This window comes from Hyperoodon ampullatus, assembly GCF_949752795.1.
Source record: "Hyperoodon ampullatus genome assembly, chromosome: 7".
NCBI classification, from domain to species: Eukaryota; Metazoa; Chordata; class Mammalia; order Artiodactyla; family Ziphiidae; genus Hyperoodon; species Hyperoodon ampullatus.
Genome location: NC_136920.1, coordinates 9,478,651 through 9,545,853, shown reverse-complemented (window position 1 = coordinate 9,545,853; position 67,203 = coordinate 9,478,651). Strand labels below are relative to the sequence as shown.

General features: G+C 54.3%; 8 protein-coding genes across 15 annotated transcripts; 4 read left to right on the top strand and 4 right to left on the bottom strand.

Annotated features, from left to right (window-relative positions):
• Positions 1-8,563: 8,563 nt before the first annotated feature.
• On the top strand, positions 8,564-18,161 carry SNX32 (sorting nexin 32; the record flags this gene model as incomplete). The annotated part of the gene is given in 15 exon segments (XM_079707725.1): positions 8,564-8,599; positions 13,774-13,878; positions 14,229-14,339; positions 14,460-14,581; positions 14,754-14,877; positions 15,037-15,141; positions 15,336-15,441; positions 15,604-15,679; positions 15,911-15,950; positions 16,714-16,800; positions 16,906-17,065; positions 17,141-17,226; positions 17,942-17,968; positions 17,971-18,009; positions 18,012-18,161. Coding segments are annotated over 15 exon segments (1,374 nt in total).
• An 892-nt stretch (positions 18,162-19,053) lies between these two features.
• On the bottom strand, positions 19,054-22,575 carry CFL1 (cofilin 1). Of its 2 annotated transcripts, none has more exons than XM_079708112.1 (4): positions 22,506-22,575; positions 20,298-20,605; positions 19,942-20,018; positions 19,054-19,719 (listed from the first exon to the last, which is right to left on the bottom strand). In XM_079708112.1, exons 1-4 carry the CDS (start codon positions 22,506-22,508, stop codon positions 19,607-19,609), a joined length of 501 nt encoding a protein of 166 aa, XP_079564238.1. In that variant the 5' UTR covers positions 22,509-22,575; the 3' UTR covers positions 19,054-19,606. The 2 variants fall into 2 exon arrangements, with proteins under 2 accessions (XP_079564238.1, XP_079564239.1); XM_079708113.1 differs by lacking the exon at positions 22,506-22,575 and adding an exon at positions 21,554-21,688.
• A 2,503-nt stretch (positions 22,576-25,078) lies between these two features.
• On the top strand, positions 25,079-30,489 carry MUS81 (MUS81 structure-specific endonuclease subunit; the record flags this gene model as incomplete). Of its 2 annotated transcripts, none has more annotated exons than XM_079708000.1 (16): positions 25,079-25,213; positions 25,307-25,433; positions 25,680-25,762; positions 26,308-26,406; positions 26,522-26,590; positions 26,751-26,836; positions 27,163-27,303; positions 27,479-27,574; positions 27,661-27,782; positions 27,876-27,973; positions 28,533-28,649; positions 28,744-28,839; positions 29,021-29,149; positions 29,226-29,329; positions 30,178-30,261; positions 30,353-30,489. In XM_079708000.1, the coding sequence occupies 16 exons, from the start codon at positions 25,079-25,081 to the stop codon at positions 30,417-30,419; spliced, it is 1,653 nt and encodes a 550-aa protein (XP_079564126.1). In that variant the 3' UTR covers positions 30,420-30,489. The 2 variants fall into 2 exon arrangements, with proteins under 2 accessions (XP_079564126.1, XP_079564125.1); XM_079707999.1 differs by having other exon boundaries at positions 25,307-25,436.
• An 809-nt stretch (positions 30,490-31,298) lies between these two features.
• Positions 31,299-37,182, bottom strand: EFEMP2 (EGF containing fibulin extracellular matrix protein 2; the record flags this gene model as incomplete). Its single annotated transcript, XM_079708001.1, is given in 11 exon segments — positions 31,299-31,504; positions 32,371-32,566; positions 32,807-32,933; positions 33,022-33,141; positions 34,547-34,666; positions 34,811-34,927; positions 35,209-35,331; positions 35,917-36,123; positions 36,737-36,785; positions 37,014-37,157; positions 37,159-37,182. Coding segments are annotated over 11 exon segments (1,389 nt in total). The 3' UTR covers positions 31,299-31,342.
• A 4,077-nt stretch (positions 37,183-41,259) lies between these two features.
• On the top strand, positions 41,260-44,595 carry CTSW (cathepsin W; the record flags this gene model as incomplete). The annotated part of the gene is made up of 10 exons (XM_079708911.1): positions 41,260-41,346; positions 41,581-41,665; positions 42,506-42,619; positions 43,015-43,169; positions 43,277-43,373; positions 43,456-43,536; positions 43,716-43,841; positions 44,049-44,113; positions 44,190-44,399; positions 44,485-44,595. The coding sequence occupies 10 exons, from the start codon at positions 41,260-41,262 to the stop codon at positions 44,593-44,595; spliced, it is 1,131 nt and encodes a 376-aa protein (XP_079565037.1).
• Positions 44,596-44,912: 317 nt separating this feature from the next.
• Positions 44,913-48,590, bottom strand: FIBP (FGF1 intracellular binding protein). 2 transcript variants are annotated; one of them, XM_079709068.1, is made up of 10 exons: positions 48,449-48,590; positions 48,049-48,247; positions 47,721-47,847; positions 47,118-47,218; positions 46,466-46,620; positions 46,037-46,145; positions 45,896-45,959; positions 45,560-45,646; positions 45,375-45,472; positions 44,913-45,036 (listed from the first exon to the last, which is right to left on the bottom strand). In XM_079709068.1, the coding sequence occupies exons 1-10, from the start codon at positions 48,531-48,533 to the stop codon at positions 44,967-44,969; spliced, it is 1,095 nt and encodes a 364-aa protein (XP_079565194.1). In that variant the 5' UTR covers positions 48,534-48,590; the 3' UTR covers positions 44,913-44,966. The 2 variants fall into 2 exon arrangements, with proteins under 2 accessions (XP_079565194.1, XP_079565195.1); XM_079709069.1 differs by having other exon boundaries at positions 46,487-46,620.
• Positions 48,591-50,139: 1,549 nt separating this feature from the next.
• Positions 50,140-51,536, top strand: CCDC85B (coiled-coil domain containing 85B). 2 transcript variants are annotated; one of them, XM_079708222.1, is made up of 2 exons: positions 50,140-50,746; positions 50,902-51,247. In XM_079708222.1, exons 1-2 carry the CDS (start codon positions 50,689-50,691, stop codon positions 51,099-51,101), a joined length of 258 nt encoding a protein of 85 aa, XP_079564348.1. In that variant the 5' UTR covers positions 50,140-50,688; the 3' UTR covers positions 51,102-51,247. The 2 variants fall into 2 exon arrangements, with proteins under 2 accessions (XP_079564348.1, XP_079564347.1); XM_079708221.1 differs by having other exon boundaries at positions 50,549-51,536.
• Positions 51,537-52,789: 1,253 nt separating this feature from the next.
• On the bottom strand, positions 52,790-57,813 carry FOSL1 (FOS like 1, AP-1 transcription factor subunit; the record flags this gene model as incomplete). Of its 4 annotated transcripts, XM_079709565.1 has the most annotated exons (4): positions 52,790-53,209; positions 53,655-53,762; positions 55,680-55,877; positions 57,724-57,813. In XM_079709565.1, the coding sequence occupies 4 exons, from the start codon at positions 57,811-57,813 to the stop codon at positions 52,790-52,792; spliced, it is 816 nt and encodes a 271-aa protein (XP_079565691.1). The 4 variants fall into 4 exon arrangements, with proteins under 4 accessions (XP_079565691.1, XP_079565692.1, XP_079565693.1 ...); XM_079709566.1 differs by lacking the exon at positions 53,655-53,762; XM_079709567.1 differs by lacking the exon at positions 55,680-55,877.
• Between the last annotated feature and the right edge of the window lie 9,390 nt (positions 57,814-67,203).

The following is a 67,203-nucleotide window of genomic DNA, read 5'->3' as shown; positions in this document are numbered from 1 at the left end:
CGAGAGATAGATAGTAGACAACCACAGAAGGGAAACTCCGATTCAGATGAATGCTCCAGAGAAAGAAACTGGGCCAAAAGCCCCAATTTTGGGTATACAAGAATTACAGCAGATAGAACATGCAGCTAAATGACATCATCTAGATGCAATCAGATAAATCCAGAATGTTGGCCATCTATAAGAATACAGGTCAGAATTTGCTAAAAAGTCAAAGTTGTTAAAAACTAGTGGGAGATTAATGTAGATTAAAGAGTTAACAATCACATTCAACATATGAGCCTTGATTGGATCCTGGACCACGGGAAAAATTTTTTAAAAGATATTTTGGGGACAAGGAAGGACATTTGAATATAGATTGAATATTAGATGATATTAGAGAATTATTCTTAATTTTTTTTTTCAGTACGTGGGCCTCTCACTGTTGTGGTCTCCCCCGTTGCGGAGCACAGGCTCCGGACGCGCAGGCTCAGTGGCCATGGCTCACGGGCCCAGCCGCTCCGCGGCATGTGGGATCTTCCCGGACCGGGGCACGAACCCGTGTCCCCTGTATCAGCAGGCGGACTCTCAACCACTGCGCCACCAGGGAAGCCCTATTCTTAATTTTTAATTTATTAAATAAAAAAATTTTTAAATTTGCTTAGGTATTATGGGTATGTAGGAGAATGTCTCTATTCTTAGGAGATATATGCTGAAATATATAGAGATAAAGCAAATAGGGCAAACTGTTATCAACTGCTGAATCTAGAAGAGAATATTTAATTGCCTATTGCTCTAATCTTTCAACTTTTCTGTATATATTAAAATGTCCAATATAAAAAATTGGATAGGTCTTCCCTGGTAGCACAGTGGTTAAGAATCCGCCTGCCAATGCAGGGGACACGGGTTCAAGCCCTGGTCCGGGAAGACCCCACATTCCACGGAGTAACTAAGCCCATGCACAACTACTGAGCCTGTGCTCTAGAGCCCGCGAGCCACAACTACTGAGCCCACGCACCACAACAACTGAAGCCCACACGCCTCGAGCCTGTGCTCCGAAACAAGAGAAGCCACCGCAGTGAGAAGCCGCAACAAAGGGTTGCCCCGGCTCGCCACAACCGGAGAAAAGCCCGTGAGCAGCAACAAAGACCCAACGCAGCCAAAAAAATATATATGTATATATACATATAGATATATATAAAATTGGATAAAAAGGAATGGAGAAGTAAGCATAGATAACTTTTTGGAGGAATTTAGCTGTGAAGGGAGTGTATTAATTTCCTAGAGCTGCTGTAACAGATTACCACAAACTCGGTGGCTTAAAAGGACAGAAATTTATTCTCTCACAGTTCGAGAGGCCCAAATCAAGGTATTGGGAGAGGCCACACTCCCTGCAGAGGCTCTAGGGGAGAACCTATTGTGTGCTTTCCAACCTCTGGTGGCTATTAACCTTCCTTGACTTGTGGCTGCATCACTCCGGTCTCTGCCTCTGGGGTCACGCTGCCTCCTCCTCTTCTGTGTGTGTCTGATCTCCTTCTGTCCCTCTCCTTATAAGGACACCTGTGCTGGCATATTGGGCTCACCCAGATTATCCAGAATAAGCTCCTTCTCTCAAGGTCTTTAACTTAATCTCATCTTTTACCATATAAAGTAACATTCACTCTTCTGCCACAGGGGTAATATTCACAGGTTCCTGGGATTAGGAAAGGAATATATCTTTCGGGGTCACTTCTGTGCCTAGCACAGGGAGGAAGAAAAATGGGACAGTAACTAGAGGGAAATGTGCGGCCAGAAAAGGTTTTGTTTGGTTTTTTTTAAGATACGAGAAATTATAGCATATTTACAATAACTGATTTGGGACAGTTTGTTGTACACTGCAGTAGCAGTACAATAATACAGTTGATTTGTTCATCGTGTTAGCCACTTGCACACAGGAAAATTCATAAAGAAAATAGCAAGGCCATCATCAAAAAGCCTACAAATAATAAATGCTGGAGAGGGTGTGGAGAAAAAGGAACCCTCATACATTACTGGTGGGAATGCAAATTGGTACAACCACTATAGAGAACAGTATGGAGGTTTCTTAAAAAACTGAAAATAGGGCTCCCCTGGTGGCGCAGTGGTTGAGAGTCCGCCTGCCGATGCAGGGGACACGGGTTCGTGCCCCGGTCCGGGAGGATCCCACGTGCCGCGGAGCGGCTGGGCCCGTGAGCCGTGGCCGCTGAGCCTGCGCCGGAGCCTGTGCTCCGCAACGGGAGAGGCCACGGCAGTGAGAGGCCCGCGTACCGCAAAAAAAAAAAAAAAAAAAAACTGAAAATAGAGTTACCATATGATTCTGCAATCCCACTCCTGGGCATATATTTGAAGAAAACTATAATTCAAAAACAGACATGCACCCCAATGTTCATTGCTATTTACAATAGCAAAGACATGGAAACTAAATGTCCATTGACAAATAAATGGATAAAGAAGATGTGGTATGTGTGTGTATGTATGTGTATATGTGTGTGTGTGTGTGTGTGTGTGTGTGTGTGTGTGTAATGGAATATTACTCAGCCATAAAAAAGAATGAAATAGGGCTTCCCTGGTGGCGCAGTGGTTGAGAGTCCGCCTGCCGATGCAGGGGACACGGGTTTGTGCCCCAGTCCGGGAAGATCCCACATGCCGTGGAGCGGCTGGGCCCGTGAGCCATGGCTGCTGAGCCTGCGCGTCCGGAGCCTGTGCTCCACAACGGGAGAGGCCACAACAGTGAGAAGCCCGTGTACCGCAAAAAAAAAAAAAAAAAAAAAAAAAAAAAAAAGAATGAAATAATGCCATTTACAGCAACATGGATGGACTTAGAGATAATCATACTAAGTGAAGTAAGCTAGACAAAGACCAATTTCATATGATAATGCTTATATATGGAATCTTAAAAAAAAAGAAGATACAAATGAATTTATCTACAAAACAGAAATAGACTCACATAGAAAACAAACTTATGGTTACCAAAAGGGAAAGGGGGAGAGGGATAAACTAAGAGGAGAAAAAAAGAAAATAGCAAAGTACCTTCAAGATGAAAATAAGTTACTCTTTGAGAATTTGATTAAGAACAATGAAAAGGTAATGGAGGAGAACTTTTGTCAAACGTGGCAGATTGAACAAATATATATGTTTCTCTCCAAACCCCACCAAGATGAAAATAAAGGAGTCGATATGGTATAAAACCACAAAGACAAACGGAGCAGGAGAACAGACCACAGTGGCTCAGGGAGGTCAACACAATTTTGGAGATGGAGGGGGAACTAACTTAGCAGAGTGTGGGAAGCTGGGACTTAAGGAGGAGAATACAAACCCAAAGAGTAACAGGTCACTCTACTTGTCCCCCCAAAAGTTCAGGACCTGAAGGGACCAGATACCTCAGGTGGAAGGAGAAAGTCATGGAGCTGAAAACAGGGAAATTGATGAGAAGTCTGTATATAAATCAGTTAAACTCACAAATCCCCTCTCCAGGCCTTTTTAGCCTGGCAATGACCCCTTGCGGGATATCAGAGGGTTCCTTCTTTGGAGAAATTGAGTCTTCAAAACATTGACTCAGAGCCACCAGGCACAGCTGAAGGTAGTGGTGAGCACTGGGCTGAAAACAAAAGGACTGGGTGAAAATAGGTGGGCTGAATGTTGGATCCAAAACCCTATCCCCCTTGCCCTGCTGCCAGAACCTCAACAGTGGTGGCCATGCAAATAATCCCCAGACAGGAGACTGGAGAATCTTCTCTGCAGAAACTGAAGAGTCCCTGCAATGTGATCTACAGATTCTGACATTTGAGGGTACCCACTAAAAAAAACCCACTTCTCCAGTCACCTTAGAATGAAGCCCATCAATTAACAAGCCCCATCTCTGCACCTAGAGTTTCCAATTAGCTCTGCTCAGTGTCCTGTTCTTAAATATTAATAGACAAATATCAAACATTTGAGGAAAACCTCCAACAACACACACACACACACACACACACACACACACACACACACACACACTCACACTCACACACCAGAAAGGGTGGAAGGGAATTCAGAGGAAACAGTGTGAAAACCAGAAGAAAACTTAAAACCAGGAAAATTCCTCAGAGAGCTAAGAGCACATGTACGTGAAACAAAAACAGAAATGCTATATGTAAAATAAGGAGCAATCAGTGAACAAGAGAGTTAAAATTAAAAATCCAATAGAAAGGATAAGATAAAGTTAATAACATTTTCTATCCAGAGAGTAGAAGAAAAAGAGGGTGACATAAGTAGAAAAAAAAAATGAGTATAATGCAGGCTCCCACACCCTCAAAATCACAGAAAATGGGGTGAGAGTGCAGGTTGGGCCGTGGCGTGGTAGAAAACAGGTAATTTACATATGAAAGGAAAACAGATCACATCCATAGAGTTTAAAAAAGAAGAACAAAACTGTACTTTTAAACAGCAGCACTTGGAAGTTAGAAGAGCGTGCCTTTGAAATTCTAAGGGAAAAACATTGCCAACCTAGAATCACACACCCAGTTAAACTATCAGTCAAATATGAGAGAAGAGTCAATATTTTCAGATAGATAAGGTGTTACAAAGTTTACCTCCCGTGGTTACTTTCTTTGGAAGCTATTAGATGATGTGGTTGATCAAAATGAGGCTGTAAAACAAAAAAGGGGAAGAAGATCTAAGATCCATGCAGTAGGAGAACCAACACAGAAAAACAGAGAGAAGTGTTAAGAAGCTCAGGAAAGCAGCTCTGGAACAAGCCTAGAACGAGCCACCCTACATCAGACCCAGAGGACAAAGGACTCCAAGAAGGAAATTGCCAGGAAAAAAAAAAAAAAAGAAATTGATAGATTATCTGTTAGATTTGACTATACGAACAAAATTATGGCATAGAGTTTAATAGCACTTTTGGAGATGGGAAAATTAGGTAGGGGTGTGTAGAAAACTTAACAACAAAAAACATGAGGCTACTATAAATTTGTGTTATGAGACTTTGATATGATGAAGTTTCTACCCCTTAGAAATTGTATAGACTTTAAAAAGTATGTGGAGGAGAAAGGGATGTATTCCTTTCATCCTAAGTATCCATGACTGCTTTTTGCCATCTCTTAGATCCCTACCCAAGAGTCTTGATATTGATGCCTTGACACTAGATACTCAGAGAATCTTCTCTCTTCCCTGGGGTGACAATGGATGGTGGATGACATGTGGAAGACATAAAAGAAAGCCCCAAAGGAGACAGACACAAGGGGAAAAGTCCATGTGATTAGATGCATCATTAAAAGTCAAAGATGGAAATAATAATAATAATAATACAAAATAATTGAGACCACTTCAAATTCAAATTTGATGTGGAGGTAAGGGGAACTTGTGGAAATGGTGATCATGGTGAAGTGATTAAAAAGGTGGAGCTCAGGAACTTCCCTGGTGGTTCAGTGGTTAAGAAACCCGCCTTAGAATGCAGGGGACGCGGGTTTGATCTCTGGTCGGGGAACTAAGATCCAACATGCCGTGGGGCAACTAAGCCCACACGCCTCAACTACTGAGCCCCCATGCTCTAGAGTCTGCATACCATAACTAGAGAGCCCATGTGCTGCAATGAAGATCGCTGCATGCCTCAACTAAGACCCGATGCAGTCAAATAAATAAATAAATACATATTTTTAAAAAAATAGTAGAGCCCGGGACTTCCCTGGTGGCGTAGTGGTTAAGAATCCGCCTGTCAATGCAGGGGACATGGGTTCAATCCCTGGCCCGGGAAGATCCCACATGCTGTGGAGCAACCAAGCCCATGCGCCACAACTACTGAGCCTGCGTTCTAGAGCCCGTGAGCCGCAACTACTGAGCCTGCATGCCACAACTACTGAAGCCCACGAGCCTAGAGCCCGTGCTCTGCAACAAGAGAAGCCACTGCAATGAGAAACCCATGCACCGCATCGAACAGTAGCCCCCACTCGCTGTAACTAGAGAAAGCCCACACGCAGCAACGAAGACTCAAGGCAGCCAAATATAAATAAATAAATTTATTAAAAAAAATATATAGTGGAGCCCAGCAATTATTCTGGATACAATCTGGGGGCTAGTTAGAGGGAAGATCAGGGAGGCTGGGCTCAGTCCAGATATACAGGGCCCTGCAAGAGGCCTGTCCCATTACACTGTAAAATTGGCTGCATGGGAGAGGAGGGTACAGAAATAGTAAAGGAAATAACTTTAAAATCCAACAAACATAATCACTATTATGGGATTTGGCTCCTTACTTTTTTTCTTCACTTCTTTACTTTCTTATCTCTGCTCTTGCCTTTGTCACTTTGGAGCCCTTCATTATTCTTTAGGATCCTCTCTCAGAAACTGCACTCCAGCCTGCATCTCTGTCCACAACCTTCATGACCTATCCTTATCCTGCTGTAACTTTCCATTTTTCTCACTATGCATTCTCCTACATCTCATAAACCCAACCATGTGTTAAGCTAAATCATTCTAGCCTGTCCTAAATCCATTTCTCAAACATATCTCTATAAGCTCCTCAGTCACAGCTCTTTTCCAAGAAACCAATGTCCACTTTTCCTCTACCTATCAACACATTAACGAATCTTCTCTTTCTTTTCAAAATGTTCCATTTCCCTCTTTATCACTTCCATTGGTCCTGGTCTCCGCCTTCATCCCCAGTAGCTCTTCATTCCCACTCTCTCTTCTCTTAGGCAAAGATGCTCTCCTTTCCCTCTCATATTTACCCCTTCAGGGTCAGTAACGTTCTGCTTGTCTCTAATTTCTCCTCTCTGACTTGCAATACTTCCCTTATCTGCTTCTCTTTACCTTAAATCCTTCATCTGCCTCATTCACTAGTACCTTTGTCTATAATCTTTCTCTTCCATAGAAACAGATTCATCAGTATTATCATTCACTTCATCCAAGACATCCTCCTCAACCTCCACCCCTTCCTCAATCTCTTCATTGTTCTCCTCTACCTTTTCAAAAGGAATGTCCACCTCAGCATCAGTAATTTCTATCAATCTTTCATGACCAGTAACTTCCACCACTCTTTCAATTTTCTCTTCATTTATGCTCCCCATTCTTGAACCCTCCAATTTCTCTCCACTAGTCCCCAGCTTCTCTCCCCTGGATCCCCGCCTTTCCCCGCTGAACACCAGCTTCTCTCCACTCGACCGCAGCTTCTCTCCGCTCGACCTCAGCTTCTCTCCACCTGACCTCAGCTTCTCTCCACCTGACCTCAGCTTCTCTCCACTCGACCTCAGCTTCTCTCCACCTGACCTCAGCTTCTCTCCACCTGACCTCAGCTTCTCTCCACTCGACCTCAGCTTCTCTCCACCTGACCTCAGCTTCTCTCCACCTGACCTCAGCTTCTCTCCACTTAACCTCAGCTCCTCCGCATTCTGCCCTAGTTCATACCCTCTGGATCTCGAGTCCTCTCCACTGGTTCCCACTCCAGTAAACTTCAACCTCTCTTTAAACCCAGATCCCCCCCTAGACCCCGCTGTAGTCCCTGCATTCTCAGATTCAGCCTCTCTTTCGTGTCTGACTTCTTGCTTTCCCCGCACCTCCTTGGAGTTGTCTTTCCGCAAACCCGCGGAAGCCTGTAATACACTTGCTACACTGCGCACTCGTTTCCCATCCATCCTTTCCTGACTCCGGCCTGACTTTCCTCTCAAGACTGCCTTTTCCACATCTTCCAGTCTCCGGTCCTCAGACTCAAGCTTCGGGTCCCACATCCTAGGCTTTTGCGTGTTTCTACCCAGGAGCTCCATTCTCTTCCCGATCACGATGAGCCCGTTCCAGGGCATCCACAATTTTTCTCGCATCGTCTGCGCCCCTCTACTTCCAGGCTCCAGTTGCGACCGCCCGCGGGTCCGCGCCTGGCCTCGGGCGCCCTGGCCGCGGGCCCTGTCGCGCCCCCTCGCCGCCCTTTGCGGCTTACCCAGCCACTCCCTCTTGTCCCAGAGCGGATGTCCAAACGGAACCCCTTTCTCCGAAGACATTAGCCCTTGTCCTTGTCCCTAGTCCGCCACCCAGGGCCGGCTCCCCATTCCCCTCACCCACCCCACCCTCCCACCCAGCCCTCTGGCCTGCCGCCCCGCCCACCGCCTGGAGGGCGCGAGACTAGGGTAGTGCGCACGCGCAGGCCGCTCCAGGCCGTTAGAAGGCGCGGCCCAGAGGGGCGGCAGGCGGGAGTCAGCCAGCCTGGGGCGTGGGCTGACGCGACACTAGACCTCTGCAATCCTAGAGCCTCCCCACCCCACGATTCCATCCCCCACGCCGTCGGCTGTTCCCGGCCCTCTCAGTTCCGCGCTGCCCCTTAAAAGCTGGGGCCCGGCAAGGAACGACAGGTGTTGCAGCCAATGGCGTCCCGCACGGTAAACCTGCTACCCAATCAAAAGGCGCGGCTGCGAGGGAACGGCGTGGAACCACGCCCGGCTCCAGGTGACTCCTTGGCAGGGAGGGGAGAGTGCCTCAGTCAGCTGATAGGATCCCCACTGGGTCCGTTCCTCGGGGCGATTTACCGGGGACCAACCCACGGGAGCGCGCGGGCAGTGACCCGCCGCGGAATTCTTGTGTGCTGTAGTCGAGAACGAGAGTGATGGAGGAGCATCTAGAAGCTGGGAAGGAGAGCAAGGTACAGAAAAGATGCAAACACCCTCCCAACCTTCACCTCACTCCATGATACCCGGTGATGCCCAATCAGGGAATGGTGTGTGTGTGTGTGTGTGTGTGTGTGTGTGTGTGTGTGTGTGTGTGTGTGTGTGTGTGTGTGTGTGTGTGTGTGTGTGTGTGTGTGTGTGTGTGTGTGTGTGTGTGTGTGTGTGTGTGTGTGTGTGTTCGTGCCCACGCATGAGCTAGAGAAAGGCGAGACCTGAGCAAGGGGGTGGGGCGCTTCTGTGGCATCAGCATGGGGGCTGGTGAGGATGTCAAAGGAGGCAGGGTTTACCGTGGCCCCGACAGATGGAAAAGGACCCGTCACTCTTACTCATCCCCTCCCTAGGACCGACTCATGCTGGTTTGATGGGGAAGAAGAAGGAAGGATGTTAGGGATTGAGAAGGGGCTGGAGTACCCTCCTCCTTTCCCAAGGTGGGGGAATACTGTTCAGCACTAATGGCTTCACTTGTGTATCTATGTTCATGTAATCATGAGACCATTCATTCTTTCCTCTTGACTTCATTCAACAAATAGTTTCTGAGCATCCTTGTGCCAAGGATGGTTAGGGGTGGGGCATACAGAGGTGCACACTTTTAGGGGTAGGAGGAATGTGCCTAGTGGGCTGTGACTGAGGATAAGGATGGAGCAGCTGTGGTCCATCTTTGAAGTACCATCTCCCTCAAGAAGTTACCAAGCAGGAAGGAGACAGGGGACTTGGGGGCCTATTGCACCAATGAACCAGATTTTGGGGGTGGGGGGCAGTTGGACAGAGGAAGAGCCTGCCATGGGGGTGTCGGAGAAGCCAAGAAGTGAGGAATGGGGATCAGTGGAATTTGAAGAAGTGAGAGGGGTGAGAGACCAAAGTATGGAACAGAAAGCATCTATTTCAGTGTTTATCTATGTTCATATTCATGGTTAAATTAGTTAACACAGCGACTTCCCTGGTGGTCCAGTGGTTAAGACTTTGCCTTCCAATGCAGGGGGTGCAGGTTTGATCCCTGGTGGGGGAGCTAAGATCCCACATGCGTTGTGGTCAAAAAAGCAAAACATAAAGCAGAAGCAATAAAGACTTTAAAAATGGTCCACATCAAAAAAAATCTTTAAAAAAATTAGTTAATATATATAAAATGCTTAGAGCAATGCATGGCATATAGGTAGAGCAAATATAAGTGTTAGCTATTATATTACTATTACTGTTACCAGTAATAGTGGATGCTATGTGTTCTGAGGATATACTGGGCTGTCAAACTGATGGGTGCACCCCTAACCTTTGTAGATGCCAGACTCTTTGAAAATCTATTATTAGACCATGTCCTCCAGAGTAATCATTGCCTTCTTCAAAATTCTCCTATAAATATAGAGAAATGAAAAGAGTAATAAATGAATATGTAAGTAAAAATATAACAGAGAAAATGAAATAACATAAAATACTTGACTAATCTAACAGAAATCAAGAAAGAAAGAATAAAGCAACTATACTCCAATAAAAATTAATTTTTAAAAAAAGAAAGAAAGAATAAAGGAACAAAAAACAGATGAGATGAAGAGAAAACAAAAAGTAAGATGGCAGGTTTATAGCCTACTATATCAGTAATTACAATAATGATGAATGGAACAAAAACTACAGTTAAAAAACAAACATCTGGGCTTCCCTCATGGTGCAGTGGTTAAGAATATGCCTGCCAATGCAGGAGACACAGGTTCGAGCCCTGGTCCGGGAAGATCCCACGTGCCGTGGAGCAACTAAGCCTGTGTACCACGACTACTGATCCTGCGCTCTAGAGCCCGCAAGCCACAACTACAGAGCCCAAGTGCCACAAATACTGAAACCTGCGTGCCTAGAGCCTGTGCTCCGCAACAAGAGAAACCACGACAATGAGAAGCCCGCACACAGCAGCGAAGAGTAGCCCCCACTCACCGCAACTAGAGAAAGCCCGCATGCAGCAACGAAGACCTAACACAGCCATAAATAAATAAGTTTATTTTTTAAAAATCTTCAGATTGGATTTTTAAAAAACAATTCTGGGGCTTCCCTGGTGGCACAGTGGTTGAGAGTCCACTTGCCGATGCGGGGGACATGGGTTCGTGCCCCGGTCCGGGAAGATCCCACATGCCGCGGAGCAGCTAGGCCCATGAGCCATGGCCACTGAGCCTGCGCGTCTGGAGCCTGTGGTCCGCAACGGGAGAGGCCACAACAGTGAGAGGCCCGCGTAACGCGAAAAAAAAAAAACAATTCTGTTAAAAGTGACATACTTTTTAAGGACACAGAAATATTGAAAAACTGATGGAATATGTACACTATGAACACACTAACCAAAAGAAAGCTGGTGTGGCTTTATCAGTTTCAGACTGGAAGACAAGAAAGAAGTATTACTAAAAATAAAGAGGAACATTTTATAATGATTAAAGAGTCAATTCAACAGGAAAACACTCCTCAATCTTATGCACCTAATAACAGTTTCAAAATATGCAAAATAAAAAATTACATGTGCCGCAGAGCAGCTAAGCCCGTGTGCCACAACTACTGAGCCTGCACTGTAGAGCCCGCAAACCACAACTACTGGGGCCTGCGCACTGCAACGAAGAGTAGCCCCCGCTCGCCACAACCAGAGGAAAACTGCACACAGCAACCAAGACCCAACGCAGCCAAAAATAAACAAATAAATAAATTTATATATATATATATATAAAATTACTGAGAAAAATTAAAGAAGACCTAAATCATTGGAAAGATATTCCATGTTCATGGATTGGAAGATTCAGTATTGTAAAAACGTCTGTGCTTCTCAATTTGATCTATAGATTCAATGTAATCTCAATCAAATCCCAGAAAGTTCTTTGGGGGTAGAAATTAACAAGCTGATTCTAAAATTTATTTGGAAATGCAAAGGACCTACAATAGCCAAATGATCTTGAAAAAGAACAAAGTTAATTCTACCTGATTTCAACGTTGCCTGTCAATTACAGTAATCAAGAGAGTGTGATATTATCAAAAGTATAGATATATAGATCAGTGGAACAGAATAGAGAATACAGAACTGATCACACTTATGAGGTCAATTGATTTTCTACCAAAACAAATCAATAGTGAAAAAATAGTGTTTTTAAACAAATAGGGGTAAAATCACTGGCTATTTATAGGGCAAAAATGAATCACAACCCATACCTTACACTGCATACAAAATGAATTAAATGGATCATAGACCTAAAACTGTTAATTTCTAGAAGAAAAAAATAGGAGAATATCTTCATGACCTTAGGGTAGGAGTGCTTCTTCAAGAGTACACAAACCACAAAAGAAAAGATTGATATGTTGAGCTTGTAAAATTATAAGCCATTAAGAGAGTGAAAAGGCAACCCATAGAGTAGGAGATATTGGAAAGACATATAACTGACAAAGGGCTTGTCTCTAGGATATTTAAAGAGTTCCTACAAATCAATAAGAGAAAGATGATCTGATTTTTAAAAGATGGCAGGGAGGAGCAAAAGACTTGAATAGGCACTTTACAAAAGAAGATATCTGAATGTCTAATAGGTACATGAAATGATGTTCAATATCATTTCTCACCAGGGAATACAAGTTAAAGCCACTATGCACTATTTTTTTAAAAAGATGTATTTATTTATTTGGTGGCTCTGGTCTTAGTTGTGGCACGTGGGATCTTCGTTGCCGTGTGCGGGATCTTTGTTGTGGCACGTGGGATCTTTTTTCTTTAGTTGCGGCATGTGGGATCTTTTAATTGTGGCATGCGGGATCTAGTTCCCCGACCAGGGATTGAACCCGGGCCCCTTGCATTGGGAGCATGGAGTCTTAACCACTGGACCACCAGGGAAGTCCCCACAATGCAGTATTACTGTACCTCCACCAGTAAGGCTAAAATTAAAAGGACTAACAGTTCTAAGTATCGACAAGGATGTGGTGCAACTGGAACTTTCATTCAATGCTGGAGGGAGTGTGAATTAGTACAGTCACCTTGGAAAACTGTTTGGCAGTATTTATGAAAGCGTTTTAAACACATGCCTACCCTCTGATGAAGCCATTCTCGACAAAGCCATTCTCATTCCCAACAGAAATGAGTACTTAGGTCCCTCAAAAGATTTATGCAAGAATGTTCATGGCAGCTTTATTCATAATAACCCCAAACTTGAAATAATCCAAATGACCACCAACAGTAGAATGGATAAACTACGATACAGTCATATGATGGAACACTACACAGCAATGATAAGGAAACACTGCACTCAATGACATAGATGGGTCTCACTAAAGAACATGGACACAAAATAGTATATACTGTGTAACTGCGTTGATACGAGGCTCAAGGCCAGGTAAAATTAATCTATGGTGCTAGAAGTCTAAGAGTGGTCCCACAGTGTCCCAAATAAGTGCTAGAGCCTGTGAGAGGAGAGAGGGAGGCCTCTGGGTGTGAGAGGTGGGCAGGTGTCAGTTTATACACTGGTGAGTAGTACTTGAAGGGAGAGTGGCTTCTGAGCCTCTACCTCTCTCCCTAGTACCTCTTGGCACAATGGTGTGGACATAGCAGGTGTTCACTAAATGCTCGTTGAGATAGCTCAGTGTAAGAATGAACTAGTAACTTGGTGCCTCAGGGATCTTTTCACTTAGAGAAAAAGTACAAGTGCTTGGCCTCCAAGTCAGTGCCTCTTGGCACCAAACGTAGTGAATGGAATGGCCTCAGGAGCCCCTCAAAAGGGGTGGGACCATCTTATCCAGCTCACTTTACACCTGGTGAAAGGTACCTGAGGTAACCAGCTGAGAAGGGGTGGGCAGGTAACTGAGGAAGTGCATGGGGTTTGGAACCGAGAAACTCTGTTCAAATCTGGCCCTGCCACTTTGCACCTGTGTGATCTCGGCCAAGTTATTTCACCTCTCTGGTGGTCGCAGCTTCCAGGCCTATAAAACAGGGAGAGTTTTGCCTACTTCAGAGGATGGCAGGGTGGGAAAGTGTCATTGTGAATCCCTGAGCAGTGACTTATCAGGATCCCTCGGGAGGTGGGGGGGAACAGCCGGCGACCCCAGGGCGTGGTGGAAGTAATGCTGCTGAGGTGGTCTCTGCAGGAGGACCAGAAGCCTGCAGCGAGGATGGGCGGGGGGGCCGTGGTCAGTCATGTCAGGGACCTCCCTTCCCCCACAGCCCTCCTCCATGTCCGCGGACCTGAAGGGAGACAGCTCCTTACAGGTGGAGATCTCTGATGCCGTCAGTGAGCGGGACAAGGTGAAATTCACTGTTCAAACCAAGGTGAGGCTGCGCCGGAGCAGGGGGGGTTCAGATGCCTGCTTCAGGAGCCCGGCGCGCAGATGCCCGCGAAGCCTCTGAGCCCCGCTCCTCAGCCTGGCTCTTGGCCCCTGGCCCCCTGAGAAAGAGGGCATCCTGCCTAGTCTCGTACAGCCTTTGCCTGCCTAAGGCCCCAAGTCCTACCATCCCCTGCCCACCCTCCTGAGGGTAGTCATGGACGCGTGAGCCCCAACTTGGGCCTCCCCTGGGATGTGGGATTGGGGAGGCCCAGAAGTGGGTGCCCACGAAGCTTGGTGGGTGTAGGGTTTGGGCAGGGGAGGGAAGACACCTCAGCTAGGCTCCCTGGCTTCCAGAGCTGCGTCCCTCACTTCGCCCGGCCCGAGTTCTCAGTCGTGCGACATCACGAGGAGTTCATCTGGCTACACAATGCCTACGTGGAAAACGCCGAGTACGCCGGTCTCATTGTGAGGAGGGGCCTGCCTGGGCACCCGGGGGAGGCCGGGAGGCTGGGCCTGGCTTCGGGGTGTGGGTGATGGCCTTCTCAACGACGAGAGGACTTCCAGCTCTGTCCCTCCTTGGAGCAGATCCCCCCAGCCCCTCCAAGGCCAGATTTTGAGGCTTCAAGGGAAAAACTGCAGAAGTTGGGCGAGGGAGACAGCTCTATCACACGGGAAGAATTTGCCAAAATGAAGGAGGAGCTGGAAGCGTGAGTGCCGCCTCCCCTTCCTGTCTGTGACAAAGCCCCAGGGTTTCTCCCCTGACTGTCCCCTGTGGGTGTTTAGGACCCTGCTCCTCGCTCCAGGGCTGCCGAGGGGGAAGGGGGCAGGAGGGGGGAAGGAGCCAGGGAGGGCCCGCGAGCTGCCTGCCGTCCTCTGCAGGGAGTACCTGGCCATCTTTAAGAAGACAGTTGCGATGCATGAAGTCTTTCTGCAGCGCCTGGCGGCCCACCCCACCCTGCGTCGAGACCACAACTTCTTTGTCTTTTTGGAATACAGCCAGGATGTGAGCTGGGCCACAGAGCTGGGGTCCCCCCTGGGGGTGGGGGGCAAGGCTCTAAGTGGGCTCAGGCCTCTGTCTCATCAGCTCAGCGAGTGGTATATGCCCGGGGTGGGAGGTGCAAATGCCCACCCTGACGTCGCACCCTCCCCACGTGTGCCTCAGCTGAGTGTCCGAGGAAAGAACAGGAAGGAGCTCCTTGGGGGGTTTCTGAGGAATATTGTGAAGTCTGCAGATGAAGCCCTCATCACTGGCATGTCAGGGCTCAAGGTGACTTGGGGAGCCCCCTCTCTGGATTCAACCCAGGGCCTCAAGTCCCCAGCAAGGATTGAGACCCTGGGTCCCTGTGGGAGGGAAGCCACTGATGGGCCCCTGCCTAGAGGGAGATTGTGCCACGCCCGGGAGCCTGAGGCTGTGCTGCTCCTGGTGACTCGGTGTGAGTGGGTCCTCTCTGGCTCTCTTAGGAGGTGGATGACTTCTTCGAGCATGAGAGGACCTTCCTGCTGGAGTACCACACCCGCATCCGGGACGCTTGCCTTCGGGCAGACCGAGTCATGCACTCTCACAAGTGTACGCAGGGCCCCAGGGGCCCTGGATTCTCCCCAGTGGCCCTACTTCCCAGGGGAGAGGAGAGAGCAGGAAATGCCCTGTGTCTGTCCGTGGCCACAAACACCAGGGGTGGGGCTTGACGTGCAGACCAAGGGGCTCTGATAGACGGCTCTTCCCCAACAGGCGTGGCAGATGATTATATCCCTATCTCAGCTGCACTGAGCAGTCTGGGAACACAGGAAGTCAACCAGCTAAAGACGTGAGGACTCCCTCTTGCCCCTCTGCCCTCTTTCTTTGCCTGTAATACTGTGTCTGTCCATGAGGGGTCACTCCGTGGAAGCCTACTATCAGCTCTAGTGGGAGATGCAGAAGCTCCTCTTGGGCTTTGGGAGAGAAAGAGAGGGAGGGTTCCCCAAGGGGAACCTAAGGGCAGGGAAGCTTTAAGCAACCCCTAAGAGCCCTGCCCTAACTCCTCCCCACTGCCTCCTAGGAGCTTCCTCAAATTGGCAGAGCTCTTCGAACGATTAAGGGTGAGTACTGCCTCCGTGTCGAAAGGCCACCCAATGATCCTTTGCAGGGAAGAGTGTCCTGGGAGAGGGGAAAGCTCCAGGGTCATTTTGGAATGTTCAGTGATAACTTGGGCTCAGTGAGGCCCTGGACTCACTCTGTAGACTAGTTTAATAAGAGATGGAGTGGAGACAGGGATCCAGCCTCAAGTGTGGGTGTGTGGTGATGGGGGAGGAGGTGGGAAGTGGGCTTGGCGAGGCACTTACAAGGATGTGCCATGTGCCTCTGGCAGACTGTTCTGTGCTGCCAGCAGCCTGCCCCAGACACGCTCTTCCTGAACTCCTCTCCAAGAAAGTCACTGGAGTGTGCCAGTATTCCTAAAATGTCCGTTGGACCCCATCTCTTCCCTGCTTAGGGCCCTTCAGTGACCCCATCCATCCTAGAAACTACCCAAGACACAAAGCCCAAAGTCCCTAGCTTGCATCTTAAGCCTGTTGTGATCTGGCCCACTGCTGCCCAAGTGCCCCACTGAACTTATGGTTCCCTGAAAACATAGCAGGCTTGCACACCTGCAAAGCCTTTGGCTGTTGTCTAAGCCCTACTCGACCCCCAAGATCCAGATCAGATGACACCTCCTCTGTGAAGCCTTCCCTGGCCTGCTCCCCTGAACCTCAGGGCTTGACATAGCATGGGTATCAAGTGACCCTACTTGGTATTTAGATGAACAGCAGCACCTCCAGTCCTTAGCTGCCACCCCCCCCACCAGCCTCCACTTTCCTGATTCAGAAACTGGAGGGCCGAGTGGCTTCTGACGAGGACCTGAAGCTGTCGGACATGCTGAGGTACTACGTACGCGACTCACAGGCAGCCAAGGTGAGAGGTGGCCCCAGAGCAGACCTCAGGGCTGGAGCCACCAGGGAGGGCGGGCAGGCAGGCAAGGGCCGTGGGCCAGGGATCCTGTGCCCCTGCCGGCCCCAGGACCTGCTGTACCGGCGGCTGCGGGCGCTGGCGGACTATGAGAACGCCAACAAGGCACTGGACAAGGCGCGCACCAGGAACCGGGAGGTGCGGAGTGCCGAGAGCCACCAGCAGCTGTGCTGCCAGCGCTTTGAACGCCTCTCCGACTCAGCCAAGCAGGGTAAGCGCCATGGCCCTGGAGGCCCTGCCGCTGCACTGCTGACTCTGCCGCAGTGCCCACTCCTCTCTCTTCCAGAGCTTGTGGACTTCAGATGCCGTCGCGTCTCCTCCTTCCGCAAGAACCTCATCGAGTTGGCGGAGCTGGAGCTCAAACACGCTAAGGTGAGCCCCCCAGCCTCACCGAGCCTTCTTGCTGCTTTCCTGGCCTCCCACCCCTGGGCCTCTAGGCTCTTATCAAGTGTCTTGGTGCATGGGGGGCGCAGTGGAGCTGGGCGGGGAGGTCAGGCTGCCAGGAGCAGCCCCAGCTGTTCAGGGCCACAGTTCCCCATCTTGGATCAGGACCATTCCCTTCTGTCATTGGTAGTGAGGCCTCAATAAATGGTGGCTGTTATTGCTGAGGACAGGGATGGGGACAGAGGGGCTATCCAAGGTGTGGTAACAGAGGGGGTAGCAGCAGATGGGAGCCATCACGAATCTCTCTTCTGCAGGCCAGCACCCTGCTTCTCCGCAACACCCTTGTCATCCTCAAAGGGGAACCTTAGAGCCACCAGAGTCCCCCCCGCCACCTCCCACTCCGGCAAGATGCCTCCTTCCCCACCCCAGGAGCCACTCACCATGCCCCGTGACTTCTCGGGGCAAGGCCTACCCCTACCCCAAGGTGCCAGGCCCTGCAAGATAGGGCAGCATGGGCACCACACTTGGCCACAGGTAAGCAGAGCCTTAACCTGGGGAAACCCAGGGGCCCTGACCTCCCTCCCCAGAGGCTATGGGGCAGCCTCAACCCACCTCTGGCCCCAGAGTTCATTTGTCTCCAGCTTGTTCACAAATAAAAAGCCTGATTCTGTAGCAAGGAGGCTTGCCTGTCCTGACTTCCCAGTTGGAGAGCCCACCAAGTACATCCTCTATTGGGGAACCATGGTAGAGACCAGATCCTGGGGGGACACGGCGGGGGGGACACCCCTGCAGTGTCTTCAGCCACTTTTCAGGGTGCCAATGGTGCTCTCTGTGGGAAGGTACAAGACCCAGAACTTGGAATCCAGGAGCAGTCTTCAAGGCGTGCCACCACCCCCATCGACCCTGGCACAGACCACACATAAGACGAATTATAAATCCTCTACCCCCATTTCCTAATCAGTAAAATGGAACTACCCCTTCCTGCCTCCCTACCAGAGATACTGGCAAGCTCCAAGGAACCAGTTCTTTAACTCCAGGCGGCTTTTTTTAGTTGATTGGGTGGAGAGGGGGGCAGGGTATAAATCCTCCATCACCACCAACCCCCTAGGGCAACACTTCCACCTTTACCTGCGGGGCAGATGAAAACCCAAAGCATAGGCTGGAAAGAGCCCACAGCAATGCCAGCAAGAAGCGTGGGGCTCCAGCCAACACCCTCTTGGTTAAACACAGGAAGGTGGAGCCCAAGACACCTGGGTCTGAAGTCCTGGACTCCACCTGGCTGGCCCCGCCTCAGACCTCAGCCACATCTGCAGGCCAAAGACTCAACCTGGCTTCTGACTCACTGGACCCAGCCCTCATAAATGAGTCAGCCATCCAGGGGAGAGGGCAGAGCAAAGACCAAATACTGAAGGTGGAGAGAAAGCTCAAGAAGCAACCAGTGACTTGCAGTCTCGGGGCCCACATCTGGGCAAGACTGCACAGGGAATCAGAGAATGGGCCTCACTGTCCTGCTGCCCACCTGGGTCAAGGCAACAGAAGAAACCAGTTCAGGGATTAAGCCCCTCTATTCAAGGAACCCCTGCAGCCAGTAGCAGACACACCCTGGCTCAGCTACCTTCCAAACAGCCAGGCTGGTGCCAACTATGACACCAGGATATAGAGGGAACTGTCAGAAAGGAGGCTCAGCTAGTCACTGGGGCCAAATGAGGGTGTGTGGGGCTGGCTGGAGGAAGGTTTAGGGAAGAGATGCTGCTCATTCTCCTGGCCTACCCACCCCCCACCAAGGTCCCCTGGGCCCCAACCTCAAAACAAACATCCCATTAGTGAGCCTTTTTATTGTTGTGTTTTTTTTGTTTTTTTGTTTTTAATTGAGGGTCCCTTACTGGTCCTGCTTCCATGAGTGGCTGTGACCAGGGGCAAGGGGGAGGGGAACCAGGCGGCGCAGGGAGGGGTCACCTCCACAACATTCCATTTATACACAGAACTAAACAGACAAGCACAGAGTCACTACTGTGGTTAGAAGTTGGCAGCATGGGAAAAGGGAGGAACAAGGGGGCAACTGGGGTGTCGTTAAAAAAAATACAGGTCCCCCCCAAACAGGGGTTCCTGGGGGGAACTTGGTCTGTTTCAACCCAAGAGGAATCAGAAGATCAAAAGCGGTTTGGGAAGGCCAGAACCGTCAGGGATGGAGGGAGGAGGAGGAAGGTCCAGGGGGTGGGGGGGCTGTTTGGCAACTGGGGTGAAGGGACTGCCCTCCCCCTGCTGGGATCCCCCCAGCCCCTCCGGTCTGGCAGGAAGGGGGCAGCCTGCAACCCCCACGGGCAGGTCTGGGGCTGCCAGATGCTCCAGGCAGGGGGCTGGAGGGGGCTCACAAAGGCTTGCCCTCCAGAGAGATGACGGCGCTGCCCCCCAGCTTCTCTGCCAGGGTGCAGCGGTCCTTGACCTCCTCGTAGCAGTTTGCTTGCAATTCATGCTTGATCCCTGTGGAGGAGAAAGGGGAGCGTCTGTGAGGGGGAACACTGGGGCGGGGGTGGGGGTGCTGCGGCTGGGAAGGAGCCAGTAAAACAGATGGCGGGATAAGGCTACATCCAGCAGGCAGTGAACAGGAGACAGAGAGGGCTCTCCTCCACCATGCCGTCCACCCCACCCTGCAGCCAAGGCCTGAATGCAAGGGCATACGGCACCACCAACGCTGGCCCTTACCCGTCAGCTTCTTCTTGATGGCGTCCTTGGAGCTGGCATAGATCATTTTGCTCTTAAGGGGTGCACACTCAGGAGCCCTGGAGGGAAACAGAATCAGAGAACTTGCTGCAAAGCCCCCTCCTCCAAGTCTAGCAAGTGCCCTGAAGCGATACAGCACTTCCAGAAACCCCTGAGGTGGCCCCTAACATTCAAGCTTTTATCAAGTTCCTCACTGACAGGCATTTTATTACAACACCCTCCCCTGAAACGCGCACCTCTGGGTTAACAAGGAGCCACAGACCTTCCTGTCCTGGGAAAGGGGGGCGGGGCAGAGCTACGGCAGGTGACAGGAAAAGGTGCCTGCATGAGCAGCTCACCAGAAGATGAACACCAGGTCCTCCTTCTTGCTCTCCTTGGTCTCATAGGTTGCGTCGTAGAGGGCGTAGCGGCAGTCCTTGTCTGGCAGCATCTTGACAAAGGTGGCGTAGGGGTCGTCCACAGTCTGGCCCACGTCACCCACCAGGATCTCCTTGCCCTCCTCCAGGATGATGTTCTTCTTGTCCTCGCTCAGGCAGAAGAGTACCGCCTTCTTGCGCTTCTTCACCTCCTCCGGTGTCGACGACTTACGCACCTTCATGTCGTTGAACACTTTGATGACCCCATCAGAGACAGCCACGCCAGAGGCCTAGAGGACAAGCCACACGCACCTCATAAGGAACAAGTTTCTGGGACGTGCCCTGAAGTCCCTCCTTTGCTTTCTTAGCAAATCTGTCTAGATGTCAACAAATATACTCCTCAGCCTCAAGAGGTCATTAATCCCCTTCCCAAGACAAGTATCACTATTTTCCCACCCAAGTCACTGTCAAAGGATCAGATGTGACACAACCCCAGAAGAGCCGCCATAGGAGAGACCTCTGATCACATAATTCAACACCATTCCTCCCCATCCCGACATCCTGCAGGCTAGATTAAAAACCTGTGAAAAGCAGTCTTGGCCAAGATGTGAGCCCAGAATTAAAAGAACCTACAGACGCACGGTACTCAGTCTCAGCTTTTGCGTAGTGCTGACTCAGAACTTCACAGAGAGTAGAAGGGGACCCAGACAACCAGGTCATAATCATCTCTAAGAGAGAACAAGGACCCACAACGCTAGAGGGGTCACCAACGGTGCTCAACAGTTCTAGCAAGCCCATCAGAACTGTTCAACGCAGTTATCACACAAGGTATCCCTTTCTCTGCTGGAGTCTTCCTAAACCAAAGCAGGAACAACAAATCCCTAATTACGACCCTACCCGACAACTCCCTGTTCTCCGGAAAAAAATGCAGGCCCCAAAGGTCGCTGATAGAAGTTAGCAGCCCAAACTCAAGGGCCCACGGTCCGTAAGAGCTCTTTAAACTTCTATTCTGGGTCGTGTTGGGGGCCACCCTAGCCAGGAATGGGAGTGAGACTGTCCACGGTGAAATCTGCCCCCGCTCCCGGAACTGCAGAGGAAGCCGGCCACGTGATTGAGCCGCTTCCGGAGTAGGCGGGGAAAGGAGATCGGGTAGACTCACTCAGCCCCCTCCCCGAAAAAAACCCGTACCTAGAGGAAGCAGCACCTCCAGGGCCTCAACCCTAAGGAAGCGCCCTTACCGACAAGCTTACCGGCCCCCTGCGCTGCGGGCCTGGACAAATTACCCAACCTTCGGCTCTCACAGCCCTCGGGCCGAACACAGGGGACGGGGTGGTTTCCGGGCGGTGCCCGCCTGGGTCACTTCCCTAAACTCGGCTCCACCCTCAGGCCCCATCCGGGAAAGCCGACAGCCCCGCTGGTCCACGGCTTCGGGCCCAGCAGCCAGGCCTGACCGTGTGCGCACGCGCCGGCCGACAGCGCCGTTCCAGCCTCCGCCGGGTGTACTCTGCGAACCCAGCTCGCCTTGTGGGCTCGCTAGCTCCCGAGCACGGCCGTGATCTCCGCGCTGTCCACTCTGTGCTGCGCGGTGCAAGTCTCTAATCCCAGGCGCCTGCGCCCGGACCCGGACACCCCCGCATCCCCGCTAGCCGCGCCGCCCCCGCCCCTTGCGAGCATCCCTGCCACCTGCTCTCGAGACAGACCCGCCAGAGAGGGAGGGTGACGCGGAGACAGGAACAGCCCCTGGGTGGGGCGCGCGCGCCGAGACCGCTCGCGCGCTTTTCCTTCGCCGCCCCCGGGCCAGGTTTGGATGCCGCGTGCTCCCGTCGAGCGCGCCCCCGTGAACCGACTCTCTTCGGCCCCGCCGCGGCGCGCGACACCGGCTGCTCAGCGAGGGACGGGCGCGCGCGCCCTGGACCCCTCCCCCACGGCCCTTGTCCGCGCGGGCGCAACAGCGGGGTGGGGGAGGGGAAGGGAGTCCAGGGGGCGCGCGAGCGACGTCCAAGCCGGCCCTCACCGGCGTCCGCGGGCGCGCACGCGCGTCCCGGCGCCGCCCGCCCCTCAGCACAAGACCCTCATCCCGCCCGGGGAGCTGGGGGAGGGGATGCCGACGTCGCTCCCCCGTTCCCTTTAGCGCGCGCAGATGATCGACTCGCAGCCGCCTCCCCTCCGGCGCCGTGGCCTGCCGCTCACCATGTTTCCGGAAGAGAAAAGGAGATAGCAAGGAGAGCCAGAAAAGACAAGAGCCGCTGCAGCTGCTGCCGGGATCCGACTGAACGCGGCCTCTCCCGGCCCCTTCCGTTTAGTACGAGCCGCACAATGAGGGGCGGGGCGGGCTTCCGGCGCTCCCCCCGCGGGCCGACGGGAAATGAAGTCCGAGGGTCCTGCGCCGTCTTCGGGCTCGCTGGGTAACGGAGTCTTTTTCACCTGACGGCCTCCCGGCTCCACGTTGCATACTGGGAAATGTAGTTCAAAACAGCCGAGAGAGGCGGGGCTATGGCACGGAGAGCGCACCCGTTGGTCGAATTTCCCAGGAAACGCTCGGAGCTGAGCGAAGGCCTCCGTGTTGGGTAATATGACCTGAAAATGAGCCCCGACTTCGCGGCTTTCTAACTCGGAGGGAAACGGGTTTTCCTAAGATCCATCTTGGCACTATCTGGGTCCTTTGGTCTGAAAATTTTCAGTGAGTTAGTATTTTGATTTTCCGAATTGAAGCACCTATTCATTGGCCTGGAATCCAGTCCTAGAGCAAGGAGAATCGCTAGTATAAGGCACCTTCTATCCAATAATCATTCGTTAAGCATCCTCCATGTGTAAAGCCACTCTTGTCTACTGAGAAAAGGCCATATGCAACGTCAATAAAATAAGAGAAAAAAACACAAGGGAAAGGCTACAAGGAAATCTTTGAAAATAGAGATTTGTACTTGCTTTTAGGGTGTTTGGCAAAATCATGAGGTAATAAAGGGAGAACAGGGGTTTGTGCATTCAATTCAAGGATTATGTGCCTTTTACTAAACAGTGAAAAGCGGAAATAGATATTAAACCAAACGAGTCTCATTCTCGAGTTGGTAACCAGGCATATGGTTAATTAGTACCCGCAGAAATTGAGACAGAAGCTCTGTGGGAGCATAACCTTCAAAAAAAGAAACTGGGGTGGGGGACTCCGGGAAGATTCCTTTGGCCTCGAACAAAGGCCATGCCCTCTTACTCTGCAGGAGGAGAAGACAGGGTCGCAAACAAGAGAATTGGGGGTGTTGATCCCATATGCAGAATAAAGGGTGTAAAAGAAGAGGCAGAACCCTGGTCTTCAGGACCCGGGGAGCGACTCCCGAGAGTGGGGTACGTCGCAGAGCATGCCGGGGGTTGTAGTCGGGGACCTTCCGCCGCATCGCCCACCAACCGAGCTCCCGGGAGCCTCAGGTGGGGGCCCCAGCTCAACCACCTCCCGCAAGCGGCCCTGCCTGGAGAGGAGGCTGGCTCCACCTTTTTTGAGCTTCGGAGTTTCCTAGAGCAACGACGAGGGGGAGGGAGACTTCGCAGTTACCCTGGAGACGCGCTCCCGCCCGCCCTTAGCTGCGGGATGCCCTAGATGTCCTTATTAGGACATGAGGCTAGAGGGGGCGGGGCCAAACCGAACGCCCGCTGGAGGCTCCTTATAAGGCAGCGTCAGGCGGGAGGCGGGAGTGTGGAGCAGGCTCGAGGGTGAGGGATCGAGGCGGGGCGGAGTTTGAAGGGGCGGGCCTGGAAGCTCTGGCGCCCGCCTCTCCGCTCCAGTAAGGCCTCAGATCGACACCTCGCCACTTCCGGTGTAGCAGATGAAAGCTGCTCTAATTTGCTGGCGAGACTCTCGTGCTCAACTGGGACCCCTCTGCATAGTTCCCATCTTAACCTCCCTGAGGGTCCCCCACCTCCAATGAGTCTCAAAAACGATGAAGTGTTTTCCCCTTGTCCGGGCTTCTTACTCCCAGGCTGCTACCCCGAATCCAACAACGTGCCCACTTCAGCCCCTCCCACATATCCCGATGTCCAGTACCTCCTATTTGTTCCCTCTCTACTTGTCTTCTGCCCCACTCTCCCCGTCCTGCAAGCTTTGGCCTTCCCTGCGTGTCCCCGACTTCGCGCCCCTCCCCCATGGAGGCCCCAGCTCGGGATCACCATTTCCTCGGAGGGTCTTTCAGCTGCACTCGCGTTACCTTTGTGTCCTCATTCCCTGTACCCATTCCTAATGTCCCTCCGACAAAACTACCTGCAACCCATTTGTTCCCCCATCCCCCCGGACTCTTCATAAGCCCAGTCTCTACACCGTCCTCAGCTAGAGCGAGCCTGAAACTGACAGCCTTAGATTACTCGGTATGCACCACCCCAACCAGACCTCCCAGCCACAGGGCGGCGCTGTCCACCTTCCTCTCTCCTGCACAAAGAGGACCCCACCCACCCACCCCCACCCCCGCTCTCGAATCTGGGTTGGGAGGAAGGGGCGGGTCAAGGCCTGGGGCGGGCGGGGCGCGTCCGAAAGGCCCGTCCTGTCCCGGGGCGGCGGGAAGGCGAAAGGCGGTAGAGACTGTGCTTGGCACCGACCACTTAGAGTAGCACAGGGGCGGGGAGGGCAGCAGAAATCAGTCCTCTGGTTAGTTCCCCGCATGGGACCACGTGATTAGAGAGGTCCCGCCCTCCTCCGCCGGAACCAGGTGTTCGAATCCCGTCTCCAGAACTAGCGGCATTTCAGTCCTGCCGGCGTGAGGGCTGGGGCTCACGCCCAGGGGCTCATGGCAGCGCCGGTTCGCCTGGGCCGGAAACGACCGCTGCCCGTTTGCGCCAACCCGCTCTTCGTACGGTGGCTGACCGAGTGGCGGGACGAGGCAGCCAGCAGAGGGCGCCGCACGCAATTCGTGTTTCAGAAGGTGGGTTCTGGCCGGGCCTGATGGGAGACAGGTGCTGGCCGGGCCAGACAGCCAGGTCCACCCTGACCCGGTACTGTACCCCTACCCCGCCAGGCACTGCGCTCCCTACGGCGGTACCCACTGCCCCTGCACAGCGGCAAGGAAGCTAAGATCCTACAGCACTTCGGAGATGGGCTCTGCCGGATGCTGGACCGGCGGCTGCAGCAGCACAAGGCATCAGGTGGTGCGCGCTGGGAGCAGGGGTCGGTGGTCCCCTGAGGCTCCCCCAGATGCAGCCTCTGTAACCACCTGGGATACTTTGGCTTCAAGCTCCCTACTCCTGTCCAAATTGCTGTTTGACGTCGGGCTAGTGGCTGACTTTTTCAGAACCTCACCGCTCTCACCAACCACTTGAGCTGGCCGCGTCCCAGACCATCCTACCTGCTGGATTCCAGGGTCCAGGGTTGACTCTCTTCTACTCCCGCAGGTGACCATGCCCCATGTTCAACACCTGGAGCGAAGAGTCCAGCCCGGGAAAGGCCTGCCAAAGTCCAGGATCCTTACATGCCAGTGAGGAGAGGGCAGGGGGAGTAGAAGGGAAAGCGGGAGCACCAGGAGTAAGATTTTCTGGCTTGGGGGACTTAGCTGGGCTGGGTCCACATCCCACCAGTGACACCCGGCTCTGGGCAAATGACTTATTCTGTCTGATGCTTAGTTTTCTTATCTGTAGGTGTAGATAGTTATAATAGAGTCAGTTGAGAGAATTCCACGATCAAGCTATTTAGGGGGCCAAGCCCAGTAAGTTATGGAATTTGCTGTTGAGTCTTCTCGTCTTACCTTCTCTGTCCTGTGCTAGAACTGAGGCTGGGCCAGGCCGATTACACCCCTACCCCACCCCCCATCCCCTGAAACTGTCCACCGTCTCATCACAAGTTTGCAGGAGATCATACTATCACGTGGCCCATTTTACAGATACAGAAGCTAGAGAGGCAGCTGAGTAATTTGCTCAGGGCCATTTAGTCTGCTGAGATAGAACCTGGACCTCAGCCTTGCCAGGGATTCCGTCTGCAACAGCTGGCTGGCTTTTGGCTTCAAAGGCCCCCTGTACCTTTCAGGGTCCAACCCAGCTCAAAGCAGGAGGCTCTGGCAAGTACTGGCCAGCTCGGCACTCGGGAGCTCGAGCAGTACTGCTGCTGCTGTACCGGGAACACCTGGTGAGCGTCTGACCAAATCGGGAGTCCGGGGAACTGAGGCCACGGGCCTGCGGCTCCTGGGGCAGGCTGCTCGGGCACTGAACCTAAGTTGGTTACATTTCTGCCTTGGTTACAGAATCCTAGCGGCCATGGCTTCCTAACCAAGGAGGAGCTGCTGCAGAGGTGTGCCCAGAAGGCTCCAAGGGTGAGCACTGAGAGGGGGAAGGAGGGAGCCAAGTGGCTCTGGATCTGACCCTGAGCCCACCACAGGCTGCCCTTCTTGGGAGCAAGCAGCGGGGTGGGGCAAGGGAGTGGGCAGGTGGTAGCCCTGGGAGCTCTCTAAGGGTCTCCTCCCCTACGAACAGGTGGCCCCTGGAAGTGCTCGGCCCTGGCCAGCCCTCCGCTCCCTCCTCCACAGGAACCTGGTCCTCAGGACGCAGCAGCCAGCTAGGTGGGGAGAACGACATGAGATGCAGGAGGCAGGGCCGGGGAGCAGGCGTGCCGTGCTGAGGTGGCCCTGCAGTCTGACGTGTATTTGCTGACCTGAGGAATGGCCCTGGGCAGGTCCAGGGCAGGTCCAGGGGCCCTGGGCAGGTCCAGAGGCAGCTGATATGAGGGGCGAGAACATGGCTAGCAGGAGGGGGGTTGGGCAGCCACTGGCCTTGTTTGTGAAGGGTCGCCAAGGCTGGTGAGACCAGCCTAGCTGGGGGCAGGCAGGGGAGCCCGCCAAGTATGAGTGAAGAAGGGAGATCTGTGTTCTCCTTTTCCACCCACCAGGTACTCACTGACCCCAGAGGGTCTGGAGCTGGCCCAGAAGCTGGCTGAGTCGGAGGGCCTGAGCTTGCTGAGTGTGGGCAGCGGGCCAGAGGAGCCCCCTGGGGAGGAGCCTGCGGTGCCAGGAGCGGCCTCAGCTGAGCTGTGAGGAGGGGGAGGGGGGAGAACAGGGGAGCAGGAGTCGTCCCCAAAATGAGGCCAGGACCCCACCCTGTCTCCATCAGTTCCAGCTGGGCTGTGGCTGCCCCACCTCGTAGGGGTGAGAGGAGCAGCAGCCCCGGCCTTGCACACGCCGACTCCCACCCCTTCTCCCCGGTAGTGGCGCCAGCGAAGGGTACGTCCAGCAGCCACCGCTGGAGCTGGGGCCTGGAGAGTACAGGGTGCTGTTGTGCGTGGACGTTGGCGAGACCAAGGGGTGAGTGAGGTGGGGGGAGGTGAGGGAGAGGACGTGGCGAGGACCCTGGCCTGCCCTGCCTCAGGCCTCCCACCGTGCAACTCCAGGGTGGGACCCAGGCCAGAGCTGCTCCGAGAGCTGCAGCGGCTGCACGTGACCCACACGGTGCGCAAGCTGCACGTCGGGGACTTCGTGTGGGTGGCCCAAGAGACCAGTCCCAGGGACCCGGGTAAGGGGTGTGGATGGGCAGGTGGGGGTCAGAGGCAGGGCCTGGTGGGTAAGGGGACGTGAGCCAACGGGACCCTTCTTGGCCTCTCGGCAGCACGACCTGGAGAACTAGTCCTGGACCACATCGTGGAGCGAAAGCGGCTGGATGACCTGTGCAGCAGCATCATCGACGGCCGCTTCCGGGAGCAAAAGGTTCCTTCACTGGCCTCACCACCCTCCCTGCCCCGGGCCCGCTCAGGGGCACTTCTGGGTGGTTTCCAGGCAGAGCTCCCACACCTCCAGCCACACCCCCTCTAGAGCTGCTCCGGGGCAGCCCTGAGATCAGACCCCCCTCGGGCCCCTCCAGGCGCACAGTAGGTGTGCAGGGTCTCTGGGCGGGGCTGAGGAGCAGGAACCCTAGGGTGTCCAGCCCCTGCAGTCCGGGGTAAACAAGGCTCACCCCTCTAGGAGTGGAACCGCAGCAGCTGTGTGTCAGTGCTGGCTGCTAGGCTGACCCCATAGGCCACGTATAGGCCAAGGGAAGCTTGAAGAATGGGCATCGCTCAGACGGTGGCAGGGCTTTCTGTGCAAGAGTAGCAGCGTGAGCAAAGGTGTGGAGGCCACTCTGAGGCAGGTGGAGAAGCTAGGGAGCATGAGGAGGCGACCTGGTGGGACCGAGGTCTCGTGACAATTTTGAGGGTGACTTGATGGACACCTAGCATATGAGCATCCAGCTCTTGACCCACCTCACCCTCCCCAACTGCCTGCCCAGTTCCGGCTGAAGCGCTGCGGCCTGGGGCGTCGAGTATACCTGGTGGAAGAGTATGGCTCAGTGCGTAACCTCAGCCTTCCCGAGGGCACGCTGCTGCAGGCTGTCACCAACACTCAGGTGAGCTGGGAGGGCAGGGCCAGGCTGGCAGGGACCCTGTGGTCTACGGCTCCGCTCAGGAGCCACTCTCCTTCCCTTGGATCCTCTTCTCCAGGTCATCGATGGCTTCTTTGTGAAACGCACAGCAGATATTAAGGAGTCAGCAGCCTACCTGGCCCTGTTGACAAGGGGCCTGCAGAGACTCTACCAGGTGAGCAGGTGCATCCGTCCAGCACTGGCCCCTTACTTGGGTCCCGTGTTCCCTCAAGGAAGGCGAGGTGAGTGAGATCCCTGTCTCTCAGGCTGGCCCACTGAGGCCTGGGATGGGGCAAGGCCTGGCTGGGGGCTGTCCCCTAGAGCTCTGGCCTGACCTCAGTTCCCTCTTTCCTCAGGGCCGCACCCTCTACAGTCGCCCCTGGGGAACCCCAGGGGACCCTGAATCAAGGGCTGGGCCCTCCCCAAACCCTCTCTGCTCACTCCTCACCTTCAACGACTTCAATGCGGGAGCCATCAAGAACAAGGTACTGCCTCTGCCTAGCCCCTCCTTACAAGGTCCAGCCCTGGGCCGCTCCTCATATGGTCCTCCCCTGACCCCAGGCCCAGTCTGTGCGGGAGGTGTTTGCCAGGCAGCTGATGCAGGTGCACAGAGTGAGCGGGGAGAAGGCGGCAGCCCTGGTGGATCAGTACAGCACCCCTGCCAGGTAGGCCGCCACAGAGCCCCTGTCCTCTGCCCCCGCCCACCCTGCGTGGACGTCAACTCAGCCAGTGCCTTGCGGGTGGTCTGGCTCTGTGAGGGCTGGACAGACCCAGCTGATACCTGAGGAGTTCACGGAGGTCCAGTGGTGAGGAAAACAGAGCCAGCCAAGACCAGACAGAATCTCAGGCATTGGGAGGAGGGAGAGAGAGACATTCTACAGTAAGTCCCCTACATACGAACAAGTTCCGTTCCGAGAGCACGTTCATAAGTCCGATTTGCTTGTAAGTCTAACAAAGTTAGCCTAGATACCCAACTAACACAGTCAGCTATATACCGCTGCTTTTACGCTTGCTTCTGGACATCCGGGCTTGAAATAAAGATACTGTACTACTGTACTCTATACAGTACTGTAAAGCACACGGAAGCACAACCACCTGTAGAGGATGCACGTGAGTGAGCATGTACACCAGATATGTGAACTAACTTACGTGATTGGACACGCGGACATATGTTCGCATCTTTGAAAGTTCGCAACTTGAAGGGTCATATGGAGGGGACTTCCTGTACCTGGTGCAGCAGAGAAGGCTTCCTGGAGGAGTGGGTGGGCCATGAAGACTGGGCCAAGAACAGCTATACTTGGGAAACATTTGCAGGAGCATGAAAGGAGGGCGAGCAGGATGGAGCAGGGCCTTGAGTGCCAGGTTCAGGAAGTGCGGCCATGGTCCTGACTCCTCTAACCCATGCCAGCCTCTTCGGCCCGTCTTCTGTGACACTGGCCTGAGCCACTCAGGATGGGCCAGCAGTCAGCCATTGCCAAAACTTAGAAACTCATACTCCCCACCCCACCCTCAGCCTACTGGCCGCCTATGATGCCTGTGCCACGCCGAAGGAAAAGGAAATGCTGCTGAGCACCATCAAGTGTGGACCACTGCAGAGGTGAGGGCAGGAGACAGAACCTGGAGAGAGTAGGTGGGGTGCGGTTACCCTCACCCAGGCCTGACCCTTACTTGCCTTTCTCTTTGTGCAGGAATCTGGGGCCCGCTCTGAGCAGGACCTTATCACAGCTTTACTGCAGCCACGGCCCCCTGACCTGAGCTATGCCACGAGACAGACCCCCGCCCCCATCTTCCCAGGCTACGCAGCCTTTTAACCGGGATCTTTGGGCTACAATAAAAATCTTAAGTGTTTGCAGCTTTATGTGTTAGGAGGGGATGCCAGGCCCCAGGGGTCTTGTAAGATATCCAGGTAGGAACTGGGGAGACCATTGGGTCCAGTTTTTAAACTGAGCTCCTCAGGACCCCTGGGGTCCCCTGGCAGGGCACTGAGACTGCCGGGGAGATGAAGTCAGTGAGGCGTTGCAACTTTGAATCTAGTTTATGTCATCAGAGTTCTCTGATCAAATAAAATTTCCTTTGAGAAGAAGTTCTGTAGCTTGGAAAAGAAAAGTTTATAAAGCGCTAACAGTCCAGTTGCCTCATTTTATGGATTGGAACACTGAGGCTCAGGGAGCTACTAGGATTTCTCCAAATTGATTGTTTGAGGCCAAGCTAGGATTGAAACCCAGGGCCTCCTGGCACTGTCTAGAGCAGGATTGTTCGGGCCCACTGCAGACCAGCCAAGCCCACATTTCTGGGCTGGGGCCTGGAGTTGGCAGCCTCATTACCTCTTGCCTCCTCAGGGTGATTCTGATGCCCATGGTATATAGGCCAGTTCCAGTCTTGGGGATGCAGCTCCCAGCTCCTGTCAATGGAGCCCTTCAGCCTGGACAGAGATACCCCCCACCTTTAGGTGGACGTGGCCCGCCTCCCATGAGCCTGCCCTTTCCCCACTCTGGGGTTCACTGCAGTGTGACCCACCCACCTCAGCCACCAGGACTCCTTCTTTCTCCCTTTATTGCCTTTCTCTCTCTACCCTTCACAACAGCGTCTTCCCTTTTTAGCAGAACAGTCATCCCTGAGCCCCAGGCTCCTCAGCTACAGGGAACCTCCCCCTCCCTGAGAGCTCCCCCGCCCACTCCTCAGAAGGTGTAGGCCCCCACGAAGACGGTGAGTCTCAGTACAGAGCTGGCCCGGTAGCTCATGAGGGAGTTCATGGTGACCATCTCGAGGTCCAGCACGTACTCCCGGGGGCCTGTCACAGGCCGCGCGAGGACCAGCATGGCGCTGACATTGTTGATTTGCTGCAGGGTACAGTGGGTGGGGGGACACGTAGATTGCGTCAACCTACGCACCAGGACCCTACCCCGGCATCACCTCCCTGCCCCGAGTCTGGTATCCACAACCAGTTGGCTGTGAAGTGGAGAGAGCCCTGGTCAGCCTGGGACCCCAGGCGCTCATCCAGATCTGTGACTCCCTCGACATCTGCACCTGGGCTCCTGCCCTCAGAAACATCCCCTGGTGCTCTTCCCACCCTTTCCAGCTAGTTCTTCTTTTGTCTAACCACAGTCAACTGATTTCAGGGCCAGGTGTGAGACTCTGGGGAGCGGTGGGGCCTTTGGTGACCTGGAGCAGGCAGACTCCCCTTCAAAGCACTCAATTCCAGAAAGAGAAAACCAGCACTGGTACCAGACAAACCCTTACACCCCTCACTGTGTCACATCCGGACCCTGCCCTCCCCCGACCTCCACCAGCAGAGAGCTGGATTCTCAGATCCCAGGCCCCTGCGCCAACCCCTGCTGCCTCTCCAAGATCCAGCTCCACTTGCTTGCCCTTCCCAGACTCTGCTGTGTCTGTTACCTCCAGCCTCTCATGCTAGTCCTTTGTCCTAAGGGTGAAGCAGCTGAAGCCAGATACACAGACCAGCACAGGGACTCAAACCCCAGTGTCTGAGTGCCTTGCTAGAATTGTATTTAACAATCTGTAGTTTGTACCAAGGGAATTTAGAACACTCCTACCTTGCTATAGAAATTCTGACCCCTGGGGGGAGGGACACTGAGAGAAGAGGCGGGGCATGGTGGCATAGTTGCGTCTCCCACTTAAGGTTTCCTGGAATTCAGTTTTGGATTATGCAAGTCAGTTGAGGGGTGGGGTTAGGGGAAAGCCTTACCCTAATGTAGAAGTCTCCCTGCGAGTTTCCAGCACGGATCTGAAAAGCATTGTAGGCGCCCGGGTAGACGGAGGTCGCTTGGATTTGGAACACGTCGGCCGGTACGCTCCGCTCCGAGGTGATGCTCATGTAGCGGTGCACGATGGACGAGGGCTGCTCCCGGCACAGGGGGTTGGAAGCCGGACAGAGGCAGCGACTGGAGACCCCGAGATGGGAACACGAATGAGGTCATAGCCCATCCTTCAAATCTGGCCCACCCCCAAAATTAGGGATCCCAAAAGGATCCTCCCACTCCTGCTGTAACAGCATGTGGTTTAGTCGGACTACAACTCCCATCGGCCCTCAGAGCACTCGGCAGCCCGAACAGGTGCCAGTCAGCCGCAGAGCTCTCTGGGAGTTGTAGTTTCTGCTATGGCTTGGTGTCGAGTTGACTCACTTGTCCGACACCTGGACATAGGGCTCCACGCAGCGGTTGGTGTCCACGCAGCGGTAGCCCCCGTGGAAGTTGACACACGTTTGGGCCTCAGAGCACTGGTGCGCACCCGACTCACACTCGTCAATGTCTGTGCCGGGGGAGAGGGGCTGGAACCCGGATACCAGGCCACCAGCCCCTGACACCACCCCTGCCCGCTGCACCGGGGCAACCTGTACCTTGGCACAGGCGCGTGGCCAGCAACTGGTAGCCCTGCGGGCAGTGGCAGGAGAAGCGGCCTGGCTCGTTGACACAGCGGTACTGGCAGAGGTAACTGGAGTAGCTGCACTCATCGATATCTGGGGGGGGGGGGAGGGGGAGGGGGAGGGGCGGGAGGGGGAGGGGGAGGGGCGGGAGCGGGGCTGAGGACTGGGCTGCCGCAGTCCTCCAGCTCAGCCCCACACATGCTCATCTATCTCATCGACTGAGCCTGGTCCCAGGTTAGGCTCAGTGTAGGAAGAAGCAGAAGAGACAGGCCCTGCGGAACTCAGCAGCGGACAGAGGGTTCAAGAAAGAACTGCCCAGGGGACTTTCCTGGCGGTCCAGTGGTTAAGACTCCGCACTTCCACTTTAGGGGGCACGGGTTCCATCCCTGGTCCGGGAACTAAGATCCCAGAAGCCACGTGGCCAAAAAAAAAAAAAAAAAAAAGAAAGGACTGCCCAGCTCACAGATCTCTCTTTGCCCCAGGACTATAAGGTGATATTAATGAGAGCACTGGGAATCTAGAGGTTTGGCTTTATATCCTACTGACTGAGTTTGGGGAACCTCAGTTTCCCTGTCAATAAAATCAGTGGCTTAGACTGATGAGCCCTCGAGGCATCCCAGCCTGCTCTGGGTTTCAGTACTTTGCCCGAATCCTGCAACCTACAATCCGCCCAAGCACAGTCACCTCCTGCCAACTGTGAGCAGCACAGGCAGCAGCCAGGTTTTCTCCGCTGTGCTCCTTACACTGCCCGGCACCTAGCCAGATACCAGTGCGGCCTTCCTCGGCAGCAAAGCACAAAGCATAACAGAAACAGGGCACGTGGCCGGTTGACATGGAATGAGATAGCGCCCTGGCCCCATGGGGCAAGTCACTCAACCTCTCTTCATTGAAGTATTTTATCTTATTTTTTGTAATCCTCCCAACAAAATTTGAGGGAAGTATTAATGTCAATTTGCAGAGGCGGAAAAACTGCTATTTATCTCATAGGATTGTTGGCAGGATCAAATAGGGCCAAATACGTAAGGAAAGCATACTGCACAGGGCAGGTTCTCAATAAATGCTAATTCACTTTAAAGCGTTGCTGCTTGGGACTTGAAAAAGTCTGTCGTCATTTTCTCACTTAATTCTCAAGACAACCTATTCTACAGAAGAATAAATGGACTCAGAGAGAAGAGTGACTTGCCCTGGTCCAGGATTCGCATGCACATCAGCCTGATTCCCAGGGAGGGGGGCACCTACATCTTCGTTCAGTCTCCCTGCTGAGCTTCGGTGGGGATCTAACTGCTCCCCTCTGTGCCTTCCCCACCAGGCTGGGCGTTCTGGTGGGCAGCTCTGTAGGTGCCCAGCCACCAGCTGGGGTGGAGTACCAGGAGGCACAAGGGTGCAGGATGGACAGGACGTGGAGGCATCAAGGGGAGGGCTGTGTGGCAGGAGGTGCAGCATGACACAGGGCCTGGGGGACCAGTGGAGGGACATGCAGCAGGGGTGGAGCTCTCACCACTGCAGGAGAAGCCATCCCGGTGCAGCTCATAGCCCTGGTGGCAGCGACACAGGAAGGTCCCGTAGGAGTTGAAGCAACGCTGCTCACACGGAGCCCCCATATCGCATTCGTTCACATCTGGAGGTGCCGGGAAGAGGGGAAGGGGTGAAAGCCGAGGAGCAGCCCAGAGCACCCGCTGCCTCTGGGCTGGTCAGGAAGGGAGCTCCCCCACCCCACACCACCCTGCGCAGGACCCAGGAGCCTGGCCCAGCCCGGCCTCACCCACACAGGAGCGGTTGTTGGGCCCCAGCTGGAAGCCCGGCTCGCACTGGCATCGAAAGGAACCAGGCAAGTTCACGCAGCGGTGCTGGCAGTAGCGGTAGCGGCACTCGTCTATATCTGGGATGGAGGCAGGGGAAGGACAGCAGAGGGCAAGTGTCAGGTGCGGCCCAGGCCAGCTGGGACTCATCACCCGTAGTCTTGCTTGTGTCTGGGCTGGGCCAGATCAGCCAGGACTCACACATACACGCATACAGTCCTGTGTCTGGGGACAGTAAGGCAGAGGTGGCAGGGGACTGGGGTAAAACCTGGGGGTGGGTTGGAATGGGGATCAGGTGCTAGAGTGAGAGCCAGGCCATGGGCACAGAGCAGGGACCAGAAAGGCCGATCCCCAGACTCACCCACACACTCGGGCCCGATCTTGCGGTAGCCGTCGGGGCAAGTACACTGGTAGGAGCCAGGTAGGTTATGGCACTCCTGGCTGGGGCGGCAGTCGTGCAGGGCCTGGGCACACTCGTCCACGTCTGCAGGAGACACCACTCAGCCCCTGCCTGGCAGCCCATGCACCACCCGACATGACAGACACCTCAGTATGGGAGCACGCAGGTCAGGTACCACTTACATGGATGTGTGGGTCCACAATAGGAACACGTGGACCCGCCCAACAGCACAAATAAGAGTTTACCAGCTTGAAGCCAATGAGAACAGCACCCCTACACTGGGAGACCTCATGCCAGGGAAGCATAGGATAAGGCCCTGCCCATACTCCCAGGAGCACAGATTCCAGGGCCTTCCTCCAAGGCCCGAGGCACCCAGGGGTGGGGTGCAGACCGGGAAGGGGCAGGGGCAGAGGCTGAGAGGCAGAGCTCTTGCAGTACGGCTGCAGCAGTCAAGGCGAGGGTCCCAGAGGCTGGCTGGGCAGTGTAACAGGAGCTGGGGCCACCTGTGGCAGGCCCCACGCAAAGTGAGGATCTGGACAAGGGTCTGGATGTTATCCTAGTGGCCCTGAGGAGGCTCTTGAGCAAGGGAGGAACGTGAGGTGTAAGTTTTTAAGATGCAGTGAGAGATGCTCAGTAGAAGGGTTGGGTGCCAGGGTGACCCTTACTCACCCGTGCAGCTCTCTTGCTCATCGGGCTCATAGCCCGGGAGGCAGGGGTTGGGGTGCTCAGCAGGGGGCACTGGTGGTGGTGGTCCCTCACCATGCAGGTCACTGATGACAGCAGCAGAGCGGGGCAGGCACAAGTAGCCCCCATAGTGGTTGATACATTTCATTTCCCCCTTGCAGGCCTCCGGGATGGTCAGGCACTCATTGACATCTGCGGAGAGGGGCCTGCTGGGCACAGCCAGTCTCCTGGGCCGGCCGTGGAGGGGGTGGGAGGCAGGAGCCCATCTCAGCCTTCTCTAAGCTGAGTGACCCGGGCAGGGCCTTCCCTCTCTATTCAACAAGCTAAGGCTGCCTGCCCAGGACCCCTTCCCAGGCCCTGCCAGGGCTGATGGTGGGGCAGTTGTTCCTATAGTCACCCCCGTTTTCTTGCCCCCAAGAGGGTCTCTGTCCCTCCCCAAAGCCCTGGCCCTGACTCAGCCTAAGAGTGATGTGCAGGCCTCCTTACCCACCCCCACAGGCACTGCTCTCCTGGAGCCGTGATGGGACAAAGCTGGATAGGACAGTGATTAGAGGAGGTATCCAGGGCAGCGCCCTGCTGCTCTCTAGACTCCTGAGGGGGCAGGGGGGACGGGCAGGGTGTCCTGGGTTTCTCTGAGAGGGAGGGGCCTGGATGGTTTCTCCACCCCTAGCCAAGCTGCCCCCCTGAGAACCAGAGCTGGCCACGGCCAGGCAGAGCTGGGCAGGAGACAGAGCAGCTCTTGGAGGTGGGGTTCCAATCCCCTTCCCAGTTCTCCGGGGTGGGTCAGTCCCCCAAGCATCCTCACCCCGGCAGTGCTGGCTGTCAGGGTCCCACTCATAGCCGTCTGTGCATTCCTACAAGGGGACCAGAGGTGGCCGGTGGTCACCCCTGGCCCCCTCTAGCTGACCAGGCCAAGACCAGGGCCCAAGCCTGGCCACCCTCCCCGCCTGCTCCAAACAATGGCCCCAGCTGCTCCACCAACCAGGGGAGGGGAGAATCTTCCCCAGCAGCAGCCACCCCAGGATCCTGGTCTCTGTGTCCCTGCCCAGCCCAGCCCAGCCCAGTGACCCCACTGTCCCCACCGTGTAGCTGTCGGGCTCCTCGGAATCCTGGGGAGACGCTGCCCCCAAGAGCAACAGCAGCAGCGCCCAGAGCAGTAGAGACGCGGGGAGGCAGGAGGCGAAGGGGAGCATCCTGGGGCTGGGGGATGGTGGGCGGGGGTCAGGGCGCCTCTGCCACAGCAGCCCGCATTCCCGGTACCAGGACTCAGAGCCGTGGCCCCGGCCGCCTCCCGCCCGGAACCGTGCTTGGGGCCCCGGAGCCTCCCAGGGCCGAGGGCCGACTCCTCACGCAGGCCGGGGTTCAGGGCCCACCCGCCCGGGGCCGCCCCGCCCCCGCCCGGTCCCCCAGCGGCTCCGGCCGAGGAGCGCGGGCCTCTCGGCTCCTTGCTGACGCGACTCGGCCGAGACTCTGGCTCGCGCCCTCCCCCCATGGACGGCCACTCACTTGGGCCCGCGACGGCCCCGCGGCCCGCGGCTCCGGCGGCTCGGCTGGCTTCGGCAGTGTCTGCGGCAGACGGACAGGCGGACGGCGCAGCTCCCTGGACGCGCGGCCCCAGGAAGCGCCCCCCGCCCGCCCGCCCGCCCGCCGCGGCGCGGCCCACCCCGGCGCCTCCGCCCGCCCCTCAGCGGATTCCTGAGCCCGCGCCAGGGGGAGGGACCCCGACCCCCCACTTCTCCGCCCCCAGCCGGCCGCAGGCCCCCACCCGGTCCCCCGCGGCGCCGCCCGGAGCCGCCTCCCGGCGCCGGGCCAGGGTCCCCTGGCATTGGCCCTGATGCCAGGCCCCCGACTCACTTAGGAGCCCCCACGCTTTCACTTTGCGCACCCCAAAATGTCATCCTGCGCACCTAGACCCTACCTAATCTGCGCCCCCAGAATTCCTGTGCACTTAAGGCCGGGGCCCACAGACTCTTTCTGTGCCTGCCAGAATGTCATCTAGGGACCTAGACCCCACCTAATCCTGGGACTTCCAGATCCTCACTCTGCACCCTCCAGAATGTTATTCTGTGCACGCGGACAGTCACTCTGGAAATACCAAAACTTCGTCCAGGGTCCCCAGACCCTCGCCCTAAGAAGAGACGCTCCCAGGTCCAGAACTGTCCATCTCGGTCCCTTCTCCCCTCCATCCCCAGGGCTGTCTTCAGCCAGGCGGTCCCTTCACTCCAGAACGGCCTCCTGCGAGTCCTCAGTCCGAGAGGCTACCTCAGTTTGGGGCGGGGGCGGCAGTTCACTTCTGGCCCAGAATGAATGGAAGCCCCTGAGAAGGCGGGCAGGGCCGAACTCGGGCGTGCAGGACGCCAGGGTCCGGTGCCATCGCCTTCCTGGCCATCGTCCCACCAGCGTCCCCCGACCCCACACACACACCCGCCCCCAGTCCCCGGGTTTCTGCCTCCTCTCCCAAGCAGAGGGAGAGCCCTAAGGGGAGGAGTTTGGGCGGAGCTGGCTCCCAGGAAGGGGTTGGGGTCTTGCCCTGGCCACGTCTCAGGGCGGGGCCAGACGGGAAAGGGCTGCGTGTCTAGGGGTCCCCCGCCTGGAGGCAGACAGCGTGTGGGAACTGCCGAGCCCTCGGTTCCATTTCCCACCCCCGTTTATCTTCACTATCTCCCCGCCCGGGGAAGGGGTGTAAGTAGGAGAGGACTTAACGGTGGGTCCTGGGGTGAGCCTTCCGGGTGCGGTGTGAACTGGAGAGCACCTCGCCACCCCCAAATCCTTCCCAGCACTATCCCCCAACGTGGGGGGGAAGGAGGCTAAAAATAATAGTTCTTTAAAACCAAAAAGACAGACAGTAACAAGTGCTGGCGAGGAGATGGAGAAATTGGAACCCTCATACACTGTGGGTGGGAATGTAAGATGGGGCGGCCACTGTGGAAAACTGGCAGGTCCTCAGAAATGTTACCACGTGACCCGGCGATTTCACTCCTAGGTATATACCCAGGGGGATTGAAAACACAATCCACACACACACACACAAAATCTGTACACCGTGTTCATAGCAACACTATTCATAAGAACCAAAATATAGAACCAAGGGCTTCTCTGGTGGCGCAAGTGGTTGAGAGTCCGCCTGCCGATGCAGGGGACGCGGGTTCGTGCCCCGGTCCGGGAGGATCCCACATGCCGCGGAGAGTCTGGGCCCGTGAGCCATGGCCGCTGAGCCTGCGCGTCCGGAGCCTGTGCTCCGCAATGGGAGAGGCCACAACAGTGAGAGGCCGGCGCACCAAAAAAAAAAATAATATATATATATATATATATATATATATATATATATATATATATATATATATATATATATAACCAATCTAATGTTCATCAATTGATGAAAGGATAAGCAAAAAATGGTAACACGGTGGAATGTTATTCAGCCATAAAAAGGAATGAAGTACTGATATATGCTACAACATGGATGAATCTTGAAAATAGTACACTAGGGGCTTCCCTGGTGGTGCAGTGGTTGAGAGTCCGCCTGCCAATGCAGGGAACATGGGTTCGTGCCCTGGTCCGGGAAGATCCCACATGCCGCGGAGCGGCTGGTCCCGTGAGCCATGGCCGCTGGGCCTGCGCGTCCGGAGCCTGTGCTCCGCAGCGGGAGAGACCACAACAGTGAGAGGCCCGCGTACCGCAAAACAAACAAACAAACAAAAAAAAAAAAAAAAAAAAAAAAAAAAAAAAAAGAAAATAGTACACTAGTTGAAAGAAGCCAGACACAAAAGGCCACATATTCCACTTACTTATATGACACAACCAGAATAGGCAGATCTGAAAGACAAACCAAATGAGTGTTTGCCAGGGGAAGGGGGAATGGGGAAATGACTTCCAATGGGTATGGGGTTTCTTTTCGGGTGATGAAAATGCTCTGATATTAGACAGTGGTGATGGTTGCACCATTATGCAAGTACGTGAAAAACCGCTGAATTGTACGCTTAAAAATGGTGAATTTTATGGTATGTGAATTATACCTCAATAAAGCTGTTATTTGAACCTCCAGCTCTGAGGGCTGACGTGGGGCTTTAGTCATAGGTCACACACAGCCAAAACCAGCTTGGGACACATGCCTGGGATCTAGAATCATGAAGCCAGGTACACCTCTGTGGATGGTCTGTCTACTGTATTTTTATTAAATAGGCAGCATCACTCTTTTTTCCAAATAGAGGAGTCCCTTGGCTTACTATCTGGGGTGTGTGGGTGGGGGGGCGGGGGCTGGGTGCAGCAAAACGGGATCTCACAGCTTTAGGAAGATTCCTAATGAATGAAGAAAAGAGGTGGTGAGCTCATGAGTGGATGGATCCCTTCTCGTCGCTCCCATCCTCATGGAACCCCGAGAAAACCAGTTTTTTTCTCACCCATCTCTGGTATTGGGTGCTGGTTGCCAGCCTGGAGGCCCATATGGGAGCTCCCTAGCCCAAGGACCCACTTAAAACCAAGGCAGAAGTAACAGGTGTGAACACCCCTGCCCAGCCCTTAGCATCCGGCCTTACTCTGTCTGAGATGCCAAGCCTGCTATCTTTCTGCCCCCTGAGGCCCACCCACACCCCTCATCCCCATCCCCAGACTGTGATAGGAATGAAGAACAGAAGGAGGTAGTAGATGCCACTTGCTGTTCCCTGGACCCTGAACTTTTCTATTTAAAACCCATGATGACCAATCGCTCAGTCAACAAATCCCCACTGAGCCAGCTCTGTGCCCAGCCCCTTCCTGGGTGCTGAGGACACAAGCAAGGCAGATACCTCCGGTGTGGTTGGGACGCAGATGCCAAGTAGGCACAGGCACAGCAGGGGCTCAAGGAGCTGCAGGTTACACCACAGGATGGGTGAACTTCTTGGAGGTGACTTCTGAGCTGACTGAGCTTTGTAATAGGATGAACAAGAATGCTTCCCGGGGGGCACTGACCACCCTCCATTCCCCCAGTCATCAGGGCCTGTGGCTTCCATAGCCCCCTGTTTCCCCCTCAAGGCACTGATGGCCTTATATTGTCACTGCCCACTTAGGATCTGTCTCCTCCTGTCCCCTTAAGGACAGATCCATCTCCACATCCCTAGAATTGCCCAGAACAGGGTGGGCAGAGAGCCTCTGTTGAATAAAGGGGCGGAGCGGGGTACAGGAAGGCAGGGGGCCAGGTAGGGACAAAAGCCTGAAGGCCTCTTGTGCTTGGGGGTCCTCCTCCCCCTCGCAGGCTGGTTTCCCCTTTGTGGTTTCTCCAGCTCCACCCTCTCAGCCCCTCCACCTTGGTCTGCATAGCTTCCTGCCCCTGACACTCTGGTCTGCGGCATCATGTCACTAACTGTCCATCTCTCCTATCTCCTGGCCCTGTTGGTGGCAGGCCTGGCCCAAGGCATCAAGAGCTCCCTCAGGGGCCAGGTAAGTGTCCCCAACCTGCTCCCCATGCCTGGGGCTCACCCCCTCAGAAACAGTGCTTTGTTCTTATTTCTCAGAGGGAGAAACTGAGGCTGGAGAGGTGATTGACATGTCCAGGCCCACACAGGGAGAAGAGCAGTGAACCAGCTGCTCCCCTAACCCAGTCCTGGCACATCTGGGAGCTGAGGTGGACTCCTTACCTCTCCCCCTCCCCACTGCCCTTGGTTGTTTTTCCAGGCCCCAGGTCCCCAGCCTCTGGAGCTGAAAGAGGTCTTCACGTTGTTCCAGATCCGATACAACCGGAGTTACTCACACCCGGCAGGTATCATGGGGCGCAAATGTCTCTGGTCCAACCCCCCTTCTCCCATTTAATAGACAAGGAAATCAAGGCACAGGGTGGGGAATGTGCTTGGCCAAAGCCACTCAGCAGGACAGTGACAGGGCTGGGGGTGTACTCCCTGGTTTCCCAAATGCACAAGTGGGGACAGGATCATCCTTGGCTACGAACCTGGAGGGAGGCAGCAGCTGTTGGGGGTCTGACTGGTCCAAGAGGATCCTTCTCCTCCAGAGCCACTTTCCTGTGACTGCAGGCAGCAGGCAGGAGGCCGCCATCTAGTCATGAGTTCATTCAGCAAACACCCAAGGATACCCATTTTGTCCCCAAGCTGAGGACTCCCTCTCCACCCCCAGGAGTTGCCAGCCCTGCCCCTGCCCTCTGGATCTCATCTCCCATAGGGGGACGGTCTGTGAGCACCTTTCAGCCCAGACTTCCTGTGCCATGGACCTGTACGCCACCCTCCCCCACCTCGTTCCAGCCACAGACTTGCGGTCAGAGATGTGAAGTACAGAGAGCGATGACCTGGCAGGAAGCCGGTCTCCAACCATCCACTTTTCCCTTGAGTCACTCTGCTTTCCGACCCTTTACTTGGCTTCTCCCCCAGGTGGGCGGAGATACCCCTCTTCTGGCTTCCTAGGAAAACCCAACCCTAGGGGCGCTGGGGAGCCACTTCCCTGGCCCAGGTGTCTGTAGCAGGGCCTGCAAGGACCACAGGAAACGAGCCAGTGCTCACCTGGGCTAGTGTGGATGGGAAGCCAAGCCAGTGACCACTTCCTACCCCTGGGGGCTTGGGAGCCAGCCTAGGACAACCTCCTTTTGGTCTAGAGCATGCTCGCCGCCTGGACATCTTTGCCCGAAACCTGGCCAAGGCTCAGCAGCTGCAAGAGGAGGACTTGGGCACAGCTGAGTTTGGGGTGACTCCATTTAGTGACCTCACAGGTACCGGGACCCCCTCCTGGCCCCTAGGTGGTAGGTGGGGAAGCAGAACCTTCTCCAGGGATACCAGCAGATGGTCAGGGCAGGTTTTTGGCTTTTGTTTCCCAGAGGGACTCTGAGGACCAGAGGCCTGGGTGCTTGGCCCAAATCAGAGATCAGGGGCAGGAACTCCGGAGGCCTGGGTCGCAGCCCAGCTCAGGGGGAGGCAGCAGGTGCAGGGGAGTGCACCCCAGCAAGGAACCTGGCCTCTCTCTAGGCCTCAGTACCCTTGCCTTTCTGTCTCCCAGGGTATTAGGGGGACTCAGATGGCTGAGGATGTGGATGGCTGAAGTGAGAGGCCGACTGTGGGGGAGATGGGGTAAAAACTGTGAAACTTGGGGGCCCCATCTGTCTCCCAGAGGAGGAGTTTGGCCAGCTTTATGGGCATCAGAGGGTGGCTGGAGAGGCCCCCAGTGTGAGCCGAAAGGTAGGGTCTGAAGACTGGGGGCAGTCAGTGCCTCTGACCTGTGACTGGCGGAAGAAGGCTGGCATCATCTCATCCATCAGGAATCAGGTATCTGCCCCCATGCGGCCTGGCCCAATCCAGCCCTGGTGGCGGGAGGGGGAGGGGAGGGGCAAGGCCTGCATTCCCTACCCCCACCCCCATCCTTCTACCACTAGCAAAACTGCAACTGTTGCTGGGCCATGGCAGCAGCGGGCAACATCGAGGCCCTGTGGGCCATCAAATACCATCAGTCTCTGGAAGTCTCCGTGCAAGGTATGGCTGGGGGAGGGGACGTGTGTGACTGAGGCGGGGATGCCTGAGGCCCGGGCACCCACACTGTCCCTGCTTGCACTAGAGCTGCTCGACTGTGACCGCTGTGGGAATGGCTGCAAGGGCGGCTTCGTCTGGGATGCATTCATAACTGTCCTCAACAACAGTGAGTGCCTGTCTCTCGGGGCAGGTGTGTGTGTGTGTGTGTGCGTGTGTGCGTGTGTGCGTGCGTGTGTGTGTGCGTGTGCGTGTGTGCGTGCGTGTGTGTGTGTGTGTGTCGGGGGGGTGGGGGTGGGATGTTCCGGAGCTGAGCCAAGTCTCCTCCGGGGCCTTGCTCATGTCCAGGTGGCCTGGCCAGTGATAAGGACTACCCATTCAAGGGGAACGGCAAACCCCATAGATGCCTGGCTAAGAAGCACAAGAAGGTGGCCTGGATCCAGGATTTCATCATGCTGCAGCCCTGCGAGCAGAGTACGGGCAGGATGGAGACACATGGGCGGGCCCAGTGGGGGAGAATGACAGGGACAGACCAACTAGGACAGACGGGGCTACAGACAGAGATGGAGGGATTTGGGGGCAGGGGGTTGGGCGTGGGAAAGAGAAAGAGATAGAGACACCCATGATCCGAGAGCAGGGGGCACAGGACAGGCTGGGCCTGACGGCACCTCCCACCCCCAGGCATCGCCAGGTACGTGGCCACCCAAGGCCCCATCACTGTGACCATCAACATGAAGCTACTGCAGGTGGGATAAAGTAGGGAACTGGGGGTAGGGGTATATAGGGGAGGTGGCCCCCGACTCAGCCTCTCTGCCCCTGCAGCAATACCAGAAGGGTGTGATCAAGGCCACACGTACCACCTGTGACCCCCAGTGTGTGGATCATTCTGTCCTGCTGGTGGGTTTTGGTAAAAGCAAGTCGGTGGAGGGGAGGCAGGCAGAGGCGATCTCATCCCGGTCTCATCCTCATCCTCGCCACTCCATCCCATACTGGATCCTGAAGAACTCCTGGGGGGCCAACTGGGGTGAGGAGGTGAGTGTGATCTACTGGGGGCGGGAGGACAGGGCAGGACAGACCTCTCCCCACTGTCTGGCCCTGATGTCCCCTAACTTCCTAGGGCTATTTCCGGCTGCACCGAGGGAGTAATGCCTGCGGCATCACCAAGTACCCGTTCACTGCCAGAGTGGACAAACCCATTAAGAAGCACCAAGTCTCCTGCCCTCCCTGAGCCCACCTGGCTGCCCCTCAGCTCTCTCCTGCTGTGCCAGCTACCTCCCTGCCCACCCCACCCCAAGGTTTTTGCCTATTCTCCCAGTGTTTCTGTGGATTGAATAAACCTAGACAAGACCCCTGTCTTCCGAGTGGACTCAGCTGGGGTGGAGAAATGGATGGGGAGTACACAGATACCATTCTCTGACATGTCCTAGTCCCTGCGGGGCCAACGGACACGTACATCTTTAGACACTGTGACACTCAGAGACACACGCGTGCAACCTGCACACACTCCCACACGCGGACCCATAATTGTACCCACTCACAGCCTCCTCCAAAGTCATGGCAACTTTATTGTCAATGTGGGCAGGGCAGGGGAACGGGGCCTCAGTCATGACAGAGACGCAGGAGGCAACCACGGAGGGTGCCCATGTAGCGGTCCCAGAGGGCCTGGTGCCTGCAATGATAACAGTAACGGTGTTGGCTGACGTTTACTGTATCCCCATCACGTCACGACACTGCTCTACATGCTCGCTACACCTTCACTCGTTTAATCCTCACAATATTCCCATGGTCCTATTATTATCACCCCCAGCTTATGTACGAGGGGACTGAGGAAAGGAGAGGTTAAGGAACCTGTCCAAAGTCAGGGTCACAGCTTCCAAGAGGTGGAGCTGAGACTCTAGTCAACAGAGACTTCTACCTCCAGGGCGACAGAACAGGGAACTCTGAGTCTGCAGGAGGGCTAGGCCCCAGGAGGAGGCCGGCAGGGTGAGGAGGCCTGGGGTGTCTCACCGGAAGCCATCCAGGGAGTGGACCGATGCAGAATACTGATTCAGGAAGAGTCGCACATCATTCAACGGCCAGTGGTCGGAGCGGCAGGGTTCCACGAACTGTGGGTCCAAGGTAACATCTAGCACTGGTACAGCCCAGGGACAGGCCAGGATGGGGATCAGAGGGCAGCGGGCAGGACAGCTCACCTTCTCCACAAGGTCCACAAACAGGTCTCTGACATCCTTAGTGTGGGTCAGCTTGGCGGCCACATTCACCAGCCCCCGGGACAGGTTCTGTGGGGCAGGGAGCGTGGGAGTTCTGCCTTCTGCCCAAGAAGCTGGGGGCTGAGCCCCAATCTATCCACCTCCCTCAATCAAATAACTCCCCATTGTTTAAGAGCTGGCTCCCCCTTCACAGGCAGGCAGAGGGAGCATCAGCGCCACCTGCCGGTCAATCTCAGGTATGAGCAGAGCTGCCCGGAGGGGACAGTGCTCTGGAGGCTGACGATGCCAGTAGGATAGAGTCTGGATTGGGCCACAGACCTTGAAGTTGGCTTCCATCTCAGAGAAGACCCCGAGCTTTCCCCGGAGGGCAGTGCACACCAGGCTGCAGGGAGACAGGGTCAAGCCCAGAGTCACCTGGGCCCCCACTTCAGGCCCCGCCCCATAGACCCCAAGGGTCACCTCTTGTGCAGGTCCAGAAGGTCCTTGTCAGCCACAAGCACCTTGAGCTCCTTCAAGTCCTGGAGAAACTCCTTGTCTAAGTCCATGTCCATGTCATCCGCCTGGGGGTCTGAGTGAGGTCCACGAAGGGAGTTGGGGTGGGAGATAAAAACCCCTCTGTGACATCCCGAGCCTTCCTCCCCCACCACCTCATTGTGCCCCATGAGACAAAAGAGCAAGTGGAGTGTGAGGGACGTGGAGTGACTGGCCCCAAGCCATAGAGAAGCCGCGGGCCCTTTGTCTGCAGACGTGTGGGTGGGAACACTGAACTGGGAGCAGAAGTGGCTGGGGAGGGGCCCTGAAGAAGAAAGGATGCTGGGAACGGGGGCCTGCAGGAGAAACCGCTGGTGGGAAGCCAGGCCCTGAGAAGGTGAGGAGGTGTCCAGGCACCTGGGTCAGTGGGGGCCTCACCGACGGCTCCGAGGGTCCAGTTCTGGATCATGAGCTCAGCACAGAAGGCAAAGTCCCCAAAGCTCAGATACTGTAGTTTTTTCTTCCCTGTCTCAAAGCGATTGTTGGCAAAGAAGACGATGGCTGCATAGTCCCTGCAGGGAGGGGAGAGTGGGCCCATCAGGGCTTGAAATTCCGTCTTAGCAAGCAGCTCCCACCTGTAACACTGGCTGGACATCCAAGTTCTGGCCTCTCTCTACCCTAACTCACTGTGTGATGTGTTTCAAGTCACTTTTCTCTGGGCCTCCTCATCTGGGCAAAGAGAAGGTTTCAGCCCAGGTCTCCTAAGGGACACAATGGGAGACCACAGGGTAACAGCTACCATTCACTGAGTACATACTAAGCCCCAGGGGCTGTGCCATCATGGGCTTTCCATGTGGCACCTCACAACAGCCCAGTTGGTGAATGGCTGGGCTGGGATTCAAACCCAGGCCAGTCTGATCCAAAGTACAGACCAGGAGTGGGATAACCATCCCCCCCAGCCCAGCCAGGAGGTCAAGCGGGTTGGGGTGGGGAATATGGACCAGCCTCAGGGGGCAAGGAAGGAGTGTGCAGGAGGGGGAGGCAGCTGGCTCCTCACCTGGCCACTCACCTGGCCAGCCGGTCGGACAGGAGGAAGTGTTGCTGGATGTTATCGACCAGGGAGCCCCGCATTTCCTCCACCACCTTGAAGACTCGCTTAAAGTTGTCAAACTGCGGGGCAGTTAGAGGAGGAGGGAGGACTGGTCAGAGGTTGCTCACCCAATAAGCTGTTTAGTGAACGTCCCTCTATCACCTACCCACCTATCCAGTCAACAGACACTGATGGAGCGTTTGTTATTCCTTCAACAAACTATTAATTATTAATATGTTATCAACTCAACAAGTGTTCACCAGCTTCTGCCATCTTGCCTTGGATACATGTTTACTCGCTCTTATCAATAAATTCACCCCCATTGTAGCATCATGCTCTCTAGTTCTTCACTAATTTGTGCTGAAACTGACCCTCCTGGCTAAGCCCCAGGAAAGCTAAGGTCAGATCTGGGCTTCTGAGAGGTCACTCTGGCTGAAGAGTAGGGGATGGCTTGGAAGGGACAAAAAGAGAGCAGAGTGGATATGAAGCCACTGCCACCGAGGTGCTGGAGGAGCCTGGAGGTGGGACAGTGACCAAAGGGATGGTGTGAAGGGGCGGGCTGCAGATGAGTGTGGTGTCCACCTGTCTCCGGCAGCTCTTGAGGGTGATGCCTGTTTTGGTGCTGATGTCATCCAGGTCTTTCTTGGTGCCCTTGGACAGCTTCTTGCCCAGCACCTCCCGCACAAAGGCCTCGTCAAAGGCATAGTACCTGTGAGGAGTCAGGGGACACTGCTGACTTTCCATAAAGGAGGGGAAAGGAAAACTGGCAGGACCTGGGTTTGGCCCCTTCTGCTCTCAACTTTCTCCCGGCCTAGATAAGCCCCGTCCCTCCCTGGGCCTCATTTTCAGCCTGCAAAATGGGTATATGGCCAGACTGGTTGGCGTCCCCACCATCCCGCCAGGTGAGCACCTCTCGATGAGCAGCGCCTGTCGAGAGGGCGGGATCTGAAAGATGAGCTGGTGCAGCAGCTTGGGCGGGGCGTGTAGCAGGCGCTCGAGCATTTGGAAAGTACGGTAGTGGTCCATGGTGTCGCTCTGCAGCACCGCTGCTGTGGCGCCGGTCTGCTCCAGTATTCCCGAGCGCACCCTCAGGGCCACCGCGTCGCTCACTGGGAAGTGAGCGCTAGCATCAGGCCCCGCCCCGCCGACCCCAGAGGCCCTTCAGGGATTCCAGCCCCTACCCCTAGGTATTCGGTACTCCCAGGTCTCTGCGCACTGCCCTATAGGATGCCTACTCCTGGCTCTGCCCGCTCTCCCATCCAAAACAACAGCTCCGCCAAACCGGCACCCACAGACGGTCCCCCACAGACCCGAATAACCGTCCAGCCAGAGGCGATACACGTCCTCGTCGATGAGGGTCGTGTTCCCCACGAAGATGTCCAGCTCGCTGGTCATGGCGACACCCGGACCCGGGCGCTACCGCAGCGCCCCAGCAGGAGCAAGCACTGCCCGGGTCCGGCGCGCCGCCGCCAGGCCACTTCCGGGAGCACAGACATTCGGCTCCCGGCACCCGGAGCCAGAAAAGGACCACTTCCGGGACAGAGCGAGTCGGGGCAGGAGCGGCGAGGAAAGAGGCGGAGGCGGAGGCAGTGGAGTAGCCCCTCCCTCCTCCCAGCGGGAGGGGGTATCTGAGGCTCTCCGTCCCCACCCCACCCCACCCTCACCCTGGCCAGGTTAGCGGGAGGGCGTCCAGAGTCAAGGTCTTCTTCGGCCAGTTTGCCCTATCCCGGCAACTTCTACCCTCACATCCTCCTGGTTTTTCTCTGCCCTTTTCGGGGCCTCCCTACTTTGACCTGTATCCTAAATTTAGGGGCTACACTGGGCTCTATCCTAAGTCTTTTCTCTGAAAAAAAGGTGTCTGGCTCGTCCTCAAGGGCCCTTGCTGGGTGGGAGCCCCTCAGTCCATCCTGCAGACGAGCCCCTCTCCTGAACATGGGGCACCTGTTCCCATGGTTTTAACCACCCCACCCCACCCCCACACACTAATGACCTCTCTTATTCTGCAGCTTAGAGCTCTGTCTGGAAGTCCACATCCAGACGGCCACCTATGTGTGACTCCACTCTGTCCCCCACAGGACCTTCAAAAGCCAGACAGACCTGTCGGTCTCCCGAATCTGTTTCTTTCCTGCGTTCCTATCTCGGTCACAGCCCCACCATCCACGCAGTTCTCATACCAGAAACCTGGGCTTTCTCCCAGACTCCTCTCTCCCTACATTCAGTTCTGCCGATTTGCCTCCTGAATATTTCTAGTATCTGTTCTGTCCTCTCCACCCCCACTGGCACTGTCCCAGCCCACTCCTTCTGCATAGCTCTCCTTGCCCATTGGCACAGTGTTCTTAGTAATCTCTCTGCCAACATCCCCTCCCTGTGGTCCACCCCACACAGAGCCGTCCAAACAACCTTTTTAAAAAATGCATATTTAAAAATGTTACTCTCCTGCTTAAATTCTTACTGGCCTGTGTAAATGCTCCAGCCTGGTATTGAAAACTCTTAAAAATCTGGCTTCTGACTACCTTTGTTACCTCCCTTCCTCTCTTACCACTTTCTCTAAGCACCTGCCTTTCCAAAACAAATAAACAAAAAACCCAAAAAACAAGCCACTCTCACTGTTTCTAAAGCAGCGAGGCTCTTTCAGACCCCAGCGATTTTCATCATGCTATTCCCTCTCCTTGAAATAGCTCTCTCATTACTTGCCAAAGTCCTATGCATCTTTCAGGGCCCCTGGGATATCACCTCTTTTGGGCAACCTTTTGCAGGTAGGGGGCGGTCCCTCAAAATGTGCTCTTCTTCCATTTGCTTTTTGTTTAACGCAGCTTGTCTCCTCTGCCAGATTACGATCTCTTTAAGGACAGTATAAGGATATTGATCAAGTTTGTTTCTGCATAAGCCTTACATACAATAATAGTTTATTGAACAAAAGAATCCCTTGTATGCCCCTCCCACTGGGCAGGACACGGTCCGTGAGAGGGAGAATAGGCTGATGGTGAGCCAGGACGTTTGGACTTATGTTTCCGTGGACTGGGAGCGATGCTCAGTGAGCCGAGACTCTTGAGTTCGAGCAAAGCTAGGAAGGAAGGAAAGGCGATCCGTCTGGATTTCGTCCGGGGGTGGGCAGGAAAGTAGGGGGCCGACCCCCGAATCTTGGTTCTCAGAGGGAGCTCGAGCTTGAGGAGGTTTGGAATTGGAAGGTACGAAGCTCCTAGTTTGCGGTTGACTGCCGCGGAGGTCGGTGACGCGGGTACCGAGTGTCCGCGAGGGTCAGGGACTCCTCGGTCCAGAGTGGGCGGGGAAGGGTCTTGCTCCCGGCTCCTAGGCCCCGCCCCCTTCCGAGGGAGCTGGCTTGGATTGGCTGTTCTTCCTTGACGTCATGCGGCCCCGCCCTGGCGCGCGCCCCGCCGCGTGCCCACCCCCGCGCGGCTGCTGCAGCCTAAGCTAGGTCGACCACAGCCTGTCCGCGGAGCGGGTGCCCGAGCCCCAGCGGCGAGGAGCTCGTCGTGGGGCTCCTGGGCCGCGGCGGCGGGCAGGCGATGCTTCAGAGGCTTGAGCAGCCATGGAGGCCGAGACGGGCGGCCTGGAGGAGCTGACGGATGAAGAGATGGCGGCTCTGGGCAAGGAGGAGCTGGTGCGGCGCCTGCGGCGGGAGGAGGCGGCGCGCCTGGCGGCTCTGGTGCAGCGCGGCCGCCTCATGCAGGAGGTGAATCGGCAGCTACAGGGTCACCTGGGCGAGATCCGCGAGCTCAAGCAGCTCAACCGGCGTCTACAGGCCGAGAACCGCGAGCTGCGCGACCTCTGCTGCTTCCTAGACTCGGAGCGCCAGCGCGGGCGGCGAGCCGCTCGCCAGTGGCAGCTCTTCGGGACCCAAGCATCACGAGCCGTGCGCGAGGATCTAGGCGGTTGTTGGCAGAAGCTGGCCGAGCTGGAAGGCCGCCAGGAGGAGCTGCTGCGGGAGAACCTGGCCCTTAAGGAGCTCTGCCTGGCGCTGGGCGAGGAGTGGGGCCCCCGCGGCGGTACCGGCGGCTCGGGGGGCTCTGGCGCTGGGCCGACACCCGAGCTGGCCTTGCCCCCCTGCGGTCCCCGTGACCTGGGCGATGGAAGCTCCAGTACCGGCAGCGTGGGCAGCCCCGATCAGTTGCCCCTGGCCTGCTCCCCAGATGATTGAGGGCACAGCTTCGCGCTGACGCCCGCCCGGATTGCTTCTCCCGCGCGGAGACTGCGGTGGACCTCGGCACCCGGACGCCGCCCCCGCTGCGTACGAGGGGCCGCTGGCATGGACTTAGAAACCCTAACACTGAGGAGGGCCCCTGGCGCTCGCTGGCGGGGCAGGAGGGGGACTGGAGGCTGGAGCGGAGGGACTTGCTGGGGGCTGGGTGGAGGCTAATAAACTGAGGCGGAAGCAGAGCCCATGGCTGGGGCAGCGTCTGTTTGGGACTCGCCGGCGTTGGGACGAGGGCGGGGACGTTGAGACTGGGTACCATTCCCATCTGGAGGGACTGCAGAACTAAGGTGGCTGACTCCCCCATTACTTCCATCCTGGGGCGGGATGTGGGACCGTGGTAAGCCACTGGCTTCCCCCGTCAGGCCCCAGGACAGGCCGTAATCCAGCCCCTGAAGTGGCTCCAGCTCCCTTCCCGGCTCCTTCCTGTCCAAGACAATGGGGCAGGAAGCAGGTGCTGGGGGCCTGAAACCCACTCAGCCGCCTCCCGGGAGGCTGGAAGGGGCATAACAGTGCCCTCCTGTGGGAGCACTGTGGGCCCCCACGAGGAGGAGGATGGTAATCCTCTTGGCTTGGCACCTCACAGCACTTCTGTTCCTCCTCTCAGTGCTGGGGATGAGGCAGAACAGACATAGCCTCACTTGTCAGATAAGAAAATCAAGGTCCAGAAATATCAAAGAATTTGTCCAAGGTCATGTAGTGAATTGGTGGAGCTGAAATGGGAGCCTAGGGCTTCTGGCTCCAAATCTTCTCCCTTTAGCCTCTGGGTCCAATGAGAGCAGGCTAGAGCTGCAAGCCTTTTATTCCATTTTGGCAGGTTTGTATAAAAATACTCTCTTTAGGAAAATAAATAGCAGCTGCCCACGCTGTGGAGGCTTGGAGCTAAAGTCTTCTCAGAGCTGGGGGCTGCAGGTCAGCTCATCACAGAAACCTCTGGCACCCTCCTGAGCTGTTCCATTTAGGAGGGGCTGGCAGAGTGTCCTGGTTCAATAACCTGGTGCTGCTGGCAGTGGGGCTGGGTGAGTTAGTGTTCTCAGCGTGTAGAGCATCACCTCCTGTCGAGTAGGATTGGGTGAATCACAGGAAGAGGGTGATGATGACTAGAGGGGTGATCTGCAGGGGTTTAGGGCTCCAGAGGACCTCTGAGAATCTACAAAGTCCCTTGGGAGCTGCCCGGAATTTTCTCCAACAAACAGGAACCACTTTGTCTCTGACTTAGTGCAAATTGTGCTAGAGAGGCCAGCTCTAGAGAAACAGTGGGCAGCTTTGGTAGCCCCAAGCTGGCACTACCGGGAAGCAAAATATGCCCAGTCTCATCTGGATGGATGGAGAAGAATCTGCTGGGGTTGGACATGAGATATGGTCCAGGCCAGCTGGACCAATGGGCAGGGAAATATTGGAGAGGGTGGCACCCGCAGGGAGTGGGGGCTGGAGTGCCTCATAAGGCCAGGAGGGTTGGGGAGCCAAGGGGGTCAGAAGAGGGGTCCCCACTGCTGCTGCTACTCCTGCGGTGGGCTGAGGCACAGGGCTCCGGTGTGCTGGGGTAGGTGAAGACCAGACTGGGGGTGAAAGGAGTCAGGGAGGGTGTGGTCATGAGCGTGGGAGTGTGCAATGCTTCGGGTTCAAGCACAGGCCCTGGGGAAAGGGAGATACAAGGCACAGAGCGGGAGGGGGCTGGTGGGCTGCTGGTGCCACTGGTACCGCCTGTGCCGCTAGTTTCGCTCTCCTTGGCCTCTTCCGGGATTTTGCAGATGGGGCGGTGGGCTTCCAGCACCAGCTCCAGGCGCTCCTTCTGTTTCTGCAGCTCCTCAATCTCTCGCTGCAGCCCGGATTTCTCGTCCTCCAGTTTGTCGGTCTCCTGTGGACGATCAGGAGAGGAGTCAAGAGGATGAGGGCTGAATACCGCGGAGCCTCCCGCTGTGGTAGTGATTGGGAGGTTGGGGCGCGGAAAGTGGGTGGTGGTGGCGAGGGGGCGGGGGGGAGTGGGGAGTCTCCAGCAAGTCTGGACTACAACTCCCATGAGTCGATGGGAGAAAATGGGCACGACTCCCATCAGGCTTGGGGGGCATCTTCGAAGGACATTGTCGGTCCCAGCTTCAGCTCTTCTCTGTTCAGAGTGAGACGCGCTGCAATTAATTTTTAATCACATTTTCCTCGTCGGAGTGCGCCTCCGACAGGGAGCCGGGGTGGGGGGACTTCATATACCGGCGCCCCCTGCGGCCCCGCGGACTCTTGGGAACTGGGGGCCTTCTGAGGTTGGGTGGGCCGGGACCTGGGCACCCTCCGCACTCGCCGGTGCTCACCGCCTGCAGAAAGTCGGTCAGTTCTTTCCTCCGGTTCCTGCACTTGGCCGCTGCTAGCTTGTTCCTCTCGCGCCTCACTCGACGGCGTTCCTCCTCCTCGGGGCTGATCTGGGGAGGGTAGAGAGAGCAGTGAGGTGGACTCTGTTGCTGGCCCAGTGGTAGGAGCCTGGCCGAGGGCATGGCAGCGCAGGGGCGCCCTCAGCCTGCGTTTTGGGACCTCCGCACCCCGACCGGTTCCCCGCTTTAGTAAGCTTGGATGAGTCATATTTCCTCCTCGCACCCAGCTTTTGCCTCCTATGATTCCTCTCGGAATGCCCTTCCCGTCCTTCTACAAACCTTAACCCTCCTCCTCTCCCAGGACTCAGCTAAGATCCCCCACCCGACCCCGGCCGTTCCTGGAAGCTTTCTTTCATTCCGCAGCTATAAGTGGCCTTTCCTCCCCTGAGCCTCTGGGACCAGGCCAAGACCCTCATTCTTTTCAGTCTCTTGATAACCAAGTCTCCTCTTCCCCAGGGGCTGTAAGCACCAAGAGGGGCTAATGAGAGCTGCTAAGTAGTTGTTCATCGGGAATCTACTATGTGCCAGCTAAGAGCTTTACAGAGATTCCTGTTTTCTTTTAATCATTTAAATTTTATTTTATTTATTTTTTTATACAGCAGGTTCTTATTAGTTATGTATTTTATACATATTAGTGTATATATGTCAATCCCAGTCTCCCAACCATCCCACCCCACATGCCCCCCACCCCGCCGCTTTCCCCCCTTGGTGTCCATATGTTTGTTCTCTACATCTGTTTATGCAGATTCTTAACCCAACTTTTTTGTGTAAGGAACTGAAACCCAGAGAAGACGAATAACTTGTTTGTGGTTCCAGAGCAGAAATTAAAATCCACTCACTCTACTTAACATTGAGAAAGAGGCCAGCTGATGGAGACCACCTCCCCCGAAGGGACCCCACTCACAGCTCACAGCCTCAGTCTAGGAGTACCCAGGATCATGGCTGAAGGAAGTCCAGGAGCCTGCCTCTGGGGCTTACACCATGGTCCCCTTCCAGTTGGTCACAGAAGCCAGCCATTCTGTTTCTGGGGAAGTCACCCCTGGCCGATCGTACATCTTTCTTAGGATCCTGACGTCCTCCCCATCCTCTACCCTGCTGTCAGAGCAAGCTCCTTAACGTGCAGACCTCACGCACTATAGTCTCAGATACCAAAATGCCCCAGGGAGAGGAAAGCGGAACCACTCCCTAAAGACCCTCTAGCTCTTATTCATTTATTTTGGCACGGACTTTATTAGCAATGTGCTGCTAAGAACCCTGGTTTGGGAGGTAAGAGTTCCCAGCTCTCTAAGCTTCAAGCCTTCTCTTAACCTCCTGGTGAGACAGTGTGGATTAGTGGTTACGATCTGACTTTAGAATTGGACAGACCTGTCTCATTACTCACTACTCGTGTGAACTTGGGCAAGTGACTACCTCTCTGTGCCTTCATTTCCTTGGCTGTAAAATGGGGAATACCAGAGTTCATTCCCAAGAGGGTTTTTGTGAGGATTAAATGAGATAGAGAAACAGAGCCTTAGAGAGTAGCTGAAGGGAACCCTCCTCTTTCTGTTCTCTTCCCAGTAACGTAGACAGCATAAGACCGCCCTCTCCATACCTGTCAGCAGCTGGAGACCCTCTACTGTCCACACAACTGTCCACACATACACCTTACATGTTCTCACTGCTACCTCCGTTCCTGCCCCTGCCATCCCCTCTTCCTGGAATGTCTTTTCTTTCATCTTTCTCTCTATTCAAATCCTACCCATCCTTCTAGGCCTGCAGGAAGCCTTCCTTGATCCAGAAGTGACTGCTTTGCCCTCTGGGTCTCCCCAGGGGATCTCATCACTTTCTGTCTTGGCCAGTAGTCACCAGTGGGTCTGTTCTCCCCATGCCCCTTCTAAGCCTGCGTTCTCCTTCTGGGCAAGAGCTTATGCTCTGCACCTCAGCACCCCTGTGGCCACAAGAACCCGTGCAAACGCCACTGCTTCTTACCTGTTCACAGGGCCGGCGACGCAGTGCTGGAGTTGGGCCCAGGGCCCGGATGACTCCTGGCCGGGGCTGTGGGGGACTGTACTGGGGGTAGGCCAGAGGCCTGGGGTGGCTGCTGGGTCCCAGGAAGTGAGGCTGAACCATCCACTGCAGCTCCTGGCTGCCACTCACAGTGTTGATGCTTGACATGAGGTGGCACTTCTGAGGGATAAGACATGGAGGGCCAGGGATAAGGCCTCTGTGGATTGAGGGGCTTCCAGTAATAAAGTGTGAATTCCAGGTGCTGTCCCAACCACTTTATAAATACTGACTCATGTAATTTGCACAACAGTATCTTCATTTTCCGACAGGAAAACAGTTGTCCCTAGACACACAGCCAATAAGTGGGAAGTGGGGTTTGGACCCAGGCAGCCAGGCTCTTCTTACCCACTTTTGCACCCTGCCTGAGTCCCATCTACATAAAGAGGATAATGACAGCCCCTAACTTCGAGGGTGGCTGTGAGAATCAGGTGAGAGAATGTGTGTGTGACACAGCCTGGTAACTGGCAGGTGCCCAACACACAGGGGCCATGGTGGGCAAGAGCCACTGCTCTGGGTTCAAGCTAGCCCAGTTCTAATCTTAGCTCAGCCATTTACTGGCTGTCAGGGCAAATTATTTAACTTCAATGTGCCTCCGTTTCCTTGTTTTGAATATTGTCATAGGTGAGGATTACAGCATTTCACTGATGCTAACGAGTTCCCTTCAGTAGCTCTGAAATCATAGTTGAATTGGCAACTTTTAAAAAAAATTAGTGGCACAAAATAATGGTGGGTTTTAAAATCAGTGGGGTCTTGGATTCTGTGAGGTAAAGTAAATGAGGTGGAAACTGCCCATCACAATGCAAGGCTGCACAGTATGCGCTCCAGGTATTACCTGTCATGATACTTTCAGCCAGAAACGTGAGGAATGGGTTGAGATGGGGGCTCAGTGTTCCGGAGGAGAACTGGGTTCAAGCCCAGGCAAGTCTGGACAGCAGTGTCCCCGGCTCAGCGCTGCGGGCTCAGTGACCCAGTGACCCCAGTTCCGGGCCGAGGTGCCGCCGGCGGCATCTCCCGCTCCCGAGGTTGTCCGGGCCCGGGACGCTCCGGGCCAGGAAGGGAGGGGCGCTCCGGGTGAGTCAGCCACCGTGACTCGGCCGCCGTGACTCGGCGGAACGGACGCCGCTCCTTCCCTCCCCTAGCGACACGTGCTCACGGGCCCTCGACAGGAAATGGGCACCTGCAGCCTCCCGGGTCCCCCCCAACCCTCAGCGGGCGCCGTTTGGTGCCGAGAGTCGGGGGCGCGGGAGTTGCCGCTGCAGGACCTCGCGCACTTCCGGCACCTCGCGGTTTCCACAGGCCCCAACCCATAAAAGGGTCAAAGGCCAGTCTCCCGGGGCCCACCAGGCTCCACCGCGCCGAGATGGGGATGAGGACTTGGCGACGGGGTGGGGAGGGACAAACAAACGGTCAGGCACACGGATGCTCACAGACAGACTGCCGAGGATTCGCAGTCTGTCGGGGCTAGCCTGGCGGTGGATCCCGTGCGTAGGGACGTCTCGGCGGCCGCGGCTCAGACTCCGGACCTCGGAAAGTGAGTCCGAGATGGATCAGACCCTCTCTGATCCTGTCGGGGCTAGGACTAATCCCGGACTAAGGGGTCCCCTTCCGACGCAGATGGGACAAAGAAATTAGCGGTAAACAGGAAGAAGGAAAGAAGGTAACGGAGACGGAGGGACAGATAGACAGCAGACAGAGACGGGAAGGGGTACGAGCGCGAGAGGGGATGTTTGCAGATGTTTGCTCCGCCCGCCGCGCCCGTTCCGCTGGGGTGTGGGGGAGAAAGTGCCCTTAGACAGCGGAGAATGGGCAGAATCCTCTGCCACTGCTCCGAGACCCATTCCCTGCTCCTTGTTCCCGGTCCCAGTCCCCGAGTGTGCGGGAGCGGCCCGCACAGTCCCAGGCTCTGTCCACCTGGGGATCCCAGGCTCTGTCCACCTGGGGATCCCAGGCGTCGGGTTCCTCTCACCTGCTGGCCTGTCGCCGGGGGCTGCGCCGGGCCGCCGTACGCACCGCCGGTCCCGGAGCTCGGCCCGGGTTCCCCGTAGTCTCGGAACATGCCCTGGGCTGGCTGCTTTGTGGGGTCCGCGTCGGCGGCTTCGGTTCTGACTCACTCGCTCCTAGCGGAGTCTTTTCTTTTTATGAATGAGAAGTCCTCGGGCTGAACCACTTCCACTGGGGGTGGGAACGGAGAGCGGGCGTATCGCAGCGGCTCTGGACAACTCTGGGCTCCACCTCTCCAAACGCACTGCTTTTTGTCACTCCGCCCTGAACTTTTCATCGCTTCCTACGGTCCAGTAGCCGACTTTTGTTGGGCAAAAGGGGAGGACTTGGCGGCCCCCAGAGACAGCGGCGGGTCCGCCGCCTCTGACGTAGCTGCCCATACATGGTGCAATTTCCTCGCCGCGCCCAGGTGGAGCGAAGGATTCCCCCGCGGACAGACACACCTGAGAGCAGCCGGGCGCCCCGCCCCACCCAGCCCCGCCCAGGCCCCAAGCGCAGACCTAGACCCTCGCCGCCAGACTCCAGAGCCTCTCACTGCTTGGTCTGGCTTCAGTGTTTGCATCCGTAAAATGGGACGAAATAATCACATAGCGAGCTTGCTACGCGTGGGAAGTTGGAATGAAGAATCTGAAAGGGGTCTGGAAACTGTAAATCGGATTATAAATGTGATTGATGTAATTATTATCATCATCATCATTTACTGCCAGGGCAGTGCTACTGCCATTATTTCATGCCAGGAATCGTGCTACTACCAGCCAAGTCATGGCGTGAGGCCCATTCACTGGCATTGTTTTAGGGTTCAGGTATACTAAAAAGTGAATAAATGACAAACCAGGGTTACCAAAATGGTGTATATTTTAAATGCTTACAATGACATGTTAATGCGTTGAACTACCCACAAATACAATGCAATGTAATTGCACTACTCTCAGGATAATTTCAGGAGCTATAACAAATTTTAATTCAGAGCCCCTATAAGCAGTGAGAGCTTGTGGTGGGACACAGTTGTCCTGTGCTCTGATAAACGCCATCTTCTTTAAATACTGTAACTGCTCTTTCAGGTCTGCGTAGTCATCACCCTTGTTTGGGGATTATGTCAAAGGTCTGTGTGAATGTGAGGCCAGGACCAAATGTCAACAACCGAAGACCGACAACCATGGGAGGTAGGTGTCGTTATCATCCCCATTTTACAGATGGGGAAACTGAGGCTGAGAGATGTTGAAATGAGGTGCCTAAGATCACTAAGCCAGTGGCTGAAGCAGGTTGCCAAATCAGGGCTGTGGGAGCTCCAAGCCTGGGCTCAGACAAGAGTTTTCAAAGCCCTCACAGGCAGACATATTTTCACACATGCACAATATCAGTGCTGAGAGAACCACCCCGAAACTTCTTCTTTGCCTCTTCCCATTCTACAGATGAAGAAACTGAGGCCTGGAGAGAACAAGGAGCTGCCAGTGTCACACAACTACAGAGAGAGAGAGAGCTGGGCTCTCCTGCTTTCCACTGGTACCTCCTTTTTAAATTTTTATTTATTTATTTATTTATTTTTGGCTGTGTTGGGTCTTTGTTACTGTGCGCAGGCTTTCTCTAGTTGTGGTGAGTGGGGGCTACTCTTCGTTGCAGTGTGCGGGCTTCTCGTTGTCGTGACTTCTCTTGTTGCAGAGCACGGGCTCTAGGCGCACAGGCTTCAGTAGTTGTGGCATGTGGGCTCAGTAGTTGTGGCTTGCGGGCTCTAGAGTTCAGGCTCAGTAGTTGTGGCGCACGGGCTTAGTTGCTCCGCGGCATGTGGGATCTTCCTGGGCCAGGGCTCGAACCTGTGTCTCTTGCATTGGCAGGCAGATTCTTAACCACTGTGCCACCAGGGAGGCCCTCCACTGGTACCTCCTTTTGATCAGCTCCAGTTTTGTCCTCAGGGAAGAAAGATTTCAGGAAGGTGGGGACCTGGGCTGCCTTCCTTGGGGACAGATGTCAGGGTCAGTGGACACATTTAGGACTTAGAGTCAGCCAAGAGGCCAGCTTGGCCCTGGGCTTCCAGTCTCAGTACTACCATTTTCTGTCTCTGTTACCCTGGGCGGGTCACCTTCCTTCTGAGTCCCACTCCCAATGGAAATAATTGAGCCTCCCGCTGACCTCATGGGGTTGCTGTGGGATCAGATGACATCACAAATGTGAAAGTGCTTTGTAGGCTGTAAAGTCATGTGCACTCAGAAGGTGGCTACCAGCCTGGTGCCTATCCCTTGCCCTTATTCTACTCAATGCTTGTCATTCTCTAAAAAGAAAAGGAACCAACAGCAGTTTACCAGAATGAGAAATATATGGGTGTGTGTGTGTGTGCACGTGTGTGTGTGCACGTGTGTGCATGAGAGAGAGAGAGAGATTTTTTGAGGCAGTGTGATTCATGGAAAAGAACAGATATGCTGGAATCAGACACGCCTGAGTTCTGAATTCGAATTCTGGTTAGGCTGCTCGCCAGCTGTGTGCTCTGGATGAGGCATACAATCTCTCAGAGCCTCATCTGTAAAATGAAGACATAATGATAACGTCTCAGCGTTGTCAGAGAATAGATATAAAATAATGTCACATGCTTCATACAGCATATAGTAAAAATTTGACAAATAGAAAAATAATTACGTTAATAAAAAGCCCCAGGGCTGGGAGTTTTGGGGGCTCTGATCACATGCTAAGGTATTCATGTGCATGCACACACACTAACTGATATCTGAATTCCTTGGCTAAGTCCAAGCAGGACAGGTCAGAGTGACACAGGCAGCCAGGTTGTGGCACATGCGAGGCCTAACACAGGTCAGCCTTGACTGCATTCGTCTGCCGGCCCCAGAAACACCACCCTGCCCCCACTCCCCAAGCAGCCTGGGACAGTGACTGAGCAGGGGCTTAGGTTTCGTGTGTGTGTGTGTGTGTGTGTGTGTGTGATTACATGACTCTGAAAGTCCCTTCCTGCTCTAACCGTCAGTGGAGCCACAAGGAGGTCCTTTCAGAGGCAGCACATTCCAAGCTCCTCAGTCACTAACGCCCGCCTCGTGGCTGCAGTAACGTTCCTGGCCCCTGACCTCACCAGCTCCCACCCAGGGAGGCCTGGCGAGAATCCCAGGGGGCCACAGTGGTTTCAGGAGTCTGGGGGCTGGGAGGTCTGAAAGACCCAGGCATTGTCCCTTGGCAGCTGTGTGAGCCTGGCTCAATCACTTTCCCTCTCTGAGCCCCTGACAATCCCCACCTCCTGGGGCTGCAATGAGGCAAAAGGAGGTGGTGGATGAGTGTGCCTTGCGCCCAGTAGGTTCTGTCAATGCTCCCAGGGCATTGTAGGTGATGTTTATGTTTTCCAGTTTCCGTTCACTTTCTACATTGAAGTTTATTTAGTTTTAAAATTGAGGTGAAATTCATATAACATACAATTAGCCATTTTAAATTAATGTTTTTTAAAGTCTTTTAATTAATTAATTAATTAATTTTAATTTTTGGCTGCACTGGGTCTTCCTTCCTGCACATGGGCTTTCCCTAGTTATGGCGAGCTGGGGCTATTCTTCGTTGCAGTATGCATACTTTTCATTGCGGTGGCTTCTCTTGTTGCGGAGCACGGGCTCTAGGCCCACGGGCTTCAGTAGTTGTGGCACGCGGGCTCTAGAGTGCAGGCTCAGTATTTGTGGTGCACGGGCTTAGTTGCTCCGCGGCATGTGGGGTCTTCCCGGACCACGGATTGAACCCGTGTCCCTGCATTGGGAGGCGGATTCTTAATTACTGCGCCAACAGGGAAGTCCCTTCCTAGCCATTTTAAAGTGTACACTTCAATGGGAGTTTGCGAATTCACGATGTTGTGCAACCACCACTTCTCTCTAGTTTCAAAACTTTTAAATTATCCCAGAAAAACACTCCATATCCATTAAGTAATGACTCCCAATTAGCCCGTCCTCCCACCCCCTGGTATCCACTAATCTGCTTTCTGTTTCTACAGATTTGCCTCATATGGACACTTCATATAAATGGAAAATTTATTGTACAATTTGTGACCTTTTGTGTCTTGTTTCTTTCACTTAGCATAATGTTTTCCAGGCTGATCAGTGTTGTAGCAAGTAGCAACACCTCATTCCTTTTTATGGCTGAATAATATTCAATTGTATGGCTATACCACAATTTATTTATTCATCAGTTGATGGACGTTGGGTTGTTTCTACTTTTTGGCTATTATGAATAATGCTTCTGTGGACATTGTGTACAAGCTTTTGTGTGAACATGTGTTTCCATTTATCTTGGGCATATACCTAACAGTGGAATTGCTGGGTCATATGGTAACTCTCTGTGTAATCTTGTGAGGAACTGCCAGACTGTTTTACACAGTGGTTGTACCCTTTTACATTCCTACCTGCAGTGCCTGAGGGTTCTAATTTCTCTACATCCTTGCCAACACTTATTATTTTCTGTTTTTAAAATACATCCTAGAGGGTGTGAAGTGATTGTGTCTCTTTTTTTTTTGGAATTTTATTTTATTTATTTTTTTATACAGCAGGTTCTTATTAGTTGTCCATTTTAAGATTTTTTTTTTTTTTTTTTTTTTTTTTTTTACGGTATGTGGGCCTCTCACTGTTGTGGTCTCTCCCGTTGCGGAGCACAGGCTCTGGATGCGCAGGCTCAGCGACCATGGCTCACGGGCCTAGCCGCTCCACGGCATGTGGGATCTTCCCGGACTGGGGCACGAACCCGTGTCCCCTGCATTGGCAGGCAGACTCTCAACCACTGCACCACCAGGGAAGCCCTAGTTGTCCATTTTATACATATTAGTGTACATATGTCAATCCCAATCTCCCAGTTCATCACACACACCCCTGCCCCCCTGCCGCTTTCCCCCCTTGGTGTCCATACGTTTGTTCTCTATTCATTGTGTCTTGATTTGCATTTCCATAATAACCAATCATGTTCCTTAATGACCAATGAACATCTTTTCATATGCTTGTTGGCCATTTGTATATATTTTTTGGACAAATGTGTATTTAAGTCCTTTGCCTATTTTTAATTAGGTTGTTTTCTTTTTGTTGTTGCTGAATTATATGAGTTCTTTATATATTCTGGGTACCAAACGCTTATCAGATATATGATTTGCAAATGTTTTCTAACATTCTGTAGGTTGTCTTTTCACATTCTTCATAAAGTCCTTTGATGCCCAAAAGTTTTTATAATTTTTTTGAAGTTCAGTTCATCTATTTTTCCTTCTGTTGCTCATGCTCCCAGGGTCCAGTTGAAGAATCCATTGCCAAATTTGAGGTCATGAACATTCACCCCTATGTTTTCTTCTAATAGTTTTATAATGTTGATTCTTATATTTAGGTTGTTGATGAAATTGAAATTTAACATACCTACAGTAAAGTGCATTCATCCAACATGTTCAGGTCAGTGATTTTTTACATATATGTAAACGCATGTAGCTACCACCCTGATCAAGGTGTAGGGTATTTCCAAAAGCCCAGAACCTCTCTGTGCCTCCTCCCACTTACCATCCCCCATCTATAGGTAACCACTATTCTGACTTCTAGAGTCATAGATCAGTTTTGCCTGTTCTTGAACTTCATGTAAATGGAAACATACAGCATGTACTCTCTTGGGTCTGGTTTCTTTCTTTTTTTTTTTTGGCCACACCATGCGGAATGTGGGATTCTGGTTCCCTGACCAGGGATCGAACCTGCGCCCCCTGCATTGGAAGCATGGAGCCTTAACTACTAGACCACCAGGGAAGTCCAGGGTCTGGCTTCTTTTACACAGCATGTCTGAGGGATTCGTCTACATTGTTGGGTAAAGCAGTAGCTTGGTCTTTCCCATTACTGTGTAGCATTTCATTGCACAAATATTCCATAATCACTCTCTACATTCTTCTGATGATGATATGGGGGTTCTCCAAGTTTGGGGCTCTTCTGAATAAGGCTGCTGTGAACTTTTTTTTTTTTTGGCTGTGCTGCGCGTGACTTGCAGGATCTTAGTTCCCCAACCAGGGATCGAACCCGTGCCTCCTGCAGTGGAAGCACAGAGTCCTGACCACTGGACTGCCAGGGAATTCCCTTATGAGCATTCTTGATTTGTCCTTTGGTGGCCAAGTGCACTCACTTCTCTTGGATATGTGCCCGGGATGGATTTGTGGGTCATAGGGTACCTATAAATTTGGCTTTGATTCTCTCCAACAGTTCTCCAACCCACCAGCAGTGGGTCAGAATTCCAGTCTCCCCGCATCTGGAGGTGACATTTCAGTTCACTTCAACAAAAAGATTTCTTTCCCTTGGTCCTAGTCCCCTCCCATCTGTTCTGGACACTCTCCACAGCCTCCAGCTTGCTCCCTCCCCTTCACTTCCCACAAGCAGCCTGAGGAATTTTTAAAATCCTGACAATGTTCACAGAAGAATCTTTTACAATTCTGACCATTTCACCCTCAGACTTGGACCCTTCTGAGCCACCACAGCAAGCTTCAAATTGCTACACAGGAGGGTCTGAGGTCTGGGAAGGAGTGGGGTCAGGATGCTTGATACACTCTGTGTTCTTTTAGGTTGTCTGTTGATTGGGAGACTTGGAGGGCCAAAAGGGTCACACAGGTGGCTCACGCTCATGTAGCTCTTATGAACCAGGCACTGTTCAAAGTAATTCATTAATCCTCACAACAACCCTGCAGAGACAGATAATAATATTATACCCATTTTACAGATTAGGGAATGGAGGCATAGAGAAATTAATTAGCTTGCTGAAAGCCACACAGCAAGGAAATTGTGGAGCCAGGATTTGAACCTAAGCAGTCAGTCTCCAGAGCCTGAGCTCCTCACTGCCTTACTGGTCTGTCCTTTGAAAACAGCCAGAATCCTTAACGTGGCATCCCAGGCCCTTCCAGGTGTGGGCCACCTGCCCAGGCTCCTCCCTCAGCAGCACCCACTTACTCTCTCTGCTCCAGGCTTACTACTGGACCAAGCTTCTCACCTTTGCACAGGCTATTCTCTCTGCCCACAATGCCGTCCCTCATCCCCTTGCCTGGGTAACTCTCATCTTGCAGGTCTCAGTTTCCCCATCACTTCCTCAGGAGGCCTTCCATGAGTCCATGAGTCCTTTATTTATTTATTTATTTATTGGCTGCATTGGGTTTTAGTTGCGGCACGTGGGCTCTTTCTTTGTGGCATGCGGGCTCTTCTTTGTGGCATGCGGGCTTCTCTCTAGTTGTTGCGTGCAGGCTCAGTAGTTGCAACACTTGGGCTTAGTTGCCCCACGGCCTGTGGCATCTTAGTCCCCCGACCAGGGACTGAACCCACGTCCCCTGAATTGGAAGTTTGATTCTTAACCACTGGACCACCAGGGAAGTCCTCACGAGTCCTTTTTTTTAAATTTTTATATATTTATTTATTTTTGGCTGCATTGGGTCTTCGTTGCTGCACGCGGGATTTCTCTAGTTGCGACGAGCGGGGGCTACTCTTCATTGTGGTGCGCGGGCTTCTCATTGTGGAGCACGGGGTCTCGGTGCACGGACTTCAGTAGCTGTGGCTCACGGGCTGCAGAGTGCAGGCTCAGTAGTTGTGGCACACGGGCTCAGCTGCTCCGCGGCATGTGGGATCTTCCTGGACCAGGGCTTGAACCCGTGTCCCCTGCATTGGCAGGCGGATGCTTAACCACTGAGCAACCAGGTAAGTCCCATGAGTCCTTAACCTAGGTTAAATCTCTCATGTAATAGAGTCCCATAGCACTATGCAGGCTATTACATTTTTTTTTTTAACCTGCTCAGAATAATTTTTAAAGATTTTCTGTTTGGGGGAGACAAACACAAAACACTATATATATATAGTGCATGTAAGAGAAAAAATTATTTTAAAACATGATTTTTATTTTTTACTTTGCCTTATGTTTTTAAATATTTCATTGCATTTGTTTTTCAACTAGGTAATACATTTACATGCTTCAAGATCCAGAAGCTGCACAAGGGTATACAGTGAAAAGCCTCCCTCTCTATTGTATGCAGTCTCTTGCCTATCTTTTTACCCAGAAGTTAGCCTGCTCTATACCCTGTTTTGCTCCTTGCTTTTTTGTTTTCTTATATCTTGGAAATCCTTCCACTGAGTATATGTAGACCTGCCCCATCAAACAAAAATCTACTTCGTTGAGGTACATTTTACATTCAGTAAAATTTACATTTTAAAAAATGTGCTGGGCTTCCCTGGTGGCGCAGTGGTTGAGAGTCCGCCTGCCGATGCAGGGGACATGGGTTCGTGCCCCGGTCCGGGAAGATCCCACATGCCGCGGAGCAGCTGGGCCCGTGAGCCATGGCCGCTGAGCCTGCGCGTCCAGAGCCTGTGCTCCGCAATGGGAGAGGCCACAACAGTGAGAGGCCCGCGTACCGCAAAAAATAAATAAATAAATAAATAAATTACATAAAAAAAAAAAAAAAAAAAGATAAAAAATGTGCTGGTCTTATGTTTGACCATTTGTATTCACTCATGTAAGCACATTCCAGTCAAGATATAGAATATTTCCATCCACCAGAAAATTTTCTCCTGGCCCTTTGCAGTCAATCCTCCCTACCCCAGAAAGTCACTTATCTCGGTTCTATCACCATAGATCAGTTTTGTCTCTTCTAGATTTTCACATCAGTGGAATCATACAGTGTGTGCTCTTTTGTGTCTCGTTTCCGTTTCTCACCATTATGTCTGTGAGATTCATCCAGGTTGTGGGTAGCAGTAGTTCACTTCTTTTGATTTCTGAGTCTGGTCCCACTGCATGATGGACAAGTTTATCCATTCTCCTGAATTAACAGAGTTAAAGTTGAATGGAACCAGCAGTCGGGGAGGTAGGGAGGTAGACTTGGTCCTGGCCCCAAGGTGTTTACAGCCCAAAAAAGTGATCAGCTGCTGAGGAAAACATCCCTGGTGGAAGGTAGAGAGTGCTGGGGCCAGGAGCTGGAGAGCGCCAGGGGAATTACAGGAGCGCCCACGAAGGAAGGATGCAGGTTTCCTGGCTGAAGAGTATCTGAAGATGGGGGAGATATTTCTGGATTTGGAGTCAGTAGGCTTTACAAAGGCCCGGGGGTTGGGGGAGGCGAGGCCTGGCTCCCTGTTGTCCAGGGCACGTGGTAGAATGTGTATTGGGACCATGATGGGAAGGGTGGTCTGAGTGAGGCCTAAGCCAGGGCCCGTAGTCCCGTGTGAGGGGCTTGACTTGGGCTGGGGGACAAGAGGACCCCTGAGTGCTGTGTGAACGCGGAAGGGACCTATGCTCACTTTCCTGAGGCTGGAGTCTGGGGAGGAGGGGGCTGGAGTCCCTTATGGGAAGGTCTTCTGGCCCGTGGGGTTGGAGGGAGCCATTTGGTGGGGCCCGGGCTGAGGAAGGGGGTGGGATGACAAGGGGCTGGGCTGCTGCTTCCAGGGCCTAGGTGTCACCCTCCTCATTCCCCAGATGCCACTGAGCACTGGTCCCTCTGCTGTCC

Excerpts from the sequence above, each read along its gene's own strand:
- CFL1 (XM_079708112.1), bottom strand. Across the intron at positions 20,019-20,297 it reads GACCTGGTGTTCATCTTCTG|GGCTCCTGAGTGTGCACCCC; the intron begins GTGAGCTGCTCA and ends GTTTCCCTCCAG. Across the intron at positions 19,720-19,941 it reads CATCAAGAAGAAGCTGACGG|GGATCAAGCATGAATTGCAA; the intron begins GTAAGGGCCAGC and ends TCTCCTCCACAG.
- FIBP (XM_079709068.1), bottom strand. The coding sequence starts at position 48,533 with ATGACCAGCGAGCTGGACATCTTCGTGGGGAACACGACCCTCATCGAC. Across the intron at positions 47,219-47,720 it reads TCAAGAGCTGCCGGAGACAG|TTTGACAACTTTAAGCGAGT; the intron begins GTGGACACCACA and ends ACTGCCCCGCAG. Across the intron at positions 45,647-45,895 it reads AGATGGAAGCCAACTTCAAG|AACCTGTCCCGGGGGCTGGT; the intron begins GTCTGTGGCCCA and ends CCTGCCCCACAG.
- CCDC85B (XM_079708221.1), top strand. The coding sequence starts at position 50,689 with ATGGAGGCCGAGACGGGCGGCCTGGAGGAGCTGACGGATGAAGAGATG.